This window comes from Colossoma macropomum, unplaced genomic scaffold (assembly GCF_904425465.1).
Source record: "Colossoma macropomum unplaced genomic scaffold, Colossoma_macropomum, whole genome shotgun sequence".
NCBI classification, from domain to species: Eukaryota; Metazoa; Chordata; class Actinopteri; order Characiformes; family Serrasalmidae; genus Colossoma; species Colossoma macropomum.
In genome coordinates this window covers 12,965,893-13,037,981 of record NW_023494793.1, presented here as the reverse complement: position 1 = coordinate 13,037,981, position 72,089 = coordinate 12,965,893, and the positions used below count along the sequence as shown (strand labels likewise).

At 38.9% G+C, this 72,089-nt stretch overlaps 4 protein-coding genes across 5 annotated transcripts; all 4 read left to right on the top strand.

Moving 5' to 3' along the window:
- Positions 1–36,350: 36,350 nt before the first annotated feature.
- kctd9a (potassium channel tetramerization domain containing 9a) lies at positions 36,351–46,702 on the top strand. The gene is made up of 12 exons (XM_036578543.1): positions 36,351–36,509; positions 38,534–38,655; positions 38,935–38,978; positions 39,091–39,187; positions 40,237–40,295; positions 40,480–40,608; positions 42,236–42,303; positions 42,392–42,487; positions 42,614–42,763; positions 43,491–43,596; positions 44,002–44,135; positions 45,233–46,702. Exons 1-12 carry the CDS (start codon positions 36,462–36,464, stop codon positions 45,347–45,349), a joined length of 1,170 nt encoding a protein of 389 aa, XP_036434436.1. The 5' UTR covers positions 36,351–36,461; the 3' UTR covers positions 45,350–46,702.
- A 5,642-nt stretch (positions 46,703–52,344) lies between these two features.
- Positions 52,345–55,193, top strand: LOC118812890 (progonadoliberin-1-like). The gene is made up of 4 exons (XM_036578001.1): positions 52,345–52,479; positions 52,937–53,072; positions 54,888–54,983; positions 55,115–55,193. The coding sequence occupies exons 2-4, from the start codon at positions 52,938–52,940 to the stop codon at positions 55,139–55,141; spliced, it is 258 nt and encodes an 85-aa protein (XP_036433894.1). The 5' UTR covers positions 52,345–52,479; position 52,937; the 3' UTR covers positions 55,142–55,193.
- A 1,009-nt stretch (positions 55,194–56,202) lies between these two features.
- ankrd39 (ankyrin repeat domain 39) lies at positions 56,203–61,312 on the top strand. Of its 2 annotated transcripts, none has more exons than XM_036578542.1 (5): positions 56,203–56,481; positions 58,051–58,279; positions 58,366–58,469; positions 58,590–58,793; positions 61,015–61,312. In XM_036578542.1, exons 2-5 carry the CDS (start codon positions 58,189–58,191, stop codon positions 61,159–61,161), a joined length of 546 nt encoding a protein of 181 aa, XP_036434435.1. In that variant the 5' UTR covers positions 56,203–56,481; positions 58,051–58,188; the 3' UTR covers positions 61,162–61,312. The 2 variants fall into 2 exon arrangements, with proteins under 2 accessions (XP_036434435.1, XP_036434434.1); XM_036578541.1 differs by having other exon boundaries at positions 56,210–56,481; positions 58,073–58,279.
- A 194-nt stretch (positions 61,313–61,506) lies between these two features.
- LOC118813296 lies at positions 61,507–66,484 on the top strand. The gene is made up of 8 exons (XM_036578539.1): positions 61,507–65,078; positions 65,161–65,279; positions 65,347–65,450; positions 65,605–65,782; positions 65,847–65,964; positions 66,045–66,130; positions 66,211–66,302; positions 66,380–66,484. The coding sequence occupies exons 1-8, from the start codon at positions 63,843–63,845 to the stop codon at positions 66,436–66,438; spliced, it is 1,992 nt and encodes a 663-aa protein (XP_036434432.1). The 5' UTR covers positions 61,507–63,842; the 3' UTR covers positions 66,439–66,484.
- The last annotated feature ends 5,605 nt before the right edge of the window (positions 66,485–72,089 follow it).

Below are 72,089 nucleotides of genomic sequence, written 5' to 3'. Positions count from 1 at the left end.
TGAACTGCAGCTGAAATGCAGCTAGTATTTCTGGAGATATGACTGGTGTGGAACTGTGTAGAGTTGTGTAGAATTGAGGTGTAACCGCTGTCCCATAGATTGTTGTTGGGGTAGGAGAGTCAGAGCACATTACGTTGCAGTGCATGCTGGGAACTGTGGTGTAGTGCATTGTGAAAGAGGTTAATATTAATAGAAAATGAAAATACTTTTTCGGGCTGGATAGGATTGTGTCAGGCCTTGTGTTTGACACATGGGCTATAGAGGGTGTGTTCACTTAATTTCACTTAGAAAATCAACCAAATGTGTAATATCACTGTGGTGCTCAAACTTTTGCATACAACTGTATTAGTCTTAACGGCATAGTAAAAAAAAGCTAGGGAATGAAGAGAGGTTGGAAAATAGTCACGTGATACTGAATTATTTTTATATCCATATTATTATATATTATTATATATGACTATTTATTATAATTATTATATATTACTATTTGTTGTTAGATAAAACTGCACAAATGTAATTAGGGACCAGAAAAATAAATAAAATCCAAGAAAAAAGGAGGATATGGGCCCTTTAATGCTGGCTAAAGCTTATGCTGTTGGATTCAGAAGTGAGGTTGTCATCCTACGGAATGGAATGATAAGGGGGTGAAAATGAACTCTGAGAGAGATAAGTCTGCTCTCCTTTTACTCTGTGGTAATTCAGCTGTGGAGAGTGCACTCTGTACTCTTTCGTAAGTTCTGTGGCGCTGAACTCACTACTCTGTTACAATACCGCCTGAGGAAGACAGAGAGGAAACCATGAGTCATGCTGTTAAAAAAAGAGCTCCAACTAAGACCCCTGACCCAAACGTGAGAACTTATACATCAAATCATCTTAAATTATAACTTTGGGACAAAAATATCTTTCTTTGATGTCGTATTTGTGTTTTGAACAGGGTCGGGCAACATACTTTATAAAAGTAGTGATGGCTGAATACAGAACGCACTGTCCTAAATGTGTTCAATGACGTATTCTGTTACATAAAAAGTAACATATTCAGAATGCATTTACAATAAATAAGGCACACTGGAAGATCTTTATTTATTATGTTACTTACTGTTTCTTGCTATTACTGGTTGGCAGTTTTTTCTCTCACCACTTCCTTCAGCACACTGCTGCTCCCATAATCACATGAGCAGAAGTCCAATACAACACCAAAACTATACTTACAGTTACACTTGCAAATTTGAGATTAATAACTGATCATCACATTGGTTTATCAGTCTACTCAGTGTTTAGCGGAGCTCAGTAACACTGAGATTAATAACTGATCATCACATTGGTTTATCAGTCTACTCAGGCTTTAGCAGAGCTCAGTGACACTGAGATTAATAACTGATCATCACATTGATTTATCAGTCCACTCAGGCTTTAGCAGAGCTCAGTAACACTGAGATTAATAACTGATCACATTGGTTTATCAGTCTACTCAGGCTTTAGCAGAGCTCAGTGACACTGAGATTAATAACTGATCATCACATTGATTTATCAGTCCACTCAGGCTTTAGCAGAGCTCAGTAACACTGAGATTAATAACTGATCACATTGGTTTATCAGTCTACTCAGGCTTTAGCAGAGCTCAGTAACACTGAGATTAATAACTGATCATCACATTGGTTTATCAGTCCACTCAGTCTTTAGTAGGAACTTCAGTTTGTAAAGAAGCTGTTAATTAGCTACATGTTGTGTGCTGATTCCTAAATTGTTTGTACACCAGCACTGAATCTGTACAGTGTTGTCAGATAAAGTATTTTCAAGCTAATTATTAAAGCATACAGGCTTTTATTTTACAAAACATAAGATTTTGAATTTTATCTTATTACCACAACACTTTAACAGCATCAAGGCTTTTTTATTTTACTTGACATAATATTTTATTCTCTGCTTACTTCCTTAGAGTTTACAAGAAAATATACAGTTAATGGATCTTACAGTTAAAAGTAATCCAAGCTCAGTATTTTCTAATAAAAAAGAGAGATAAAAATCATTAATAAAATAGGATAAAAAAAACAACTTCATAAAAAAACGAATAAATTAGTTTGAATAGTTTATCTGCATCATGATTACCGCATTCAGCTATTTATGGACATCATTTGAGGCTATTTCAAAATAACGACCCTCTTTTGTCCATGTGCTTCTGTTATAGCTACAGTATATACAAAAGTTGGACACCCTGGTCAAATTGCATGTTTTGTTGATTTTCTAAGTGCAAGTAAGTGAACACATCCTCTACAGAGATCACCCTTAAATATGGCATTTATCTGTATAATATTAGTGCACATTTTCTATTTATCTGTGAGTTTAACATAAAAAAAGATAAAATATAAAATGTGCCATAACTTTTGCACAGACCACATTTTATGTTCTATTTTTTGTCCCAATATGTTCAATTCAGCAAATAAGCAGTGAATGTGCATTAAAATGTGCAGAAGTGTGTTCTCTGTAGAGGATGTGTTCACTCATTTACACTTCAACAAAACATAAGCCTCATAGCTCCAGTGCAAAACTAAAGATGCAAACTTCACGCACCAAACATGTCTTCGCTGCTCAGCTATGCTTAGACAGGGCCAGAACGGGACCTTGTTTTCAGACCAGGAGTTACATGATCCGGACCAGCCCACCCCAAACTTACACACACAGCATTGCCTTCATGCTAAAATAAGATTTCTTTAATCTGACCATTCTCCCTTATTTCTTACTCTTATTTATTATTTCTAGGCTACACAAATGGCGAGCAAATGATAAAATGAAACCTGGCAAAGCTTTTGTCTTAAATGTGATGTAATCATGACAGTCAATATGCTACAAACTAATGCTAGCTAATTAAGTGAAGGTCAGCGTTTCTCACTGCCTACCTGCTTGGATATGTCCTCATCCTCCTAGCTTTGTCATTCATGTTCTCTCAGTGCCACCTTGTTTCTTGCAGCTCTTGCCGCTGCTGTTCATCTTCACATGATTCACGTTGAAAATTGCTACATCGGTAATGCAAAAAAAGTAATGAACTCTGTAGAGCTGCTTGTTGTGTCGGCCATTACGCAGATTCGCACCGTCACACTGAATTTGATACACTGATCTCTCGAGTCTTTGGTTAGTTTCTTAATTGAACTGCTGTTCCACCTTAAATAATACAGGAGTCGGAATGTAACTACTGATCACCTAAGGTGGAGCGGGAAATGAGAATAAGAAGCTAATGTGAGCCTCATCTAAACTCTATCCACAGTTACAATCAGCAGACCAAGAATGCATCACTTGAGGTGAGGGCTGCTGGTTTACCCCCTAAGTTATCCCAGATGTAGACTTGGATGTAACATTTATAGTTTGTCTGAGTGTTCTTGTGCATATATGCGTGAGTTTATACATTAGCACACTGTAGGTGACCCAAAACGCTACTGGCCCTCTGGGAATTTTCCAGACTCTTCCAATTACCCACTCTGGCATTGCATTTAGGATCAGGAGAAAGACTTTCTAATTAGACTTTCTTTTCTTGCTAATGACTTTTCACTGATTTTTCGTAGTCAGCATAAAATCAACATTCTTTGCATAACAATAGCACAAAAGGAGAAAAACTGAGGGGGGTTAAAAAGAACATTAATATATCTTAACAAGTAAAGAAATAGACAATGTATGAATGTATTCAACACATGCAGGATGTCAGTGTTTACAGAGTCTTAATGTAGTTAATGGCATCAGTCCGAAATGAATCGTTGCTGCATGAATGTCCAGAAAATATCCACACCTGTAGTAAGGAAAGATTTGGTTCAAACCGGCCTTTCAGGATTGATTTCTAGGCCGCGGTTAAGGCTGCCATCATCACCTTTCTTTGTTGAACACTAAGCATCCAATTAGAGCCTTTTTGGAGACAGAGGAGTGTTGACAGATAAATATCCGAACACGATTGTGTGATATACAGCCATATTGTCTTCATTCTACATTTTTACCAAACTACTGCTTCAAGTACTACTGTTATAACTGGCATGCTGACGTAGTTCATTTGAGTGCAAAGAAATCTAAAAGCCTCTTTAGAAAATAGAGATATGTTTCAGGTTTATGGGCGGTGATAACACCCACATATTGGGCTCTTATAGAATCTGTTGAATTTTGCCCAGATTGTGTGGCTGTGCTGTTAAATATTCACAAGATCACTCGCTGTAACATCGAACGCGATGCCACATGGCGCTGTCTGTTACTCGCTAAAATAGCAAGACAATTAGCCAGGTGGGATCAGTGGAGCTAAAAGATGAGATAGGCTCGGTTTGATTCAGCAACAATGCCCTCCAACCAAGGCAAATTAGCATGCGTAGTTAGAACTAATGAGAGGATTTATTTCAAGTCTGCAACTTATGTAACCTTATTCAAAATGAATGCTTAAAAATGGGATGATTTAAATGTGCACATGTCCACATATATATCACATCAACACTATTTTGTCTCTCACTTTGGAAAACAAGCATTCAGGCATGTTTGTTTTCTTATCTATTATTAACCCACTGGATCTATCCACTTCAAATGTATATGCATTATGTCTTTTGTCTTTGTACTTATAAAAATAACAAAAAATGATGTATTCATAAGCATAAACAAAGCAGGGTTTAAAAAAGAAATTGATACAGAAAAAAGTATTCAGACACCACAAATGAATAATAGTACTTTGTCGCAAAGCTTTTCTACTGTACGAAGTAATTAGCATTTTGCAGCGCTGTGATTCACTTTTGGCCTGTTTTTCTTTGCAAACCATCTTCAGTCACTGAAGGTTATATGGCTCCCTCTGTTGAACTCGCAATTTCAAGATCCTCTGTAAGCTTTCAGCATCTATCAAAAACAAAACTTTTGATGTACTGTACTCGCTTACATCTGCGACTCCTTCAACAGCCACCGATTTCGAAATAATAACCAAAAATCGATGTTAATTGTAACTAGCTACCGTTTAATACACTTACGATACTTTTCTTTTTGTTTGTCTGTTTTGTTTTTGTGATGTGTTGCTTTTTTGTATTTTTTTCCTTCCTTATTTATCATTGTTAGTATCTATATGTGTCTCAATTAGCATGTATTCTCCCTCCAGAGGATGACCACCATTGATCATTGATTTAAGACCACATATATATATATATATATATAATATATATATATATATATTATATATATATATAAAACCAGTCTTGAGTTATCTTGGCTGTATGTTTCAGGTGTCTATCTTGTCAAAGTGTCCATCTTCTCAGATTCAGTTTCTTGGTTGATAGGATTAAATTCTCCTCTAATGTCTCCCTGTACATCACTCCATTTACGTTTCCTTCTATGATACTCCAGTACCAACTGCAGAGAAGCGGCCCCATATCATGATGCTACCACCTTCATGCTTCACTTCACTACATGGTGTTCCTGGAATCATACACAAAATCCTTCATTCTCCAAACACGACGAGTTGAATTATTACAAAGAGTTCTATTTTTGTTTGGTCTAACCAGAGTACATTGTTCCTAATTTGCCTAAAAACTTGTGTGTGAATTTTTGACTCTTTTTCAACTCTTTTTTTAAATGACTTTTTCTGTTTCTGTTTCTGTCTTACCTTCCTTATGATTAGTCTGAGAGCGCATTGTGAAAACTTGCAAAGTGCACCTGTCCAGGAATGATTCGTTGCAGTTCCTTGAACTTTCCACTTTCATGTTACTGAATCAAAGGTCTTTGTTAAGATTTAAGGCTTTTTCCATTCTAATGTTGCTTTGCAAGTCCAGACCATGCCTTAAATAAATGGTGGTAGAAGCTGACCGAGGGAAGGGAGAGAACTTTGAGAACTTGGGCTAGTGTTCTTGGTGGCTTCTGCTTGGAGCTAAAAGGCCAAACACCAACCCTTTAGGCCTGGTTCTTCCCTAAATTTCAGTTATGTTGCCCTGAGAACTTTAGGAAGCTTCCTCAGCTTTGCCATGATTGCTACTTGTTGCATGATGAAAACTTCCCAACCACTGCCAATGACTTTTATATATTAAATAACAAAAAAAATGTCTGAATCCTCGTTTTCCCTCACTGTATTAACCTTTGACAATACTTGATGTAGTATATTTTATTCATGTGGCAATGATGTAAACATTTCAATGCAGTAAATTCAGTGCATCGCATTTTCAGTATGTTGTAGGCCTGAAATACATTGAAACACAGGTAACACCATGATGATCCCAACAATCCCATCAAAGCCACTTAAGCAATAGAACACAAGAGGGAGTGTGTTATCGCCAAATAACGTTATAGAGATAACACATGACCTCAAGTGTTCTATTGCTTTTATACAACAATTAAATAAATAAAGTAAGAAATTAATAAATTGGCTTGTGAATGCGGCAATTTATATATTTTAATGTCAGCAATTCCTTCCGCCAAATTATAGTTCCTTAACGAGCAGCTCGTTGCTACGTCAGAGTAACGAGCTCCGCAAACTCGCTGCACAGCCGGCAGTTCGTTCTCCAGCTCCACACAGACCAGCTGACAGTTTGGGAATTTAGTGTAGTCTCATCTTCAGAGTCTGACCAAATCGGCTGTCGGTCAAAAGTGTCCATTTTCTGTTTGTGGCAAAGTAAGAAGTAAAAACGTTCAAATGGCTTGAGCGTCTCCTACGGCTGTCAAAGTCGTTGCTTAGCAACAGTGTCTCAGTGGAGCGATACAGTGTTTGTGAAAAACCCATGATGTTATTGCAAAATAACAGCACGGTTAGAACGCTTCTCAACCAATCAGCTTGCGTGGCCGGAACCAACTGTTGTATAAATATAAGACATAAACATGAGAGTCTATGTCCTGGATTTAGTTTAACATGGATGGCGACATTTGGAACATATGTCAGTGGAACATTTCCTGCCCTTACATTTAATATGCAGAGCAAATCTCAAAAGGCCTCCATACTAGGCAAATACCCACATATGCCCACACTCTGCACTTCAAAAATGTCAACCGACATGGGGTCCCTGTTTGTTTAACTTTAGCTGGTCAGTGTGTTCTGGCTGGAAAAAAGATCAATCTCAATTTCCTGAAAAATTATGCTGGCCTTTCTACTGTCTGTCACCTCGCAGGCTGAATATAACACTGCTCTGTGAAGCGAAGTCTCAGGAGGGAGGTGGCCTGGGGATGTAGCTCGCTGCTCAGAATCCTAATCCAGGTATTATAGATGCCAAGGGGGTTCTGTTGGATTTGAAAATCCTCTGTCCCCTCCATCAAACTGTACACTCTTCTTCAGCAAACACTTGCCAGTGACCCCTTGCCAAAATATTTAGGATATTTTGGAGGACAGAAATGACTTTGTAAAGTAATAAAGGACAAAGACACTGTTCAACTCTTTGGCTGACTTTATATGTTGCAAACTGTCAGGCAACTTACATGAAACTACACTATATCGACAAAAGTATTGGGGCACACCTCCTAATTATTGAGTTCAGGTGTTTCAGCCAAACTCGTTTCTAACAGAAACTCATTTCTGTCAACTGTAAGTGCTGTTATTGTGAAATGGAAGCACCTAAGAGCAACAACAGCTCAGCCATGAAGCAGTAGATCACAGAGCAATGCCGTTGAGTGCTAAAGTGCACAGTGCCTATCCTTTGTTGAACCACTCACTAAAGAGATCCGGAGTGGGCGTTGGAGGGGTTGTAAGGTACACTGCCACTGGACTCTGGAGCAGTGAAAATGCATTTTGTGGAGTGACGAATTGTGGATGTGTCTGATGGATAAGTCTGGGTTTGGCCAATGCCAGGAGAACATTACCTGCTTGACTGCATTGTGTCAAGTGTAAAGTTTGGTGGAGGAGGGATAATGATATGGGGTTGTTTTTCAGGGGTTGGTCTAGACCCCTTAGTTCCAGTGAAGGGAAATCTTAATGCTTCAGCAGACCAAGACATTTTGGACAATTCTATGCTCCAACTTTGTGGGAACACAGACATACTCCAAAATCTTGTAGAAAGCTTCCCAAAAGAGTGGAAGCTGTTATAGCTGCAAAGGGGGGATCAGTTCCATATTAATTCCTATGGATTTAGAATGGAATGTCATAAAAGCTCCTGTAGATGTAATGTGTAGGCATCCCAATACTTTTGTCCATAAAGTGTATGTTCCAATTCATCCCAAAGGAGTGCAGTGGGGTTGAGGTCAGGCCTCTGTGCAGGCCACTAGAGTTTCTGCACACCAAACTCATCAGTCCATGTCCAGGATCGCAGTGATGCTGGAACAGGAAAGGTCCTTCCAAGCTGTTGCCATAAAGTTAGGAGCATATAATTGTCTAAAATGTCTTTGTTCACTGTAACATTAAAATTACCCTTCACTGGAACTAAAGGGCTGAGCCCAAACCCTAAATAACAGCCGCAGTAACATGTATCCACTGCTCCAGAGTCCAGAGTGCTTTATACCTCTCCAGCCAACACTTGGCACTGCACATAGTGATCTTAGCCCTGTAAGCAGCTACTCGGCCATGGAAACCTACTTCATGAAGTTCCCGATGGACAGTTCCTGTGCTGATGTTGCTTCTAGATGCAGTATGAAACTCTGAAGTGAGTGATGCAAAAGAGGACGAGAAACTTTTACGTACTACGCACTTCAATACACGGCAGCCCCATTCGGTGAGTTTGTGTGATCTACTGCTTCATGGCTGAGCTGTTGTTGCTCTGAGATGCTTCAGTTTCACAATAATAGCACTTACAGTTTACTGGGGCAGATCTAGCAGGACAGAAACTTCATAAACTGACTTGTGGCATCCTATGACAGCGCCACATTTAAAGTCACTGAGCTCAGTTTGATTAGCCAGTGTTTGTCTATAGAGATTGCAAGGCTATGTACTTGATTTTATACACCAGTTAGCAATGGGTGTGGCGGAAAACACCTAAACTCAGTAATTAGAAGTGTCCACATACTTTTGGCCATATAGTGTAGACAGATGCAGAGATAGATGTAGTTTATTGATCCCCAAGGCTGTCAAAATATCTTATTTTTGTGACATACTATCTCATTCTTTTTACTTGTGCCAAATAACTTTTATCCCAAAATAATTACTTAATTTCTCAAAAAAAATTGCTTTGTGTAACTGTGAAGCTGTTTCACGCAACTTACAACCTGCAACCTGCAACTAGTTGTATGAAAATTTCAATGTTTATTTAGAATTCTGATGGAATTTCTCTGCTTGTTTTGAGCTACGAGTTAGAAAATATTAAACAAAATGTCAGAGGAGGCATTTTTGAGGTGTGTACGCTACGGGTGTCATAGGAGGGTTAAGGCAGTGAGCTTAAATGAGACCAACAAGACAAGCTTTTAAGACAATCACATATACCAAATAAAAGTTTAAACAGACAAAGCTTAGATCTGGCAGAGGTCCCTCGGTGGAGTTAACAGGGAAATGAAGGGAAGCCATTTATAGTATCAAGTTGTAACAGAATATGTTTAAAATTTAACCTCCTGGCAGCCGGCTCTGTCGTTCTTGATTGGCACCCTGTGCTGACAGAAAATGAAGATGAGAGAGGAAAGAAGACTGGGAGTATTCATCTCAGGAAGCACCCACCTGCAGCTGACACGCTGTAAAAAATAAAAAGAACTTCAAAAACTTCTAATAAGTGTTATGAATTTACTGCAGATGCCATGGATATATTTAACTTATGAAAAAATGGAATCCTCCCTAGCACTGCTGCAGAAGGTAACATTTACATTTTAAAATGTTTAAATTCAATGATTTTGTTAGCATCAACATTGAATGTGTAATATATTACAATACAAATAATGTATAAAAGGTCTTTTGAAAACCGAGACACAATTAACTTACAGTCAAATGGCAAAAATCTAAGTTCATTGTTCAACCAAACAAAGAAGCATTTTATGTAGTCTGTAGCACTGTTTGAGCATTGATTAGTTTTACCAAAGGGGGGTTATGTAATGTAATTAGTAAGGGATTTAATTGGCCATCATTTACATGATAAAGCATCTATGTCAATACCACGGATAGCCTGGACTGACAGGCGCCACGTTCAATAACAATAACCACACCTAGCATGGCGTTGTCTGCTAGCAAGTTTTGTTATTCCATTAGAGTGAGGTGGATTAGAACAGCAGTCCTATTACTGAGACAATTACAGATGACCATTCACTCCACAATTATTACTGTCAGACTGTGAAAACTATACACACTGCAGATTCACACTGGATTAAAATCACTTTATAGTTATTACTGTCAGACTGTAAAACTACACACACTGCAGATTCACACTGGATTAAAATCACTCCACAGTTATTACTGACAGACTAAAAACTACACACACTGCAGATTCATACTGGATTAAAATCACTCCACAGTTATTACTGTCAGACTAAAAACTACACACACTGCAGATTCATACTGGATTAAAATCACTCCACAGTTATTACTGTCAGACTAAAACTACACACACTGCAGATTCATACTGGATTAAAATCACTCCACAGTTATTACTGTCACTGTAAAAACTGCACACACTGCAGATTCACAGTGGATTAAAATCACTCCACAGTTATTACTAACAGACTAAAAACTACACACACTGCAGATTCACACTGGATTAAAATCACTCCACAATTATTACTGTCAGACTGTAAAACTACACACACTGCAGATTCACACTGGATTAAAATCACTCCACACTTATTACTGTCAGACTGTAAAACTACACACACTGCAGATTCATACTGGATTAAAATCACTCCACAATTATTACTGTCAGACTGTAAAACTACACACACTGCAGATTCATACTGTATTAAAATCACTCCACAGTTATTACTGTCAGACTAAAACTACACACACTGCAGATTCACACTGGATTAAAATCACTCCACAGTTATTACTGTCAGACTAAAAACTACACACACTGCAGATTCACACTGGATTAAAATCACTCCACAATTATTACTGTTAGACTGTAAAACTACACACACTGCAGATTCACACTGGATTAAAATCACTCCACAGTTATTACTGTCAGACTAAAAACTACACACACTGCAGATTCACACTGGATTAAAATCACTCCACAGTTATTACTGTCAGACTAAAAACTACACACACTGCAGATTCATACTGGATTAAAATCACTCCACAATTATTACTGTCAGACTGTAAAACTACACACACTGCAGATTCACACTGGATTAAAATCACTCCACAGTTATTACTGTCAGACTAAAAACTACACACACTGCAGATTCACACTGGATTAAAATCACTCCACAGTTATTACTGACAGACTAAAAACTACACACACTGCAGATTCACACTGGATTAAAATCACCTCACGCACAAATTATTACTGTTAGACTGTAAAACTACACACACTGCAGATTCATACTGGATTAAAATCACCTCACGCACAAATTACTACTGTCAGACTAAAAAAGTACACAAACTGCAGATTCATACTGGATTAAAATCACTCCACAGTTATTACTGTCAGACTAAAAACTACACACACTGCAGATTCATACTGGATTAAAATCACTCCACAGTTATTACTGTCAGACTAAAAACTACACACACTGCAGATTCATACTGGATTAAAATTACTCCACAGTTATTACTGTCAGACTAAAAACTACACACACTGCAGATTCACACTGGATTAAAATCACTCCACTGTTATTACTGTCAGACTAAAAACTACACACACTGCAGATTCATACTGGATTAAAATCACTCCACAGTTATTACTGACAGACTAAAAACTACACACACTGCAGATTCACAGTGGATTAAAATCACGTTATAGTTATTACTGTCAGACTGTAAAACTACACACACTGCAGATTCATACTGGATTAAAATCACTCCACAATCATTACTGTTAGACTAAAAACTACACACTGCAGATTCATACTGGATTAAAATCACTCCACAATTATTACTGTCAGACTAAAAACTACACACACTGCAGATTCACACTGGATTAAAATCACTCCACAGTTATTACTGTCAGACTAAAAACTACACACACTGCAGATTCACACTGGATTAAAATCACTCCACAGTTATTACTGTCAGACTAAAACTACACACACTGCAGATTCACACTGGATTAAAATCACTCCACAGTTATTACTGTTAGACTGTAAAACTACACACACTGCAGATTCACACTGGATTAAAATCACTCCACAGTTATTACTGTCAGACTAAAAACTACACACACTGCAGATTCACACTGGATTAAAATCACTCCACAGTTATTACTGTCAGACTAAAAACTACACACACTGCAGATTCACACTGGATTAAAATCACTCCACAATTATTACTGTCAGACTGTAAAACTACACACACTGCAGATTCATACTGGATTAAAATCACTCCACAATTATTACTGTCAGACTGTAAAACTACACACACTGCAGATTCACACTGGATTAAAATCACTCCACAGTTATTACTGTCAGACTAAAAACTACACACACTGCAGATTCACACTGGATTAAAATCACTCCACAGTTATTACTGTCAGACTAAAAACTACACACACTGCAGATTCACACTGGATTAAAATCACTCCACAGTTATTACTGTCACTGTAAAAACTACACACACTGCAGATTCATACTGGATTAAAATCACTCCACAATTATTACTGTCAGACTAAAAACTACACACACTGCAGATTCATACTGGATTAAAATCACTCCACAGTTATTACTGTCAGACTAAAAACTACACACACTGCAGATTCATACTGGATTAAAATCACTCCACAGTTATTACTGTCAGACTAAAAACTACACACACTGCAGATTCATACTGGATTAAAATCACTCCACAGTTATTACTGTCAGACTAAAAACTACACACACTGCAGATTCATACTGGATTAAAATCACTCCACAATTATTACTGTCAGACTGTAAAACTACACACACTGCAGATTCACACTGGATTAAAATCACTCCACTGTTATTACTGTCAGACTAAAAACTACACACACTGCAGATTCATACTGGATTAAAATCACTCCACAGTTATTACTGACAGACTAAAAATACACACACTGCAGATTCACACTGGATTAAAATCACTCCACAGTTATTACTGTCAGACACACAGCATTCTGCATTTACATCCAATCTTCTGAATCTTTCAAGTGCTGCATTTCCCCTCCATTCGAGATACACACTGACATTTAATTAGACTGATACTCATCTTTATGAATCTTAATTAAGGGAAAGCCCCCAAAAGACAAATAGTTGCTGTCACGGTACATTTTTATGATGAACTACATTCGAGAGATATTTTGAGAGTTGTGTTGATTCTTGAGACGAATTGCCCTCACACAGACTGCCATACTGAGTCATCCATCACAGCTTTTTATCAGAACTGTCATGTGAACGAAAGGCTAGAACAAGGACTGCATGCAGGCGAGGCTCCTCAGTATTTCATTTTAAATATACCAGAAAATGATAGGCCACGCCAGCTTCTTATTTCAGCACAGACGCCGGCCAAGGCTGCATTTCCACAACATTATTCTTTTCCGTTTTTATGGTGCAGACTTCGTCTGTGCTTACCTTTTATAGAGACACAATAAAACCATGACAAATAAAGGTGCTTTGATTTATGGCAGTGGTAATATCATCTGCTGTGTACTCTGAATTTGTATTCATGTGGGTGAGAGAAGAGAAAACAACAAAGCCTGCAACACGTAGCGTTTGCTGATTTTATTTATTAGTGGATCTATACAGGAAACAAGAAATTAAGCAGCATAACATATGTTAAAACCAATACGATTTTACTGGCCTAGCTTAGTCATGCTGGAGTACATTACTTTCCACCAATTTTTCAAACTTTCTGATTCTTTAAAGGGTTAAGATGTGAATAAGCTCTTTTAGAGTGGTTCAAGTGAAATGCTCAGTTCCAGAGAAACTTTTCACAGTGGTGGTGATAGGAACCAGACATCAGAAGAGTTTAATGCCTGTAAAAGCTCCCTCAGAGAAGTTATTATATGAAACAGTCATTTGGTGTACATGTATATACATACCTGGTGGAGAAGTACATGCAGGGTGTTTTAGCGCGAAATAGTCCCTAAATAAAACTTATTTTTTCAGATTTACTACTGTTGTACCATCATGAACACTGCATATAAAACCCCATGTGTAGGTTTATTGGTTGTTTTGGATAGTAAATAAAATAATTGTGTTGTAAACATTGTGTAGTTCAGTAATCAGTATGTTTGTCTATAATGCACAGTTTCACAGCCACTCTGAATGACTTTTATTCACATCTCAAAGGTTTATTGATTAGAAATTAAAGAAAAAATATTAGGAATTCTCCATTTACCCGTTGAACCCTAGACTTACTGTTGTTGTCAATATTAAAATATGATAATAAAGACTGAATATGAACATAAACAGAATAATGCAGACTTACTAGACAGTCATTTCTATAAATTGTTCAATAACTGGTATAAAACATTTAAGTGCAGTAGTTATGTAAGTTACCGTATGTTCACATTAAGTGGCAACATGTGGCTAATGTTGCCTAGTTTGTCTCTTGTGCTTGCGACTGCTCTTGTTCCGTGTGGCTGTTAAAAAATTTTAAAAATTAAAAAAATATTTACTATATATGTATTTTTGTTTAAAATAAGAGTAGTTATGCGTTTACAAAGTTAATATGTTTCTCCATGCTTAATGCAATATTATTAGAAACAGGTTGTTTGCAAATGACATCACGTTACTGTGTTGCTGTGGCGCCAACTGCAGATGGAGGGCGGGAAGTGATTTTCTAAAAAGGTCCTATAGTTTGTGTTGTTTATAGTTGCTCAAGTCAATCTTACCGAGAAACCACCAAAAGCTGATGTTCAGAAAGGAGAAAAATGCAAGAAATTGTCCGAAACCACAGGAGACAATGGCTTGCAAACCTTCACCTGCGGTCAGGAGAAGCAGAGAATTATATTTTGCACAGTTTATTTGTGACCCAGCAAACATTGTGACAACCTAATGTTTTGGTGCCCATAATGCTGTCACAACTCTGAAATGTAATTCCTCAGAAAGTTGTAACGTTATCTGACAACATTGTGACAACATAGTGATAACATTTTCAGTACATTGTCACAAACTTCTGGAATCCTCATAAGTTCCATTATGTTGTGCACTTAACTCCCTGGAATTTTGTTTAGATGCCAATTGATATTATTCCATCGACATCACCATCGCCACCCCTATTTTGGCAGGCAACATCAATATCATTCAGCAGTGCTGTGGAAGTTTGTAATGAGTTAACAAATCTGTAACACATTCAGCAAAGGGAGTAAAACACATTTTTTTTCTTACATCACTTTTTTAAATCTCATTCTTAAAGAGTATTAACCGTTACATTTCAGTGTATTGCCTTGATTTTATTTGCTACAAATGAAAGCTGAAATCTTGATGGCTGAGATTTCCTGCTGTGTTACTAGTCTCTTTTCCCAAACTGCATACTAGCACACTAAATAGTGTTTATAAATATTGCATACACCGTTAGAAGTGCATTCATTAGTGTACAGAAGTATGTGGTTTGGGGCGCGGCCTTAGATTAGCTAGTAAGACATGGTAAACAGCTGCTCTGCTGTGCTGCTTGTTAGCTGTTCAGTAAACTTCTTCAATATAAAGTTTAAAGTATTTGTTGATTAAGAAGCATTTCTTGAGGTAAATTAATGCATTTATTGAGGTAAATTCATGCCTTTATTGAGATAAGCTGAAGTTGGCTTCGTATTCGCCAACATATTTAAGGCACCTCAGTGTAACTGCAGCACCATTTAAGGTGGAACGGAAAATTCAAATGAGAAGCTGGCGAATAAGAGGCAAACTTCGGCTTTATGTATATGTATGAGTTTATTATTTAAGAGCTTTGACAGCTTTAGCAGCCACTTTTATAAGTTTTTGTAAAATCTCACGGACTGGAATGTTCTGAACTCTGGAGATGTGCAGGCTATACGGATCCAATCCACCAATCTATCTAATCCCCTCATAGCATTTTCTGGAGACAGCATCTAAAGTGTCCACATATCAGGAAAGAGTTCCACAGTCCAGGTGCAGAGCTACTGAAGGCCCTAGCATCCATTAAAATAGTACTAAGATGATAGAGTGGAACTGACAGCAGGCCTGCAGCAGATGATTGTAAGGTGTGTGGAGGGGTATAGCAATACTATAGAAGATTGGAGAGGTAGGAAGGAGCCAAATTGTGGAGAGCTTTAAACGTAAGATCAAAATTTTAAAATGAATCTGATATTGTACGCGAAGCCAGTGGAGCAATTGGAGCCTGTGAAGGAGTTTATTTGGGACACCAGAAAGGACAGCATCACAGTAATCAGATGTAACCAAATCATTAATAAGAATTTTGTGCTGTGCTGAGAGAGGGCTGGGCATAATCTTGCAATATTACAGAGATGAAAAAAGGCAATCCAGGAGATATTAGTAATTTAGTAATTTGTGGTTTAAAAGTAAGTATATTAAAGACACAGTAATTAAAGACACATTCACACTGATATGATTGGGGTCTTGTTCGTGTAAATTTTTACTGGTTTAAATGAGGACTCAGCTCATGAGTGAGGGCTCTGATAATAGAACTTTATGGCCTACGGAAGACAAAGCATCAACCTGTGAACTTGCAGAACGCTGATGCACATAGAGAGAAAGTTTAACATAAATCTTGTAACTTGGACGGTAACGTCCTGCTGTCAGTTCAGTAGTAGGTTTTGAAGACAGTAGAAAAAAGGGGGGCAGCATGGTGGCACACGGTCGCCTCACAGCAAGAAGGGCTTGGGTTCGATTCCCTAGCCAGACAACCAGGGTCCTTTCTGTGTGGAGTTTACGTGTTTCCCTGTGTCTGCGTGGGTTTGCTTCCACACTCCAAAGATATGCGGTCAGGCTGATTGCAGATGCTAAAAGGGCCCCTAGGTGTGAATGTTTGGATGAAAGTGTATGCCTGTGTGTCTGTCCTGTGATGGGCTGGCGAACTGTCCAGGGTGTTTCCTGCTTCCTGCCCAATGAGTGCTGGAATAGGCCCCACATTAAATATTTTTCTGTAGATTTCTTTCTATTTGCTGAGTCTAACATATTGGAAAAATAAAACACACAGTATAAAATGTGCCATAACTTTTGCACAGGCAAAAGTTAATTATTTAAAATGATTTAAATTAACAGTAATTGTGTATTGAAATGTGCAGATGTGTGTTCTCTATAGAGGATGTGTTAACTTTTTTTCCACTTATAAAACCAACAAAACGTGTCATTTGACCGGGGGCACCCAAACTTTTGCATACAATTGTGCTTGCTTGGAGAATCTCAGAAGCAGTGATGTTGAGAAATGTCTTAATTTCATCATACATAAAAATTACATACTTATCTAAGAAAACACACATCTAAAATTAACACATAAATGTGGAGACTGACAGCGAGAATCAAGAAATATGCCCTGAATTTCCAATTTCTTGCACTATTTAAGCTTGATTTGCAATATTTATAGGACATAGTCCAAAAGAAGCTTCTCTGAAGAAAAAAAATACATACACTCAATAAAGTTCAAATGTTTAGAATCACTGTTCTCAATAATATAATGTATAGTGATTGCAATATGATGTTGGCATTGAAGCATCAAATAATTAGGTATGCCATTCTTACAGTCCCAATCTTACAAACTAGAGAAACAAAAATAATATTTAAATATATATATATATATATATATATATATATATATATATATATATATATAGTGTCCTTACAAATATAATTGCCCCTGGTAAACATGACAAAACAGGCTGGAAAAAACATTCTCTATTGCTTATTACTTTGATCTTTAATTCAAAATATTAACAAAAATCTAACCTTCATTTGACGATCAGTGATTGAAAAAAAAAATCTAAATGTTATCATGAAATAAATATTTTTTTCTCAAATCTATGTGAGCTACAATTAATTGTTGGCAACCCTAGAAATTCTTGTGAGTGAATTCTAACTGAAGTATTTTCCCTTTCATATTTTATTTTATATTTTAAAGCTCACTTCACTTGAGCGACTAGGAACACTTAAATCGTCGACTTCCTGATTCACTGGGGTATAAATATGATGTGACACACAGGCCAGCACTGCAAAAAATGGTCTCTCATTAAGTGAATTTATCTCAAATCTAGCCGCTATATGTACTACTGCTCATGCCGAGACTGTTGTAAGCTTATTGTCTGATTATTGAACTTATTTTTAGACATATTTACTTGTTTTAAGTGATTTAAGTGAGTCAAATGATCTCACTGTGTTGGCAGATAATTTGGCCTGTTTCAACAGATTTTTAACACAAATCAGAAATCAGGAAGTGACTACAAGAAAATGGCTAAACAGTTGAGAATGTCCATTTCCACTCACAGGGTGATAATTAAGAAGAATTAAGAAAGTGTGAGTATGTGTTTGTACAGCTTTATGTCACATTGTGGGGACCAAAACCTGTTTACACACACATGCTGTGGGGACCTTTTTCCTTGTGGGGACCAAAAGCTCGTCCCCACAGGGTACATCATTCAATTTTAAGGTGAAGACGTTTTAAAATTAGGGTAAGGGTTGGGTCAGGGTTAGGTTTAGGCTAGTAATAGTTATAGTTAAGGTTTGGGTAATTCTCCAGGAAATTAATGGACGTCTATGTAATGTCCCCACAATTCACAGAAGCAAATGTGTGTGTGTGTGCATGTGTGTCCATTCTGAATCCTCTAGTCTTTTCTCTGACAGAGAGGACATGCTGGAGATGTTGGTGGGCCTAAGGCAGTGAGGTACCTGGGTGAACGCTCTGATGAAATATTGATGAGGCTCTTCCTCTCACACCCACCAGCACTTTTACATCCTGTAACTGACGAGCCAAACAGGCACTGAAGTTAAGAACCCTGACCAGATGTTGAGACATGGGGAAGATCCAGCCTGGAAAGAGACCTTTTGGACAACGCGTCACCCTTAGCAACAAAGTAAATAAATGACAAAGTTTGGTTTAAAACTGGAGAAGTACAATATGCTTGTAGCATTTTGTTTTGAGAGTTCACTGTAATGTTTTATAATGTTCACCTTGTCTTTAACTGACATTCAATGTCTATAAAATTCTAAAAGAATTTAGATTAGGTTAACTTTCCGTGGACACTCACAGATTTCTTAATTAAGAAATAAGACTAGCCCCATGTCTGCAGATGATGTCAGGGAATATGTGCTGTTATTTAACATAATTTTCCATTAAAGGGGAATCAGTACCACCAAAATGTCTGTATGGTTCAATGGTCGAGATATAAACAGTCATTCAGTGCGGTTCGATGTGAAATTGTGAATTGCAGAGAAACCAACTCAGATTTCTTTACATGGGTGATGATGGGAACCAAGGGTCAGAATGTAAACACAAACATAGCCATTTTATTTACTATCCAAAACCACCAGTGAACCGACACGTCTTCTGAGTCTTCTTATGATAGTAAAATAGTGATGAATCTATATCCATTTTGTGTAATAACTGTCTGTGAGGGAGCTTTTAGAGACATTAAATGCTGAGGACGTCTGGTTCCGAACACCACCACTGTGCACAATTCAGATTCAGTTTCTCTGAAACACTTACAAATACAGAAATTTTGAGTATTTTCAGAATTCCTCTTTAAAAGAGTGAAGGAATTGTCCATTGACTTTATGGAATGTTTTCTTTCAGTGTAGTCCTAACTCCGCCGCTGCTAAGAAAGAACTCCAGTTTATACTTTAACGGTTTGAGCATTTATAGATAAGTTAGAGCTTGGCCTTCAGTTCAGGCCATAAATGTCAAAACTTGGTGAAAAAGACTTATAAAATCCCTCTATGATAATTCTATTTTCTGCTAGCACACCTATAGGATTCTAATAGTATGTCAGCACTAAGCTAACACTGATTCAGATTAATCATTTTAGCATTCTAGATTAAACCCAGATGAAGTTCAGACTGAAGCTTGTAAAAGGACATTCCATGTGTTTTATTGGAAGCTTGGTTCAGATATATAAACATGCATTTTACCTTGTATGTATCAGTTTTACAGTAACTGCTTCAGTAAAGAGTCCAGGCTCGAGCTACCGCCAAGCTACCATCGCTGTTTTCCATTTTTAACGTTTGACTGAAATTTTCAGACTTCCAGAAGGGCAAAAATTACATTCCCTCTCACAAAATTGCTCCCACCAATTGCAAATTAAAACATGGTTGATTGCACTGATTCCTAATTGTTAGTGGTCAATCTGACCCCTTAGGCCAGGAGTCATCAACTGGCGGACCACTGTCCGGATGTGGGCCCAGCAGAGTATTTCAGCGGACTGAATTAAGCACTTCAAAAAAATTACTGTAGCAAAGCTGGTTAACCCATCTGAAGAAATGTTTGTATTTCAACAACATGCATGTGGACCAGTGTGGCTTCAGAAGCAGTCCTGTGTGGCAGTTTATCCAATCACATGCATTTATGTAAACACCTTTAGTCAAAGGCAGCTCATCAGAACAGCAGGGCTAGATATCAGGTCGAAAAACAAATAATTCCACATATTTTTGTCATGGTTTTTCCATAAATGTCTGGTCTGAGCAGTGAAGCATCAACATGGCTTGTTAAAAAAAGGAAAGGTAACAATGACAACAGTGTTTAAAAATGAGAACTGAACGTTTTTCTCCACCGTCATGTTTAAAGTTGATACATCTCATCTCGAAGTGGGTGATATCACACAAAAATATAATTTAATGATACTTCAAGAAATTTTCACAATACACAATATTGATCAGTTGAAACAGAGAAATAAGAACAAGTGCTAGATTTAAAAAATACTATCAAAAACTATCAAAAATATTTGTCATACTGCGTTGCACTAAATTCAGTTAAATGTGGCTAATGTTGCTCTCTTTATACTGAAACATGCAGTCGGTCATTGCTCTACAAGTACTGAGAATTTCCATGACATGTTCAGAAAAGCATATTGTATTGTATTGTGATATATTGTCATACTGCAAGTCCGAGTCTGTGGCACACAAAATCCAGTGTTGATGACCAATAAAATAAACTCAAAGCTCAACATGAAAGGTCCACCAGAGCGCTCATCCATTCTAGGACAGCGCGAGAGTGTGAAATGCTCATTAAGAACAGCCTTTATCATTTAGCTTTACCATTTTTATCAGATGTTTTTCAAATATTTTTAAAGGTATTTGAAAGTTTTTCTTTCAAAAAGATTTTTAGCCAATCGCGATTTTAAGTCAAAATGCTCACTATATTACAAAGGTATGTTCAAAACAATATAGTTCATCCAAATGTATTTGATGTGTTTTATTTTATTTTATTAGTTGTCTAGATTAATCATTAATGGAGAAGCGTTTAAAGGTAACCATTGTCACCATTTCTGTATGTTAGCTTGTTTATCTTGACCTTTGTAAGCAAGAAATTTCATGGAACTTGACCTTCACGAGTTTTAGTTGAACACCCCTACTTTAGGCCTTAGTTCAGCTATGAAGGCCCAGCCAATGGGGTAGCACCACTTCTGTAAAATTTCGTAACTTTGATTCTGAGAATTTTGTTTTATTTTGATACATCAGCCAACCACGAACATCCTCATTTACATGTCGATTTTGATTGGTTTTAATCAAGGACACCAGGAAAATACAGCAGTGTTAAAAGGCCCCACTAACCAAGGCGACTTTTGTGAATTCATTTTATTTACCTGCACATTTTGCCTGCTGTAGCGCTGTTCCCACTGAGCTTTATCAGTCTGGCCCTTTATGTTTAATGAATTGTTAAATCATGATATTATGCAAGATTTGTGCATGTTTGAAGGAGACATCATGGGCTCATGGCCTTCAGTTTGCCAGCAACATTGACCTTCCACTCTCTGCACATGTACCTCACCTCTGCTCTGAGTAGTTACATCTATTATTCATCCAGCTCGTTTTATTTCAAAGAGTTGGTTTAAAAAAAATCTAGCAGCGTGGCTCCCTGATGGTTTATTCATGGGGCAGCGGCTCGCTGTTACAGGGGCTGCCCCCGCACACCACTGAACACTGTCTGAACACTGAAGAAACGTAGAAAGAACGCTGAAGCACCTTTCACATCAGCAGCATCGTATCGAGACCTTGTTTTGATCCGAACGCAAATGACAACCCGTCCGTTCCCTTCAAACAAGGCATTAGGTGCTTGTCACTTTTCGCCTGTACAGGTACAGTTGCCTAGTAACAACCCAAATGAGGCACACACTTAGAACAGCTGGAGAACACTCTTCCCCCGCTAAATTCTCCGTGTTACGCACTGAGAAGGGCTGAGCGCTTCTAACAGAGAGTCTCCTCTGCAGGCTCTGGGACCATCCCCCAGACAGCGCTCCTATGGCGAGGGGGTGACCACTCTTCCGTCCATTTCTGTCCTCCAAAGGCATTTTAGAGCTTGCCACCTGTGGTCCATAGTCTCAGAGACTCTCAACTCCGAAAGCTTGCTTGATTATGCGTGAACACTCCTGCGAAAATCACATTTGCACAATTTTCCTCTTACCCAAAATGCACTCACTGCAAACTGCATTCCTGAATTATCACACTTGCCTGGTTAAGTGGTTTCTAACACTGTATGATGGATAGTTCTCTATGAAAATGGACGAAAGTACAGAAAAATCTCAGGATTCAAGATGCTTAATCCTACTTTCTTATAGAAAAAATGCATTGTGGTACTATATGAAACTTTTCTATACAGAGATTTCTATAGTGCTCTATAATAGCACCGTAATAATCTATAATATTTCCCCCTCCATATAATATTCCTGTGCTCTGCCTTGTAGTAATCTATCATACCTGTAAAATCCTATAGTAAATTATAGTAATTGTCTGAATTTGCTGGAAACATTTTATACAAATCCTGTAGAAATTCTAGTAATTATAGTAGTTGTTGTAGATCACTCACTCACTCATGTTTAGCAGGCTGAATATTCTCTACAAGGGGGTGCCATTAGCAATCAAATAGTTCTGATGCTTCATAAAACCACTGCTTTGCAACATTGTCACATTATGCCCTTGTTTACTTAACACTTTCTATACTTTCTATATTTATACCAAAAAAGTATTTGGACACTTTAACCACTAGTTAAACTGCAGTTCTTTATGCAACTTATGCAACATAAAATGTTTAACAAAATTCTGTTTGTTTAGAAGAAAAACACTTTTGCTGTGGAGAAAGACCTGGAGAAGAATTCCAAACAGACAAACATCTTTAGGCCACCGAGTAAAAGTACACCAATTGTGACACGTCTAAAAGTATGCCCCATGCTTAATGCAGTGTCTTCAACAATGTGACAAGCCCATTTTAATAACAACAACATGTACATTTTCAACTGCATGGAGAACAAAACTTGCTGCTGCAACTTCTGCTGCTGACCTTGAAAATGAAAATGAATGCAGAAAAAGAATATGTGATTAATCCAGGTTTCTGTTAGTGGTTAAATACCTGTATTTGACGGGTAAAAACTGCAAGACCAGTAAATTAAAAGCTAGCTGAATATAACGTCCAGTAAAACTTTTCATGCAAAGTCCATATAAAAGTTTAAGTAAGTACTCTCGAGTGGCACAACTGTCTAAGCGATGGCTCTATCATCAGGAGATCCGCAGTGATGCTATAGCCAACCGTGAATTTGGAAGTGCTATAGGTTGGAACATGTAGAAAGCAGAAGAATCAGTGGTTGCTGCCGGTGCTGGCTAATCATTTTGTTTTGTGAGAAATTTGAGAACCCAATTTTTTACAAATGGAGGATCGTACTGATTATTTAGCACAAAAATCACCATCAAAGAAGCAAAACATGACAGCCACCATAGGTTCTACTACACGCTTTTAAAGGAAGGGGTAAGGGAGGGGAATTCAGTTTGTTGCAATCTGCAACCTCACCACTAGATGCCACCAAATCTTACACACTGCACCTTTAACAGAGACGGAACTGTGCACATGTTCAGTCTGTAGCCTGTGTGCTGAAACATTTAACATAAATAAAACTTTTCTATTTTAATGTCTCCTCCTTTATGACTTGCGCTACATGCACATCTTTTGCCATGAACTTGGAAATCTGCTGAAGGAAAGAATGTTGTTTAAATGTTTGTATTTAAATGTTGCCAATAGACAGAGAAAATTATCTTTTGTGCCCTGTTTCATTCAGCTAACAGCTATGCTCCTATGTTGCTTTAGTGAACTTTTAATTTTCATTGGGTCAATTATAGTAAAATGAAACACTCTGAATGTGTGCTGCCCTTGGAGCAGTGTTTCCCCAGCTGCGTCCATGTGCAGCTTTCACAGGGAATGAGGCCTGCTGTCTTTCGATGTGCTGTTTTTGCTGTTTTGCACAGAAGAAATGCGGGGTCACACAGCTTAGCTAATACAATACTGTGTGTGTGTGTGTGTGTGAGTGTGAGTGTGAGTGTGTGTGTGTGTGTGTGTGTGTGTGAGTGTGCGTGTGTGTCTATATGACTTCTTGTATCTTTAATAATTGATATCAAAGTCTGTCTCAGTGAACTGGCTCCCTTTACTCACAGCAGGGAATCTTACTGTATAATGGCAGGGAGCCTCTCTCACTCTCACTCTCTCTCTCTCTTCTTCTTCTTCTTCTTCTTCTTTCTGTTTTCCCCTCCCCATCTCTCTCGTTCTCTTATCTCTTCTACCTTTTTTATTTCTCTTTCTTTGCACTCTCTATTTTCCTCTCCTTCCTCTAACCCCCTCTTTCTGTATTTATCCCTTGTCTCTCTCTCCTCTTTTGCTTTCTCTTTCATTATCTCTTTCCTTCTCTCTCCTCTCTCTCTCCTGTGCTGTTGCACTCCCCCTTTTTCTTCTCTCCCTCTCTCTATTTCTCTCTCCCATCTCTCACTCTTTCTCTCCTCTTTTTTTGACTTTTTTTTCTCTCTCTCTGTATTTTTAACTATCTGTCTTTTACTCTCTTGCTTTTACTCTCTCTCTTTTTCTCTGTCCTCTGTCTCTCTCTATTTTCCCTGCTCACCGTCTCTCCCTCTTTCTTTCTTTCACCCAGCTCTTTCTATCATTTCCCCCTCCTTCTTTACCTCCCTCTCCTTTCTCTCTCTCTCATCCAGTCTCACAGAGACTAATTAAAAGGAGAAGAAACCCCATTTTTTCAGCTGTGTTCAGACAGAGCACTGAACAATGTGTCTGATTCAAATGAACCACTGGTTTCATATAAATAAAGTAGATGACATTAATGCATCAAGTAGACAAGTATTGCTAAAAGAAACTAAATTACTATATGAAGCAATATATTTAATTTATGTGCAACTGATGTACAAATAGCATTTCTGCTGGCTTGATAAGGTCGGCACCCTGTTGACTGTTTGCCAAAGCTGGTCCACCCAGACCACCCAGATTACTGTGCCTAAGGTCTAACTACACTTTTAATCTCGTCAAGCAGATTTGAAATGCACATAACCTTTTATTTAGGAAAATAAACAACCGAGAGAATAAAATTAATGACTAGGTCAAATATAAAATGATATTGTTGAAAATGTTGCTGATATTCTGCTAGATTTGTTAGAGCTGTACTTATGATATGGCTTTATTTATGATATAGCTATAAAAATTATTTACTAAACTAATTCACAAAAGATAGAGACAGAAAGGAACGATGGGAACATAAGTATATTGGACTATGAGTGGAAAATGAGCGATGAAAAGTGGCATTTTGTGTAATGCTCTGCTTAACCAGCAGTGAGCTACCCAGAAAACACTGAGCAAAAAGGCAGTGGGCTGCCAGCTTTGCCGTTAGCGGGCCAACAGTGGCCTGCGATCCTCTTGCTATCTGAGAGGCGAGAAGACACAGAAGGCAGCCTCCCGGAGAAATAATATGAAGGAATACAGACACAAAAGCCTTCATATCTGTCTTTTTGGGAGAAATATTCTGGTGATTTTGCTGATATGGCCACTGTGTAATAGCTACATCAAAATGGTACATCAGAGGAAACTATTACATAAAATAGTTATGATTACTAAAGCCTGAAACTTTGTTTCATGATAGCCTTAAGATGAGATTTTGACATCAAACTTATAAAAAAAAAAATATTCCCCAAAGAAAACTTTATTTTAGGTTCGCCACTATTTTATCATTATAAAAATGACACAGAAAACATCAGAAGACTTGCTGGTCATTTTGGATAGTATATAAAATGGCTATGCTGTACACATTGTAACCCCTGGTTCCATTGTTCCGACTGAATAAAGTATAAATTAAATTGATGTTATGAAAGTAAACAAACACAAAAGCCTTCATATCTGTCTTTTTGGGGGAAAGATTCTGGTGATTTCGCTGACGTATGTGGCCGCTGTGTAATACATTTCAGAATGGTAGGCTAATCACTTCATTAACTGGTCTTGTATCAGGTCAAACAGAATAAGCTCACGGTCTTGCGGTCACACTGTTATGTCGGACTGCTGAGCCGGCCAGCCAAGAAGAGTTGGTGTACGTAGTGATATTCAGTGAATCGTGTGAGAGACACAGCCATTTCAGGGACCATGGCAATAGTTTGTTTGCTATGGCTACAGCAATCACAAAGGACAAAGTGGACTAATATTTCAACACTGAACACAGATGATTTGACACTGCATAAAGAGACCACTGTTATTAGCCCTCTGATCACTTAATCATCATTAGCTGGTTATAGAGATTCATAAAATGGAGCTTGGAGGCTAGCTAGCTCATTTTATAGCTTCACAGTCTAAACACTGAATGACTTGCCGTGACAAAAAAGAACCTGATAGTGAGCATATATTGGTCTGCTGGCTTGATAAGGTCGGCACCCCACTGACTGTTTGCCACTGCTGGTCCACCCTCGGACCACTCAGATTACTGTCATTCATACAAGTTTTAACTAGTTTTTAATCTCCTCAAACAGATTTTAAATGCACACAGACTTTTATTTTGGAAAATGAACTAAGACAAATACTAGGCCTAATATAAAATAACACAAGTAAGACAAATATTACAAACAAATGAGAGAGAAAAAAATTCATGACCAGGCCTGATATAAAATGATTCTATAGAAAATGTTCTTGCTGACACTGTGCTACATTAACATGATTTACTAAACTAATTTACAAAGAATAACTAAAGAAAGGAGGGAAGGAAAAATCAGTAAATGAGTGATGATGAGTGAAATTTTGTCTAATACTCTGCTTAACCACCAGTGGACCACCCCGAAAAAGCTGAGCAAAATGCCAGTGGACCGCCAGATTTGCCAAATCAGTGGGCCGACAGTGGACCACTATCCTCTTGCTATCAGGGCACTGTTATCTCTTTAATCACTTGGTAGCTAATTATACAGATGGTTCACATTCAAAAATGACCATTTTCTCTTATGTTAGCTTGCTAGCTAGCTAGCTTACACTACAGCTCAACAGTCTGAACACAGAATGACTTGCTTCCACAAAAAGGGACCACTGTTATCCCCCAAATCACTTCATCTCTAGCTGATTGTAGAGGTTCACAGAATGGCAGATTTTTTCTCACATTAGCTTGGGAGCTAGCTTATTTTATAGATTCACAGTTTAAACACAGAATGACTGACTGTGACAAAAAGCACGACTGTTGTCCCTCTAATCACTATTTATACAGATGGTTCATGTTCAAGAATGACCATTTTCTCTTATGTTAGCGTGCTAGCTAGTTATACTACAGCTCAACAGTCTGAACACACAATTGCTTCCGCAAAAAGGGACCACTGTTATCCCTCAAATCACTTTTTCATTTGTAGCTGGTCAAACAGAAGATTTTCTCTTATGTTAGCTTGCTAGCTAGCTAGTTTATGCTAACAGACTAAACTACATAGGAATGACTGGCTGCCACAGAAAGGGACTACTGCTATCCTTCAAAGCACAGCTGGTTAGTCACTAAAAACAAGGTTTGTAGTTGCTTCAAAAAGGTTTACAGATGAAAAATGTAAGGAAAAATGAAAAATGTTCTTCACTTTTAATAGAATGGAGTTAATGGAAAAAATATTTAGTCCAAGCTATTTTGGGCCATTTCTGTTGGTCAATTCATTGTGAAATTTTGACAGAATGTAAAGGGCAGCTGGCAATTTTACATTTTGTCAAAAAAATGAAAAACAACAAAAAATGGAGATATGAGGTTTTTTCCTGACAGTGGCATTATACAGATGGTTTACATCCAAGTATGATTTTCATGCTAGCTAGCTTATGCAGCTCAAGAGCCTGGAAATGTTGCTACGTCTCTCTGACCTTTACTAAGGAGGATGTATCTTGTGGAAAGTACATTAAAAGAAGGTCCAGTACCTTTTATGGACAAAAAAAGGTCAGTTCCTGACAGACAGCACTCCCCATAGGCTGTGTTAGTGATCCAGCAAAACTATGTATGTGTTTCTTTGGGATGTGGACCTTTTGAATCTAAATGTTTAGGCAAGGAAAGGAGCTGGATTTATTGAAGTGGTTTTATTAGATTCAGCCAGGGCCGTTTTAGCGTTTGGCTCAGAGACTAAGTTCATGGAGAAGTGGGGTAGAAGTGCCAGAAATTCATGAACACGCCCTTATCTGATCTGATAATCATTTTTAGCTGTTTTGAAGAGTATTATGAAGCAGCTAATGCTCCAAGATCCATTCCAGAACTAATGAGATCAGCTTTGAAGGTCAGTCCTACTCACTGTCATATGTTTTTTTTCTCAGATCACATTCAACAGATCAAATGGAGGCGTTGTAATAAAATATCACTATTCCCATGAAGAATGTAACATCCAGTAATGAACTGACATTTAAGGGTCCATTTGAAGCCAGATATTTCATGTGGACTGACATGCATGCCTCAAGGGCCTGTTTCCCAGCATCAGATTAAAGGGGAACTCCATCGCTGTTTTATTTTAATTTCTTCAATTCCATTATTAAGAGTAACCTATGTGGTTCAGAGTGGTTGGTGTGAAATGCTCCGTTCTAGAGAAACTTACAGAGCCAGAATTGTTCACTGTGGTGGTGATGGGAACCAGACGTCAGAAGAGTTTAATGCCTCTGACAGATCTCTCACAGGAAGCTATTACATGAAATGGTTATGAATACTAAATCCTGAGACATTGATTTATGAAAGTTCTGAAGTAAGGCTTTGCAGCAAAACACACACACACACACACACACACTATCTAGGCCGTTTATCCTTCTGGGTCGTGGGGGGAGCTGGAGCCTATCCCAGTGGTTATTGGGTGAAAGGCAGGAAACACCCTGGACAGGTTGCCACTCCATCACAGTGCAGCAAAACATATTTTTTAAATCTATTCATGACGGAGAGGTACATGCAGGGTGCTGTATTGCAAAATAGTCCCCATATTTTTTCAGATTCACCTCCACTTAATCATTATCAGCATTATATATTGAACTGCAGACGACTCACTGGTCATTTTCGATGGAAAAGAGAAAATATCTATATTTGCATTGTAGACATCATGACCTCTGGTCACCACCAGTGTAAAGAAAGCCCCTATGTTCCTCTACAATGATCCATTTCACATCAAACTACTCAACAACTTGGTTTACGCTTGAATAATCAGAAATTAATAATAATACATTTTTAAAAATTGCAGTCTAAGGCGAGGCGTAATCCGGCCCTAAGAATTCATTCAAAACTGGTTGAGTTTTGCTATGTAACAAAGTCTTTTAAGGTCAGTTGTAGCTTTTTTCCTGTACCAGACACAAAGTTCACGGCGTTTGTCCATAGTCTGCCTTATCTAATTTATTCTTCAAGGAGATAATATTCAGCCCACGTTCCCCAAACATGGAGACACGGACAATGGGAAACTTCCCTTCATCTGCTGGCCAAACTGTCAACAGTGGACAGTGAGACAGGCGATTATCTGCTGTGTGTGTTTGCAGAGCGCGTGAGCAGTTACAGACATGCAGTGACATTTTGAAAAACAGCACTTTTTTCTTGCCAAAGATAAGATTGTGCTCGCCATGTGAGAGTCGTTCGGCTGTAAACAGGATATTGTCACTCATTGCCTGATTGTTTAAAGGATTTCATTAGCGCTTCTAGCGTGTTCTATTTTAGCTTGTACCTGCATAAATGCAAACATGCTTGTTTGATGTTTAATTAGGTTATTAGTTGTAGCTTATCTGAGACACGTTATTAGGCCAAACGGGTCTGCAGCTACACCAGGAAGGGGTAGTGGGTGAAATGGTCTTGCAGTGATATAACTCTGTCTCATGATTATATATCTCATGGTGTATGTATGAAAGCTAATGCTGTGAACAGCTGATTACGTTCCATAGGTATTATATTAAATAGTATGCATAAAGTACATATCGGCACCCTTTAAAAAGTGAACAAAACAAAATCTCCATTTTTTTCCTTCTACATAATTTGAACACAGCAGCTGTCCTTTACACACACATTATCTAAGCCGCTTATCCTCCCGGGTTGTGGAGGGTGCTGGAGCCAATCCTAGCGGTCATTGGGCGCCAGGGCAGACACACAGAAATAGACATTCATGCAAACTCACAGCTAGGGGGAATTTAGTATCTCCAAGTTTACCTAACTGCATGTCTTTTGACCGCTGGAGGAAACTGGAGCACCCGGAGAAAACCCATGCCTACACGGGGAGAACATGGAAGCTCCCCGGCCGGGGAATTGAACCCAGGCCTGTCTTGCTGTGAGGAGACAGTGCTATTTATGCTGCCACCATGCATGCCCTTCACATCGTATGCTAATTTTTGATGACTGGACCATTAGAAATGCTCCAAAATAGCCTTGAATAAAATGTCTTTACCTAAACTTACATTGAAAGTAGAAAAAGTTTTGTTTTTTCTTGTAAACTTACCATTTTGGAGATGTTTTTTTGGACAGCAGTTATACACTGTGGAGATACTGCTGAAAAGATTACTGTTGTTCACTCACTACTGAATGCCTGTCACTTCATTAAATTGTAAAATCTCCAGAAATCTTTGTTTAACTTCTAACTGCAGACCCTTGACCAACTCGGTTAGACTGTGGGTTTGTGAAAAGGCCTGATATGTTATGTAGGCTAATCAGGATTCCGGAGATTTGACAGATAAGCCTTATTGCACTCATGAAAACTGTGGCCTAACTGTAAACTTCAGCATGATTTATGGAGCATTCAAGATATATATCAGTACTGTGCACTAAGTACACTACTTAAGCAAGCAAAGACGACACCTCTTCATTTCTTTGACACTGAACTATAAAAATGGGATACTGAACTTCATACAGATTTAATATAATAAACTTCCCACATCATTTAGTGAATTTATACATTGTTGGATCAGCTGACAAACTGACTGTTTTCCAGAGAAACGGTGAAACGCCTTTGTGACTAGGCAATGCAGTTGAGGTAAAAACAGACAATTAGTATTTGTCTGTTATTCTTAGACTTTAGAGAAGGGGTTGGCAACACGTGGCTCTTTTACTGTCCTGTTGTGGCTCCACAGCAGAATTAGATTTTCAGGTAAAAATAAAATAATCCTCCTTCACAGTAAAATAAAGCTCTGCTGATCGTTCTAACAGTTTTAACAATAAATGGTCTTAAATTTTGGATAATTTGCTAATTCACCAGCCTTTACCCTTGAAGATTTGTGCGCAGACTGCTGGTCATCATAGCAATGACAACAATCTGGCCTAGCTATCCAGTAGCTAACGAAAAAGCAAAGAGAGAGATTTAAGATGAACATCGATAATTTGGATACGAATGGCCTTACTGGCATTTGTAATCACTCCAGCTGGGGTCCTGATACGTTTAATTTGCGATGAGAAACTGTCAAACACTAAAAAGTCGCGAAGGTGAGGAAATTTTCCTGTTCTACCTTAAAAGGTGTCACCATTTAAGGTGTTGGAAAAATTCGAAAAAGAAGCTGGCGAATGAGAAGCGACTTCAGCCTCGTAAAAAGTCGAATGTTGATAGACATTTTACAGGAAGCTGTTCTACTTCTATGGAAATGGAGATGCAGGAAAAGCGGCTACAGCTAAGCTAAAGCTTAAAGCAGAGCAAAGTAGGTCTGCGTTTTCATTTATAATATATTTTATCCAATACTAACACATCAGCACATACTGAGACATATTTACAGCCAAGATAGTACAATGGACATAAAATGTTGTGGCGCCCAAGGTGGTTTGATTTTTACTGAAAAGACAAAATAGCTCTTAACCTTTGGGCTGTCGACCCCTGCTTTAGATTGTTTTTGATGTAAATTTCAAGGCACATGTGGCCTACTTACCCTGCTGAAAAGGTTTTTGCTGGTTCCTGGTGGCGTCCATGATTCTAACGGTTTAACAGGTGTCCTAGGACTGATTCCACATGCATTTTTATTGGTTTCCTAATGGGATCTAAAGGTGTCCTACAGACAACTTGTGGTCTCTGATGGTAACCATTGAGCCATTAGTAGCCATTCCCATTAAAAAGCAAAACCATCAGGTTTTAATCCTAATGCTACTAACAGTATTTTTTTAGCAGGGTTGTTTCTCAGTGAAAGTCAAGGGTGAAACACAGTATGATGCTCTACTGCCATCTAGTGGGCAGGAAAATAAGGCTATTTCGGTTCTAATACTGCTGCTTTTAAAAGTCTCCTTGTGCACTGTTTATGTGGTCTTAAAAAGAGGAAATCTTTGTGATTTCTGTACTGTCAAGTGTTTGAAAATCTTTGCCTTTGTCTTATCTGTCCAATCTAACTCTGTGTGTATCTATTCATCGACTTTGCACTATTGTATTGAAACAGTGAGTGTTTCAAAAGTTAGACAATGAAATTACTCAATGTTAGACATATCACTGTATACCTGGGTAATGCCTGTATATGTCCCTATCCTGCATGGATCTAGACTGTATGTAGTGCCTATTATGAACTTTAAGTATGTAATATGCTGTAGAGATATTGCTGGAATATCTCTATGCAGTACCTAGTATGTGTTTAAGTGTATAATATGCATCTATATGTAGTACAGAATATGAGTAAGTATGTAGTACACTTATTCATATGTAGTATGAATTTTTAGTATGCACTTTTATTTATGTGTATTATGTAGTATGTATTTTAAGTGTAAAAATGTTATGTAGTATGTGGTTACATATTTTAAGTATGTACTATGTATTATTACTAAGTAGTATGCATTTTATTTTCTAGTAGACTTCTAAAAGCATATAGATAAGTATATAGTATGCATTTATGTAGTAAATGTAAGCAGTAATTAGTAATAAAAGTATGTATTATGCACATGTAGGTTCGTATTCGTATTTTGCTAAATGTTTAGTGTGTATCTGTATGTAGAATGCATTTTAAGTATGTAGTGTGCATATTATATGTAGTATGTACTATGCATTTTAGATATGTGGTATGCATCTATGTGTCGTACCTAGGACACATTTAAATATGTAGTAAGCATTACATAGTACACAGTATACATTTTAAGCATGTATTATGCATCCATGTAGTATACAGTATGTGTTTAAATGTAGTATGTAGGCATTTGTAAGTGCATTTAAATGCAGTACATAATAAGCATGTAATGTATGTAGTATGTATTTTGAGTATGTAGTAAAGCTATATAGGAATTGGTAGTAAATGTATGTATGTTCATATTCTGCACATTTATTTGCTACACATTCAATTTCATTAAAACAATTTAATGTAAGGATCAAAAGGGAATCTGAGGTATCAGTGCATCAGTATTAATCCGCCCATCCCAAAGAGAAATGACTAATAGTGTTTGGCTAGCAGTGCGAACTAACATCTCTAACTCCTCTAACTTCCCTAACTTTGTTTTAAGGGGATTTAGTCACTACTAAGGAAAATTTGCGATTGCTGCTTTTCAAAAAATCCATTGCTTTTTCAAATATTCATCTTAATTCAATCCTTGAGACATAAACAAAGTCAGTTCAGAGCAGTATGATGTGAAATGGTTCATTGTAGAGAAACTTTGGATTTCCTTACAGTGGTAGTGATCGGAACCAGGGGTTGTGAGGTCTACAACGCAAATACGACCATACTATCCAAAACGACCAGTGAACGTGCCTTTTGAGTTTTTATATGTAATATTGATAACAGTAAAATAATGTTAAATCAGCCTTAAGTTTTCTTTAGAGACTATTTTTCCATACAGCACTCTTTCATACAACACTTTAGGCCAAAACCTTCTCAAAACTATCGTAAAACTACGTCTCAGGCATCATATTCATAACCATTTCATGCGATACCTTTCTGTGAAGGAAACAGGCATTAAATGCTTCAGATGGTAAATGCTTCATGGGGTGAACAATTCTGAGTTGCCCTAGAATGGTACATTTTAAATCAACACACTTAAAAATTATGGTTCTTCAAGGCTTCTTTCGTAAAGAAAATGGTTCTGTATAGAACCATAACACTTAAAGAACACTTTGCATGATTAAAGGGTTCTTTGCATTGTGAAAAGTTTCTTCAGATTGATGGAGAATGTGCTGTGGATGAAAAGGGTTCCTTATAGTACCAAAAAGTGTTCTTCTATTGTTAAAGTGTCAAGCTTGTTGCAATTGAAGAACACTTTTTGTTGCTATAAAGAACTCTTTTCAAAAAGGTTCTATATAGAACCATTTACAGCACAATTTCCATCAATCTGAAGAACCATGTCATGATGCAAAGAACTCTTGATCATGCAAAGGGTTCTTTGAGTGCTCATGGTCTATTTAGAACCATTTTCTTTACTAAAGAACCCTTGAGGAACCATTATCATGCTTCTGTAATGCTAGAATATCAATATATCAATAGTTTTTAGAGCCTTAAAGTGCAGGGAGCTATTACTGAATACGCATTGAGAAGTTTTGGTCAGTCATTTACCCTGCTGAACAAAGATCATTAGAATTCAGATTAAACCTGATGTTTTTGCTTTCTAATGGGAATTGGCTTAATGCTTACCATTGGAGATCACTAGTTTCCTGTAGCACACCTTTAGATCCCATTAGGAAGCCATCAGATGCACCTAGAATCAGTCCCAGAACACCTGTTAAACCATTAGAGTCCTTTACACTGTGATATCAACTCATCAGGAGAACACAAAATACCATTAGTGACTTCTGGACACCAACAGAAACCTTTAATGGTTTCTATGATTTTCAGCTGAGTTCCTATTCAGCCATCAGTTTAAATCACAATATTTATGCCTACATTTGAGTAGATATCACTAAAACTACATCTCCCAGCAGTTCATACTCTATACTGTATCATACCAATAAGCAATCAGGGTTGTTAAACCTTATAGACAAGACAATTGATCGTAGGTGCCAATAACTGTGGATCAATAACTTCAAGTTCTCTGTTTTTGTCAACAGACCCATTGATTGACCTGTTCAAAGAACATGTTTTGAAAGCCTTTGAGTCTTTAAATAGGATAGAAGTCTTCAATCAGTTTGGTTAAAACAAATCCATATAGACTCAGAAGATGTGGGTAGAGGTGCCTAAACCCAGACTCTGCTGAAAGTGGTTTTACTTCAGTGAAATAATGACTCAAGCTGAAGTGGAAGTAGCTACCAAAACAACTCAATAAGGAGTAAAAAGGTATAAAAATAAACAAATGAAGTAAAATAATAATGAGCTCAGTTTAGCCCTACGATGGACTGGCAACCTTTTCCAGGATGTGTCCTGCCTTCTGCCCAATGACAGCTGGGATAGGCTCCAGCAACCCCCGAGACCCAGAAGGATAAGCGGCCTAGATAGTGTGTGTGTGTGTGTGTGTGTGTGTGAGTGAGCTCTGTTTATAGTAAAACTTCTTGGTACATCTATTATGTTTCTATTAGCATAGGACAAGAAGTTTGTTAGGCTCTATTCTCTTTTTTGTCATAAAATAAATGCTAAGGCTTAGAGGTGAGAGTTGCAAAATGAAGAAAAAGTGAAATTGAACCTAAAAAAGGATCTGGAAAATGTGAAGGACTGAAACAGAAATGAGCAAAGGACATTTCTTTCTTCACAACCATACTCAAGTATGAGTAAACCTGTCTAAATCATGTGGATGACTGTGTAAATGGAGTCACTACCCATCTCTGCCATTCAGTAACATTTCACTACACTAACAAACTTCGCTGCAACTACGCTGTGATGTTTCTGCTTTACTCTCAGGCCGTTTTCGTCCGCCAAATGTTTCTAATTTGTGATTCATGTGAGTCATTCAAGCCCAACTCGCTGGTCCTGAAAGCCCACACTGAGGTAATCATTTCCCTTTGCAAATTCCTCCCGAGTGAAGCTACACCACAATTGTGTCTGATTGGCCGGCCCCGCGGTCCAGATTGTGGAATGCTGCGTCGTGATTGGTCTGCTGCCTGGGCTGGTAACAATACGCTCGCTCTGATTGGACGGCGGCCGTGTAATCTCACCGCACTGAAGCTGGTTTAGGTTGTTTCTGACTGGGGGATGAGTTGGAGGTAGAAACCTCACAGATTATCGTTATAATTTTCAATAAACGCAATACTGTACATAATAACAGCTTAAACAAAGAATGCGAAGGGTTACGCTTTTTGTCAACGGCTCCTCCAAAAATGGCAAGGTGAGTGTTTGTACGCCAAAGAGTTCATTACAGTGACGAGGCTGAAGTTGGCTTCCTATTCGCCAGCTTCTTGTTCTAATTGTGCCGTTCCACCTTAAATAGTACAGCAGTTACATGGAACTGCTGCACCATTTAAGGTGGAGCGGGTCAACTGAACTGAGGCGAATATCAAGCTGACTTCAGCTTCGTATTACAGTGATAGTGTGGTAATGTAAACTAAGTTAGCATGTCGCCTGTGTCTGTTTATGCAGGGGTGGTGGGTAATATTAACCGTACTGTGTGTAATATTTGTATAAATGGTGTTTATTGTGACCAACATAGATGTGAACAGGGTATATTTGGTGTGTATCATGTCTAAGTTCTAGCTCTCGGACATTGGCCACGATAATAGCATCTACTGAAAAGGCCCGTAGTCGGTTAGCCAGCTAGGTTAGCTAGAAGGATTAACTTCGTGCGGAACTTCGACGATGACCCTGACTTACAGTACACTCTTTAAAAGATGGTTCTTCGAGGGTTCTTTAGTAGAGGGAGTGGTTCTGTGTAGAAGCATCAGTTCAACAGAGCACCACTTCATGCTTAAATGGTTCTTTGAATGGTGAAATGGTCCCTCAGATTGATGGAGAATGTGTTGTATGTGGTTCTATAACGTTAGAGAACATTTCTGAAAATGGTTCTATATAGCACCAAAAGGGTTCTTTTAGCTTGTAACAATAGAAGAGCCTTTTTTGGTGCTATATAGAACTATTTCCAAAATGCTTCTGTGCAGAACCATATACAACACATTCTCCATCAATTTAAAGAACCATTTTACCATGCAAAGAACCATTTAAGCATGAAGTGGTGCTTTGTAGAACTCATGGATCTAAATAGAACCATTTCCTTTACTAATAAACCCTTGAAGAACCATCTTTTTCAGTTGTAATGTTAGTTCTCTGTTATTTTAGCATTTGTTTTAAGTATATGGCACCAATGGTAGACACTTTCTTCAAGAGTGGTCAGGTAATGTTGGACATAGAACCATAAGAGGTTTAGAAAACCCCTGCACCTAAATCAATGAGGCTGAGTTTGGCTTCACTGCTGGAAAAAGACTATTAGACCCATTAGGATTAAAACCTGATGGTTTTGCTTTCTAATGGCTATTGGCTTTTAGTTACCTTTAAAGTTAGTTTCTTGCAGGATATCTTCAGATCCTATCAGGAAACCATTCAGTGCATGTGGCATCAGTCCCAGACGTCCTCTTAGACTATTATAATCTTTTATACTGTAATATCAACTTATCAGTAAAAACAAAATATCCTTATTGACTATTGGACACCACCAGGAACCAACAAACTCTGAATGGTTTCTTTTTTTTTCAGCCAAGTTCCTATTTAGCCACAGTTTAAACAGTATTTATGCCTACATTTGACTAAATATCACAGCGGTTCATACTCTATACTCAGCAATAATGCAAGCAATAATGATCTGAATTTGGCAGCATGCAAAAACCAGAGACCCTTTCTCTGTGTCTTGGAGCAAATTGCCATGTAAATATTCACATGTAGTTACAACAAACAAATAAAAGACATGAATACACAAAATTTGAGTGGTTTTTGTGAATGTTGCAAAAATGCAATAGTGGGACTTTGAGGGATTTTTCAAAAAATAATCAGCATAATTCAAATGCTGAGACCTAAACAAAGTCATTCAGTGTGGTTTAATGTAAACTGTTTTATTGTAGATAACATTTACTGACTCTAATCTCTTTACAGTGGTGGTGATGGGAACCAGGGGTTACAATGTCTACCATACAAATATAGCCATTTTATTTACTATCCAAAACCACCAGTGAAGCTACACATACCATCTGAGTTTCATATGTAATGTTTTCTTTGGGTACTGTTTTGGGTACAGCTCCCTGTATGTGTTTTAATGTCTGTTCACAGTTCAGCACAATTCAGTTCACTTCGGTTCTACCCAGCATTAACTGCTCTAGTCTGTTTCACAGTCATCTCGACTCCTTCCTTCTCTCTTCCTTCTTGCAGGTTGTAGCAGTATATGGCACTTTGTCAGATCTCTTATCCGTCGCCAGCAATAAACTGGGAATCAGGGCTAGTAACTTATACAACGGCAAGGGAGGGCTCATCGATGATATAGCACTGATTAGGTAAGATTACATTTAGATTTAAGTTCCTGGTCATAAGCTAGTACACGCTTTTGTGATGAGGCATCCTCATCTGAAGACCTACTTTGGTCCAATGTAGCGGTAATGTCCTACTGTTTTGGAGACTGTTTGGATTTAGAACATTTCTTTCTAACATATGTTTTAATATTTAGGTCAGTATCCTTGTATTTCATCTTGTAACTTAGTGCTGAAGCCCCACAGCACAGATGTATGGCTTGGCGGTACTCATTGATTACTAGTGATTTTTATCTCTCTTTACAGAGATGATGATGTGCTGTATGTGTCAGAGGGAGAAGCATTTGTCGGTAAGTCATGATGAACTTTGCAGTGTTATTGTATACCTGGAAATGCACTGAATTTGTCCTCAAAGCACCTTTTATGGAACAGAGAACATGCATGTACGTGTTTGTGTTTCAGATCCTCAGAGTGAGGGGAAGGCAGCCGAGGACCGTTCAGGCTCCCACACTGATTGGCTGACTTTGAATATTGGTGGGCGGCTCTTCACGACCACACGGTACGTAGTATAGTATTTATTAACATCTAACTGTGGGATTCATGTCCAATCATATGCAAAAGTTTGGGCACCTTGGTCAAATGACATGATTTGTTGATGTTCCAAGTGAAAATAAGGTAATACATACACTGTTTATTTGCTGATTTTAAATATTGAGAAAAAAATCACAGAATTTGTCCAAAAGTTAGGCCATATTTATATTTTTTCTACTGTTAAACTCAACAAATAAATAGAAGCTGTTTGCTAAAATGTACAGCAAAATATCACCTTTAAAGGTGAAGTGTGTTTGCTTTAGTGGCATCTAACAATGAAGTTGGAGATTGCAGCCAACTGAATAGCCCTCCCTCACCCCTCCCTTTCCAAGCGTGTGGTAGAACCTAAGATGGCCATCATGTTTTTGCTTCTTTGACAATGAGGATTCAGTCTCCCTTATTTTTTCTTGTGCTAAATAAGAAGTATGGTCCTCCAAATGCCAACACAAAATGGTTAGCCAGCACTGGCAGCACCAACTGACTCTTCTTCTTTCTGCGTCTTCCAACTAGTGCTGTAGCGTCCCCAAACTCAATATGCCGCTTCAACGTGAAAACGCTAAAGGCACTCTCTAAAGCCAATTTTTGGTTTGTCTGTTCTGGGCTACTGTAGAAACACGGCAGTGCAACATGCCGGGGCAATATGCTGGAATAGGACCTGCTCCCTGTCTAGAAGGGCTCATTCTAAGCTAACCAAAACACAACGATTCATAGATACAGGTGATAGTACAATAATCGAAACATGGTTTTGTATACTGTATTACATTTCTGCCAATAGATCCTCCAAATCTTACACACTGCACCTTTAAGGTTTTTTTTTTTCTTCCACTTATTTTCTTGTTTTTGATAAATAGCCATCTTGTGTCTCAGATATGATAGAAGTGCTTTTCCAGTTCTTTTTCTGGCAATATCTAGTTCATTTTTTTAGTCCTGTGACTTAAACAAATCAATTCTGGTTGTATAAATGTTCTAGTTGTTAAACTGTATGGCTCAGATGATCCATTGTTTTTCTCCCATTAGGAGTACTCTTGTGAGTAAGGAGCCTGATAGCATGCTGGCCCACATGTTTAGAGAGAAGGGTAAGGTTCTTCATAAAGCAAACATGCACACTACATTTGCATGTTTTTCTTTGTCGCTCTCTTGTATACAATACAAAAGTATTAAACACATTTGATAAGAGTGTGTGAAAATATCAGTGTTCGTTCCCATACACACTCTTATCACTCCTCTGTCCTGTTTTATTCCTTATTCGTCGTGTTATAGATGTGTGGGGCAACAAGCAAGATGAGCGAGGAGCCTACCTCATCGACCGCAGTCCAGAGTACTTTGAGCCTATTCTGAACTACCTTCGACATGGGCAACTTATCGTTAATGAAGGAATCAACTTACTGGGTAAGTGTGTCATTTTACGTTGATTGTAGTGTTAATGGACAAGAATTTTGAAGAATCAGTTCAGATGAGTGGTGGAGCTTATGTCCTGCCACCATGACTCTCACTGAATGTAATCAGGTCTTCTGCAGCCTGTCCTACCAAGCTCATTCAGCTTCAGCAGAATTCCTGACTAAGGTTCAACTTCACAAAACCTAATAAATGCAGCCATGACAACATGTTTCTCTGTTAACCTAGGCTTAAAATACTTCACTCTGTGATTATTTCATGTGCACTTGCACATTAAAGTGTGACATTCACGTCAAACAGCCAGTCGCATGATGCAGATGGAAGAGTGGAGTGGCCTGTTTTTCGGAAAAAGAAAAAGAAATTATAGTACATACACTATATGGACAAAAGTATTGGGACACGCACACATTACACCCAAAGGAACTGTGATGACGTTGCATCTGTGAGTTTGTGTGGTCTGCCGCTTCGTGGCTGAGCTGTTGTTGCTCCTAGATGTTTCTATTTCACAGTAATAGCACTTACAGTTGAACTGGGCAGATCTAGCAGGACAGAAATTTCACACTGACTTGAGGTGGCTTCCTGTGACAGTGCCATGTTTAAAATCACTGAGCTCATCAGTACGACTTGTTCTACTGCCAGTGTTTGTAATTGAGATTGCAAGGCTATGTGCTCAATTTTATCCACCCAATGGGTGTGGCTGAAACACCTGAACTCAGTAATTATGAGGTGTGTCCCAATACTTTTGTCTATATAGTGTATGTCAAAAGTAATGTTCTTATAGGAAACTATAACACTGTTGCCACTGCTGCTGTGTTAGTGCTAACTGGAGTAATAATTTACTTTTACATTATTAATATTGATATGTTACGATTTGTTTCGTGTCATAATTTTCATGTGATTTACGTCTGAAAGTGGCCTGAAATGGACCTTAAGGGTCCACAGAAGGCTGCCGCAACATTGACAGAGGCCTGACGCTGACTTGTCCAAGAGCTGTTTACTGTCTGTAATCACGAACGTGCCTTAGAAGAGGTTTGGCATGCTGCACAAGTTGGTGATGTAGACGTGTAAAAAGTGGTCCTCTGCCGTGAGGATTAGACCGAACTAAATGTAAGGTTAGCTGGCTAAGCAAGAAATCCGGCTTGCAGGCTTGATCAGTTGGTTTTGTTGTGCTGGATGTCTCCTACGAGGCCACACATCAAAAATAAAATAATACCAAGTCTATTTGAAGAAAATGGAAGTCATTACTTTTGATTTGTATCTGATATTTCTAATCAAGTCTGTCAATTTCTAAACAAATGATGTTGCCTAGAATAGATTACTGTGAATCAACAAGCCAGATTGAAAATATCAACCTACTCTTTTGACCCCTTAACATTACACACTTCTATAACCTAAGAATAGCTCCATTAAACTACATTGTAGTTCCTGTAGTTACTGAATAATAAGCCTTTGTATGAAATAAACCTGATGTTAAGAGATTAATTGATTATATCATGCATGATTACAAAAGGTGTGGTTATGTAGGTCATATAATGGTGTAATAGCATGTTTAGGGTTCTGTGGGAGGCAAAAGTGACTTTATGTTCTAGTTTGGTTAATTATTTGTTTCTGTTTTTTCCAGGGGTCCTAGAAGAAGCGCGGTTCTTTGGAATTGAGCGACTTGCTGAACAGCTGGAAGTTGCCATTAAGGTAAGTAGTTTTAATATTGATGATGAACACCCCAGAGCATTCCTGTCTGTAGGTGTGTGATTTGTGTGATTTGCATTTACTTCTGCAGAACTCCCATCCTCCTGAGGATCACTCTCCCATCTCCCGAAAAGAGTTTGTGCGTTTTCTTCTCGCCACGCCCACCAAATCAGAGCTGCGCTGTCAGGTACAGGAAGTTACACAAGATCAAATGTAACAGTTTCATGGGGAATTGTGACCTCTGAACAGAATTGTTTTTTGTTGAAGACGACTTATTTATACTCCTTATTTACTGGTATCCTCACGCACACAGGGTCTGAATTTCAGTGGGGCGGACCTTTCTCGACTGGACCTGCGCTATATCAATTTCAAGATGGCTAACCTGAGCCGCTGCAATCTCAGCCAAGCAAACCTGTGCTGCTCGAACCTGGAGAGGGCCGACCTCTCTGGGGCAAACCTGGATGTATGTATCTTTCTTTACCTCAGCCTGAGCTACGTAGAAACTAGACCTCAAAAGCATCCAGCTTCTCTGGCTCTCTGGCTAAATGTTGTTTCATGTCCAGATTTCTTATTTGTCTCATATGTGCAGCCTGTACACGCGTGCTAACATCTATGAAGGCCAAACACTGCTGAATTTGGGTAAATGTTACAAGTTATATACACTATCAGTAGTAGATGGAAAGAGGCCCCTGAGACTGCAGTGTTGTGTAAGGTAGCTGAAGAAGGAAAGTGATACCAGAGGTGTGAGAGGAAACAGAAGCACATCAAGCGGACTTGTGTCTATAATAGGCTAATGGCTGTCGTTACCCCAAGAGATTACTTTCATATATCTTGATAATGTTCACTCCCTCTATAACAAATTGGATGAACTGTAACTCAGACTGCAGCTGACTACACTGCAGGAGATGAGGGTGACTGTTAAAATATCCAACACTCATCCATTCAGCTATATGGGATAACCGTAGCATGTTGTACACTGTATGTTGCATTATCTGCGCTTACTTGTAGCATATCGGCAAAAAGATTATGACAAAACTAAAATTTGAAGACGAATTTGAACCGGTATACTAGATCAACATTATGCAGGTGTAGCAGCAGGCATATTACCCACTGCTACGCTTGACCGTCCCTCACCATCAGGACGTTTAGGGTCTGTTTCCTCTGTTTTAATCTCTGTGGTTTTGTTTCAGGGTGCTAACTTGCAGGGTGTTAAGATGCTGTGCTCCAATGCTGAAGGTGCCTCACTGAAGGGCTGTAACTTCGAGGACCCATCTGGACTTAAAGCCAACCTGGAGGGTACAGATGTTTTTGTATTCTAGGGGAGTTTTACCAGTGGGTAAACAAAAATGTTTCTATACTTTCTCAGTGCTTCTGGAGCTGTGAGTCTTGGAATGTTTGCATAACGGAGGTGTTTTAAGCCAAACTGAGCTGTAAATCTTTTTCCGGTTCACCTCATTATGGGATAAATAACAAGCCCAATAATGCTCTTGATCAGTCCTGTAGAATTTGCATAAGATTGTGTTGGTAAAAGAGTGGTGTACTTGTTCTTTACATAGGCAGCGTATTCTAGTTTGACAGGACTGTCAATCACTGGTTGCCTACATGTGTAATGCTTGGGAACTAACAGAAAAAATGCTGTTTGAACATTAAAGGCTCTTTTCCTAAAGCATTGTAATGTCTAAACTGCTATGTGTGCGGCAGGTGCCAATCTGAAGGGGGTGGATATGGAGGGCAGTCAAATGACTGGTATAAACCTGCGCGTAGCTACATTGAAGAATGCCAAGCTGAAGAACTGCAACCTGCGAGGGGCCACATTAGCAGGGACTGATCTAGAGGTGAGAAAGCCACTGTTTTAAGCTATGGGGTTATTGTACAAAGTTGTGTATAAGGGTAGTCGATAAACAGAGAAATAGAACAAAATATAACATTATGGTACTTGAATACGTTTCTATCATGTACAATGTGTATCACAATGTTTATTTTTTTAAGTTTGTGAACAAATTAAAACAGTGCACCTGCAAAACAGCAGCAACAATGATCTACTTGTTACTACAAATACAAAACAATGTTATTGTTCAACCTTAGCAAAAAAAAAAGTATTAACGAAGGATCAGGGTGAAGCAACAAACAGTTGGTAACAGTGGCAGCAGGTTGACATTTAATAAGCTATTTGTTGCTATGCGGTGTATGTAGTTAGTATAACATTATTGTTTACAGGCTCACGTAGTTGTTCAGTGTTCTGGAAGTGCTGATGGTACTGTATGTCTTTACCGTATTGTCTGTATTTTCTTAAAGGGCCCCTACAGTCATATGCAAAACTGCTTGAACTGGCTGGCGTTGTTAATTTTCTAAGTAAAAGTTAACACATCCTGTGCAGCGAACATGGTATGGTATTTAAGTGCACAATTTCTGTTTATTTGCTGAGTTTAACATATTGGGGGAAAAAAATGTTTTATTTTTTTTTTCTCCCAATATGTTTAATTCAACAAATAAACAGTAATTATGCATTAAAATGTGCATTGTGTTCTCTGTAAAGGATATGTTACTTATTTTCACCAAATCAGCAAAACATGTAATTTTGACCAGGGTGTGCAAACTTTTGTCTACAACTGTATGTTCCCCTTGTTCCACTTTTTCTTCTGTCTCACTCCTAACATTTGTGTGGGTTCATGTACCATGAACATTTTCAGCCTTGTCCATATATGTAAATGCATTGGTTTGGTGACGTCACAGAAACAGTGAAGTCAAAATGGGCTTATTTTGAAGCTTAGTTATACAATTATACGTTTCAAATACATTCAGAATACATTTCAAAATGTTTATATACTACATAAAAGTCTTAAAACAAGTGAGGAAAGCTGGGCCCTTTAAGACCATATCACAGCATGTTGGCCAAAATATGTTTATGATGTTTGTGTCTTTCTCTTGTCAGAACTGTGACCTTTCGGGCTGTGACCTACAAGAAGCGAATCTGCGTGGCTCAAACGTGAAGGGAGCTATCTTTGAAGAGATGCTGACTCCACTGCACATGTCACAGAGTGTGAGATAACCACACCACATTACTCCGCGCTCTCACTTCCTTAGTAGCCAGCCTATTGCTGTACAATATGTCGTGTGATGCGCCCCTTTGGAACCAATATATGCAATATTGGCACCCCCCTCCCCTCAAAAAGAAACCTCCCCCCAAGCTTTACTCTCTTGCACTAGTGCACACCCAGGGTCTTTATTGGCGAAAGCCTCGTGTAGGATTCCAAATATGTAACTCTCCATCTTGACCATTTGTTATACCAAATGTATTTGTATTTGTATGTGTTTGTGTGTGTATTTATATTTATGTTGGATTTAATCCACAGGAGGTGGTTTCCCAGACACTAATTAAGCCCAGTCTTGAACTAAACTATGGTGTCATTTCTTATTCTCTAATCAAAATCCCTTTTAGTCTCCACCTCGGCTTAAACTGTATCTAGGAAACCGACTGTAAGTGTTAGAAGTTTGATTTTTAGTGAATGTATACCTTTTTTCCATGTGTTGTGGAAGTACGTAAATTTAGTAATATTGAAACAACCAAATATCTATTGCATTTTAGTTGTAGAAAGTGCATATATGTGATATGCAGGTTTCTCTATAGCTGCGTTCAGACTGCAGGAAAAAGTGGTCCAGATCCAAATCTGATTTTGCTGTTTACAATTTAAAAGGGAATTCCACCCATTTTTGAAAATTTCTGCATAATTTAGTGCAGAGATGTTAATACATTCATTCAGAGGGGTTTGACATTTGTCTGATTCTCACTCCTGAACTGACCTGCATGTGCAATAGAACACTGATCCACCCAACATGCTCATCCAAACACCGCTGTCCGAACTTTGTTTAAGATTAAAAGATTCCTTTTATGTGACACTGAACTTCAGCATGTGCAAACCAATACTTTACACTTGGAGGGCAAACAGAATACATTTGAACAAAGTTTACAGAAAAGAGTAAACGTTGTTCATTTCCCTGCTAGTTTTAAAGAGGAATTCCACCCATTTTTCAAAATTTCTGCATACTCAGTGGCAGAGATGTAAATAAATTCATTCAGAGTGGTTTGATGTGAAATTCTCAATTGTAGAGAAACTTGCAGACTGGATTTCTTTGCAGTGGTGGTGATAGGAACCAGAGGTTGCAATGTTTACAACACAAATACAGCGATTTTATTTACTGTCTAAAATCTCCACTGAACCTACACCCACAGTTTTTTTAAGTGTAGTGTTGATGATGGTAAAATAGTGGTACAACTGTAATTCTGTGGGGATTAATTTGCCCTATAACTCCCTGCATATACCCCTCCACCATGAATGGATTGTTAATGGATATGTTAATGTTAAAACAATGTATCAGGCATCAATGTATTTATAACTATTTAATGTAATAACTTTCTGTGAGTAAGTTTTTAAAGGCATTAAACTCTTCAGACAGTTCCCATCACCACGACTATGAACAATTCTGACTTGATAAGTTTCTCTAGAACAGATCATTTCACACCAAAACATTCAGAATGACTTTACATCTTAACTGTTTAATTCTGCAGAAATTTAGCAAAATTGGTGAAATTCCTCTTTAATTGTGGAAGCCAACCAAACAGAGATATGAAGCTCAATTCTTTCATGTATATATATTTTGGAGACTTGATCTGTGTGAGCCTCCTTTGACTCTTTTCTAAATGTCCTTGAAGTAAAGCTGAATAGCTGTTAGTTTGTTTTCTTGTTAGAATGTGCTAAGTTTATTTGTTTGTGCTGCCCTCGCTTGTCTCGCTCCTCCAAATTGAAATAAGATATGAAGCATAACCACAGTAATGCATTTTAATGAAGTTTTCATAAAGGGTCTGTTCCCATGCACGCAAAATTGTGATGAAAATTCAGTTGGATTTACGTTAAAGTTGCATTAGTTCCAGTCCAGTTCCAGTTCAGTCACATTGAGGTCACGTTGCTGCATGTGGGATTTCAGTTCCACATATAAAAGTTTGCTTAAATCTGAACTGAAACTGCCAGATTCAGCAGCCCTTATTTATCAAAGTTGTGTGTGGTCAAATCATAAAATGACCGCCCACCAATTACACTCACAGATTTGTTATTCATCATCTTTGGCGTATCTGTATGATTAAGCTCAAGTCTAGTAGGTGTATTATCTGTGATGCCAGTAATAAGCATGAAAAAGAAAAAAACAATAATACTTATAATTTGTGCAGCATAACGTGGATGTACTTAATTTACATGCACATTGATATAAACAAAAAAAAAACAATATAAAACACAGCTAGTGCAGAAGCATCTCATACACTGCAATAATACAGCATTTAAAATGTTATTTCAGTTAAGTAATCTACACTACACAGTCATATCATTCTACCATCTTAAGACAAACTAAGACGATTTGTTTATTTCACATTTTATTCTTTCTAGTCATCATAGTTTTAAGACCATAAAGTTTGGTCAGTAGCCCAAACTCCGCCAAAGAGCACCGCCTTCGGTGAGCCACTAAATGCTGTTGTTTTATTGCATAAATTAGAGCGTGCTTTGTGTAAATGAGACTTTGGTAGGCTGGCGCTTGCTTTCACGCACTGAAGCTGGTTCATCATTTGCACTCAGAGTAGAGTAGTTCGTACATCATCAGAGGTGGCCAAATCTGCTCTCTTTTTTTCTCATGGACTTGAATAAGCGTCAGTGGGTTTTTTGCTGTTGATACTGCCACACAAAAGACAAATCTGTGTCACATATGAAGAAAAAGATTGGACGTGGGCCACTTTTACCTGCAGTGGGAATGTAACGTATAAGTCTCTGGCTTTAAAAAGCTCTCTTGCGTAGTTTGAACAGTAGCCTTGCTGTACCAGTACATATAGATCGGAGCATTGAGTTTGTGGTTTGCCAGTGACTGGCAGTTAATGCATTAGCATTTCAGAGTTCTGGAATATTTTAGGAGTTTAAGACTCTGAAACTGGTGAAATGTTGAAGTTAGGCAGAGCAGCCTTTTCTGAGGCTTTTCTGCAGTTAGGCAGAGTGATTTGCTTGATTTTCAAGGGCACGTCAGGTTCAATTTGAAGCCATATTATATCGTGCATATGAAAGAAAAGGGTGATGGATTCCATAACCTCATATTTCTATTTCAATTTCTAGGTTAGGCATACAATTAAATATGCAATATAAATGTATTAGTGCCCTCTGTTTTTGACGTTTCTGTTGTGCAAATGCAAATGACAGCAGTTTGTATCACTTTTATTTGCTGGTTTGTTCCAAATCTACCTCCCACTTAGGATACTGACCGTGGGGTTTTGTTTGTTTGGTTGGGTTTTTTTGGCCATTGTCAGTGCTGTTCTCTTGGATTCTCATGCGAAGGCTTGTGTTGACTGTGAATGAATAGAAGCTAGGATGTTGAATGAAAGATAAATTACCAAATTGCTGTTGTATTTTTGAGTTATGCATACCCAGTGGCTGTCAGCTCGAGGTATAATGATACTAACCTATAAATTAATATGCAGAACAGTTCACCAGTAGCAAGAACACGCCTTTTTGAATGATCATTTGTGCCATTGTGTGGCTGTTTCTCGCCAGATGTTTCATAATCCCTTTTTTTTTTTGCCATTATTAGTAGTGTAACTACTAATAAAAATTGTCTTTGTTCACACAACACCAAAAAGCTTTGAATGGGGTGCTTATCTGTCAGATATAGTGCTTCCCTCAGCGTAATCACATAGAACGGTTCTTTGCTGATTTGACAGGCCTGAAATCATTGTCACTGACAGCATTAGCATCAAGTCTTGGTCACCCATATGACCACTTAGCACTTATGTATATTGTTCATACATTGTCTGTAAGCCTATTACAATAATAAGTTTGTGTAGTGTTTGCTCCTTACATACTGCCCTGCAGTTCATGTATTGCTTTCAGTGTTAATATTAGTCCCGTGTGGCCAGACCTGATCTTGAAATGAGAATGCATGTCTGGAGACACTTGTTAAACTTTTGCACACAAATTACCTGCAGACAAGGGTACGCTCCCTCTAAACCCACCCAGATTTCTCTTGTCTGTGGTCTATAACACAAGCAAAACAAGTTAGCTAGCTAAACTGTTTTTCCTTTGCAGGGGTTCATCTTCATTTTTACTGTGTGTAATGTGTTCTTCACACATGCTTATTTGGAGTTCATTTTAATTTAAACCATTAGCCTTCTGTGTTTGCACACTGTGGAATTAGACCTCTGTATTTAACCCATCCGTGCAGTGAAACACCCACATGCATGCACACTAGGGAACACACAAACACTAGGGGGCAGTGAGCACACTTGCCCGGAGCGGTGGGCAGCCCTATCCACGGCGCCCGGGGAGCAACTGGGGCTTAGGTACCTCGCTCAAGGGCACTTTAGTCATGGACTGTCAGCCGAGAGGATCGAACCAGCAACCTTCTGGTCACAGGGCTGGTTCCCTAACCTCCAGTCCCCGACTGCCCCTAATTTGGGGGACCTGTATGTTCTGCTAACTTATGTTACATCCACGTTACATCCATCCACAAAATTAGCAAATCTCTTCTTTGTTTGAGTTTGTTTCCACCCTAATAAGTCTACATTCCCCAAGTTTGTAATAGTTGTCCCCAAATGTTCTCGTTACGAGATCATGTCTGGCCCCTGTGCGAGTGTGAATATCAGCTGGATTATTGCTGTGTGGTTAAAACTCAGTCAGACCTGTTTTCTGGCAATAGCTTAAAGTTAATGGGATTCAATATGCTGTTATTTCTCTTATGTATGTAATCGTAGGTACTCCTGTTGAATGAAGGCAATCAAAGCAGACTTTTGCACTTTAAGTGTGAGTCTAAATTTACTGGACCCTTAACGAAAGGGCACAGGCTATTTATGTATGTATGTTATGTATGTTATGTATGTATGTATGTAATCAGGCTATATTTATGGCAGGTGGAAGAGAGGAGATGTCCTCTTCTTTCACCTCACTGTCTTGCACTCACTATTACGGAAGTGTATTTCCATAAACAGACTGTTATAATCAAACTTTTCTCGTGTCTTCATTTTTCCCCCTTTGTTTTTGTTTTTTTTTTTTAATTTTTGGTCTTTAATCTTGCTGTTTGAGTGAACAGTCCAACTCTGCATGAGTGACGCTCACAACGAATCATTTGAACTGCTCCATTAAAATGAATCAATTATTCTAATCTGATATTTTTCACATGATAAACGCCACAAGCGTTACAAAGAAAGTGGAACTTCAGTTGGGATTCTGCCTCTGACTGGTCAGAAAGTGTCATTGAATGGCCCAAGAGCTGTTTATGATCCCAAATTCCCAGCTAAAAGGGGAATAATTCAGTCTTTGAGATGTAAACAAAGACATTCCGAGTTATTTGATGTGAAATGGTTCATCGTCGAGAAACTGCCTCAGATTTCTTTAGTGGTGATGATTGAAACCAGGAGTCACAGCACAAGCTTTCAGAGGCATTAAACTCTTCAGACGTCTGGTTCCTATCATCACCACTGTGAACAATTCTGACTTGATACGTTTAATTATGCAGTAAAAGTAGACAAATCAGTGGAATTCCTTTTTAACCTGCCCAGAGCAGGTGAGACATGTTGCTGTGTCGATATAGTCCAGTAAAAATTATCCACCGTCAGGAGACGAAAGATTGATGGTTGAATTAAACTAAAATTAGCTGGCTAAGCAAGAAATCCTGCATCATGAGACGGAGGTCATGCAGGCTGATGGTATCAGGGATGTTTGTATATTTGGTGTGAACTCCTGGCTTGGTTAAAAGCAAAATATGTTCAGTTTCACTTCTATGCAGATACTAGATCCCCTTTATAAGTTTAGAATGTATAAACTTCTAAAGGCTGGTTGTTCACATCATTCAACTGCTGTTTAGAATTCATCCTAAAAAGTGGAAGGTAAAATGCCAGAAAGGTTTTAAGGTGTAAAGTTGAATAGTAAATGTCTCTCTTTCACAAACACTTTCCCAAATGATAGACATAAAAAAGATGAAATTCTATTTTAAATGTCAGCACTTCATCAGTTATTTACAAAAATATCTTGAATCTCCAAAATGGTAACTTTACAGAAGGAAAAAACTTTACTTACGTTCTTCATTGTAACACAATAAACGATAACTGGAATTGTCAAATTATGCCAAAAAAAACAAAAAAAAATGAAGATAGAAGGTTTTTGCTTGACTGCCATTCTGCAGAAGAAGCAGAGTCACAAGATATTGTGGAGTTAACAGTTACAAGGTATTGTACTGTATACAAACAAAAATTACAATTATTTACTTATTTTATTTCTTCATATTTTATAACACAGAAGTCTAATCTTACCATAGGTGCTCTCCAGAGCTGGTGTTTGGTTTGTCCGCTCTGGGCTACTATAGAAACATGACAGCATAACATGGCTGTTGGAAGAGGACCCACTCCCTGTAGATTTTAAGGGCTCATTCTAAGTCAATGAAAACAACAATTTATAGTTAAGGTGATAATACACAAATGAAAACATACTTTATTCCATTTCCGCCAATAGATCCCCCCCAAATCTTACACATTGCACCTTTAAACGCTCAGAATCAGCTCCAGCTTGCTTGGAATGAAAGTTTGTAGTCACACCAGCTCTGCAGATGAAATTGCACACTCCTGTTTTAGATGGTGAAACAAACTATAGACCGAAGTGCATAGAAAGTAAGCTATTTTCACTTTCAATGTAGAAATTAAAACACCAACATAGGCCATAGAATTGTTTTGTACTCTCATCCTGATATCTTGAAATCGATAAAAATAAGGCAAAAGAAATTTAAAACTATTTGCAAAGACGTAGCAGAAATAGTAGTGTTATATTCGAAAGCCTGACGTAACGGCACTCCTGGTTCATCGATCAGTACAATCCATCCCTGTTTAAATCTCCTCATTCACACATGGGAGCACTTTAAAAACTTCAACATTTGCCTTCTATGAGTAATCTCTTAAAATGCTCAGTGGGAAGTGTCTGAAAGGTGCTTACTTTCGTCATCCTTTCATTCTGCTCTTAGCCCCCTGCAGTGAGGGGCTGGAGAAATGATTGCGTGAGACGAGCAAGAGCGCTATAAGAACACTAATGCTGAGAGCAGGAGTGGCCAAACCCTGAAACCAGAACTGTGAAGAGAAGCGGGACCTCTTTCACAGGTCAGTTAAAGGTAAGTCAGATCCAATTATGTGTCCTTGTGTTGGCAAACTTAGAGCTGTGGTTCTCAAAACAGTCCTCAGTGCTTCTGGATGTTCTAAGGTTCTGATCAGAATATCAGAAAACCTGATAAAGGCTTGAGAACGAATGCCTTAGAGCAATATTCAAAGAGCTTACACTGCTTTTGTTGGACAATTCTGATCCTAAATTTTAAAGACTTTTATTTTAAAAGGGGTATAGGTTTAATTTGAAAAGCTGTATTTTCTAACGTCCAAATTTATGTTGGAAAGCCACACTTTCCCTTGATATCCCTCATGGTGTCAAGGCTTTTATGTTGAAAAGCCTTATTTATCCCTAATCTGCGAGTACTGAGATTTTTATTTTGGAAAGCTACAGTTTCTATGATATTTGAGCACCTTTTAAAAATGCATATTTAGCACAACGGAGTGGTTGTCTGTTCTTCTTTTCAGGATGAAGGTGAGCAGTGCTCTCTTGTGGATGATGGTTTGTGTTGTGGTGCTGCAGGTGCACTGTCAGCACTGGTCATATGGCCTGAGCCCTGGAGGCAGACGTGCAGCGGAGAGCCTGATGGGCACTTTGCAGGCGGTAAGGCCTACAGGTTTAGGTAACAGGCGTGTACCATCCTTTATTATTTGTTTATAGTGGCCTTACCATTATTTACAGAGCACTTTTCATACTGGTAGCAGCTCAAAGTGCTTTACATACAGGTGATAAAGTTTAACAGTAACAGAAGAAACTATGAGAATTCATTTAAAATCAAATCAAATCAAAATTTATAAGACTTGACACAGAATTTTAATTAAATGTAGATTTTAATGAAACGCTCAGTTAAAGGTATAGGTTTTCACATGTTTCTTAAAAGTGCGCACTGGGCTTGATGGTCTAATGAAAGGTGGGATTGAGATCCACAGTTTGGAGCCAACAAAACCGAAAGAGCCTCTCCACGTTTTTATTTTACAGAGGGCTTTTGCAGAAGGCCAGTATCTGTAGATCTAAGATCACATGTTGGAACATAAGCAGTTGTAAGCAGTTGATGGCTCATTTAGAGTCTTAAAGGTGCAGTATGTAAACTTTAGGCTGACCTAAATGCAATGGAACATAGTACAAAAAAATCATGTTTTTATTAGTGTATAATATGTAACATCGTAGAAAATTGAGCAAGTTTATATATTTACAAATATGCTGTGTCATATTATAAAGTTTTTCTGAGGTAAGTTTATCCTTTGCATCCTTTCAGTTGCTAGGCTATGAAGGACCAACAGCGTGAACCATTTTGCTACAGCGCCACCCTGAGGCAGACCAGTGCTGCATCTCTAGTTAGTTCAAAATACCAAAGACAGAAGCTTGCAGAGGGTTTGTGGGTGAAGCAGCTAAACAATGACCTTTACCTGAATTTCTATTTGGGTGTCTGTTTTTCCCTAATGGACAGCAAACCCCCCCGACTTTTGATTTTGGGATATTTAGGGGGTCCAAGAGGTTACTAGGGAGGTTCCTGACCCCCTAGGACCCCTGAATTTTCGCACCTTGGTTGCTCCTCCATATTTCTACAGTAGCCCAGAACAGACAAACCAATCACTGGCTTTGAAGAGTGTCTTTTGTGTTTTTATGTTGAATTTGGTGGCGCTATAGCACTGATTGGAAGACGTAGAAAGAAGAAGAGTCAGTGGTTGCTGCCAGTGCTGGCTAACTATTTTGTGTTGTGAGAAGTTTGAGAACCCAAATTGACAAATGGAGGTTTGTACTTATTATTTAGCACAAGAAAACGCAAGAGAGGCTGAATCTTCGTCAGAAAAGAAGCGAAAACCTGACCGTCACCGTCATTTGGTTGTAATCTGCAACCTCGTTGTTAGATGTCACTAAATCTTACACACTGCACCTTTAAAAACTTTAAAATCTACACTCTTAAAAGTGATGTCTCTTTAAGGGTCCTTTAGCAAAGAAAATGGTTCTGTGTGGAACCATGACCACTCAAAGGACTCAGATTGATGGAGAATTGTACTGTAGATGTATTTAGAAACTTTTTGAAAAGGGTTCTATATAGCACCATAAAAGATTCTTCTGTTGTTACGACGTCAAGCCTGTAACAATAGAAGAACCCCTTTTGGTGCTGTATAGAACCCTTTTCTAAATTTTTCAGAGAATCTTTTAATCATGGATCTATACAGAACCATCTTCTTTACTAAAGATCCCTTGAATAATGATAGCGGCAGCCAGTGCAATAATTTCAAAAGAGGAGTCTAAGATCACACCCAGGTTTGCCAGCTTATCAGTATACACATACATACATATTATTACATATATATATATAATATATATATATATATACATATATATATATATATATATATATATATATTCTCTGATAAGCTGGCAAACTGTTCTTTATATTATATTCCTCAGGCTGAAGATCTCCCAAGAAAGGGCCCGACAAGCTACGTGTGCGATTATGTGGATTTGTCCCCTCATAATAAACTGTCCAAACTAAAAGAACTGTTGGTGAGTGCAGCATTATTTTCTTTTTCTTTTTTGATAAAACAACCTGAATTCATTAATAAGAATCAACAATTCATAAATGGTCCAGTTGTAATGAAACAAAGATTCAAGTATGTTTTCTGCCTTCTTTACAGGACAGTCTTGCTGACAGCGAAAGCTGAAAGTGACAGCGCAGGACCTGACCGAGACACTTAATAAAACACTGTGCCTTCAGTTTGTCTCACATGTGTGTCTTTAATGACCAAAGTGTCTTGATTGAACAAATGAACAAATAAAAATAGCAGCTTTAAAGCTTTATATCGTCGCTGTCGTGCAAAAACCTTATACTGCCCTTCTGTTGTTTTGGTTTGTTTTTTTTTTGCACAATTTGAAAACTGTAGTCACCCTCTGTGTTGTGTTAATATTTCATCTTATCAGACTAATAGAAATGGTGCAGAATTATTTGTTAGGAAATCTTGTCACATTAACTTTCATTACAAGTTAATCATTTTTTTTTATTTCCCCTGTAAAATTACCATTTTGGAGATATGTTTTGTTCTAGCATGATACAGACTTTATAAGGTCTGCTTTGGTAACACTTTAGATTCACTGTAAATGCCTGTAAATGCTCACCACCTCTTTAAATTCAGCTAAGTCACTACAAAATGCAGCCAAACATTAAGCTGAAATGATAGATTATATTAAGTCTTACTGACCTTAACTTAAACCACAAAGCTAAACCTAAACATAAAACATAACCTGTAGTTTTTTCAAGCAACGTGGTATTATACAAATAGATAACCTGTAGGGGGCAGTATATCTGTTTCAAAATAGTGCATTTGATTGACTGTTGGTGACTAAATGATTTATTTAGAAAAGTTTGTTTTTTTTAAATGGAATATTCATGATAATAAGACTACAATTTTATAGAAGTATTGTTTTACTGATAGCGGTGTTACCTTTATTATGAAAAGCTATGTTTTCTATGATATCCCCGTGGCAGGACTTAAGTTGTGAAAAGCCAGGCGTCACCTGATAGCCGAGTGGTGCAACGTTTATTTTGGAAAGCCGTGTTTTCCTCGTTTCGGGAGTGGAGAGACTTATATTTTGAAAACCCATATTTTCCTCGTTATCAGCGTGGAGAGGCGTTTATTTTGGAAAGCCGTAGCGCAGTTTACTCACGCCGTCCACTCTGAACGAGTTTGTGCATTCGTGTTATTCAGCGTGGAGAGGCTCTTATTTTGAAAACCCATATTTTCCTTGTTGTCAGAGTGGATAGGCTTTTATTTTGGAGAGCCGCGCGCTCACGCTGTCCACTCTGAGTGAGTTTGTTTATTCCTGTCAGAGATATTTTCTTCTGAACGACGTGTTTCTAGTTGAACCCTCGGACCTGTCCAGCCGGTGGAGTTCAGCTCGTTATCGGACTGAGCGCATCTGCAGTGCTCGATATTTCAGTTATACCAGCCGGTTAAAGCTGCTCTAACGGCAGTCTGCTGCTGAGTCAACATCACGCTGGAGATCAGTGAGTTATAAATATGTTTCTAATAGAAACGTGTTGCAAGTAAACCCGCAAAACTGAAGTGAAATAAAAGGCATATTATTAACGGTTAAGTTTAAACATTCAGAGTGGTTTGGTGTGAAATGCTCCACTCTGGAGAATCCTGTTGTTCACAGTGATGGAGAAACCTAAAGTGTTTAATGCTGCACAGATTTCTAATTATTACATGAAAACAGTACTGAAATGTTGCCTGGTGACTAAGACATGCTTTACGATCTCTCTGAGATAAAGTTTTGGCCTCAAATATACCTTTAATTTTATGAGCTCCACTTACTAACTATATAGGTGCACCTTGTAGTTCTACAGTTACAGACTGTAGTCCATCTGTTTCTCTGCATACTTTGTTAGCCCGCCTTTTACCCTGTTCTTCAGTGGTCAGGACCCCCCCATGGACCCTCACAGAGCAGGTACTATTTGGGTGGTGGATCATTCTCAGCACTGCAGTAACACTGACGTGGTGGTGGTGTGTTAGTGTGTGTTGCGCTGGTACGAGTTGATCACTGGTTTTTAAACACCTCAGTGTCACTGCTGGACTGAGAATAGTTCATCAACCAAAAATATCCAGCCAACAGCGTCCTGTGACCACTGATGAAGGACTAGAGGATGACCAGCACAAACTGCAGCAGCAGATGAGCTATCGTCTCTGACTTTACATCTACAAGGTGGACTGACAAGGTAGGAGTGTCTAATAGAGTGGACAGTGAGTGTTTAAAAACTCCAGCAGCACTGCTGTGTCTGATCCACTCGCACCAGCGCAGCACACACTAACACGCCACCACCACGTCTGTGTCACTGCAGTGCTGAGAATGATCCACCACCCAAATAACACCTGCTCTGTGAGGGTCCATGGGGGTCCTGACCACTGAAGAACAGGGTAAAAGGGGGCTAACAAAGTATGCAGAGAAACAGATGGACTACAGTCTGTAACTGTAGAACTACGAAGTGCCTTTATATGTTAAATGGAGCTTATATGTATTTTCTGTGTACCATGGCGGAAGAATAGATGTACCACTATTTCACCATTATCAGCTTTACACATACAAACTCAGAAGACATTTGTAGGTTAACTGATTAGTAAATATAATGGCTGTTTGCATTGTAGACATTGTAGCACCAGGTTCCTATCACCACAACAGCAAAGAAGTCGGAGTGTGTAAATCTCTCTACAGTGGCACATTTCAGATCAGATCAAACACTGATCTTGTTTACATTAACAATTGAATTAATTGGACTAAAAAAAATAATCTACAATCTAATAACCTAATTTAACTGTAGCTGTTGCCCTCCAGAACCATTGAGTGTTGCAGAAAGACCATACTTGTTGGTTGCATGTGCTGCAACCCAAGACCTGAATGCACGGCATGCTAAAGCTCTATAATGCACATTCTTGCATCGTCCTTGTTCTAATGTAACTGGTTATACCCAGAGGATTTGATCAGTCAATGCGAGTAGAGCAAGGTAAACACAAAATATGCAGTGCATGTGACTCCAGGGGCTGAAAAGACTGCAGCACTACCTTTTGGACATTTTCAGTAACAGCAAGTGTGCACTGCAGATAACTGTTTGGAGATCATCGGCCGATGCCCTTGCGTCTACTGTTGGCGAGGAAGCTAGCTGGGTTCTGCATGTATGCTGCTGTATGGAGGGTAGAACTATATTCTTGACCCCAGCATGGACTCCCATGGCAAGCAGTGCTCCTGCAGTGCCCACCACTCCACCCCAAGCGTCCATCAGACCCTTGACGAGATGGACTTTGAGAGAGGTGATGTGTAACACTTACCGTACATCTTATGCAAGTTATAATCTGCTGTATAAACGCACATTCATATATACTCTCCTGTTTTACAGGTATATGGTCAGCAGCTATGGACGGCGACTTGGAGAGGGTCAAGTCCTTGTTAAGAAAGGGAACTGATCCAAATATCAAAGACCAGGCCAGCTACACTGCTTTGGTCAGCAGGAACCCCCACTGAGCATTGCATGATTATGAAACATTGCCAGTCAGCTTTAAGCTGTTAGAATAAGAACTGACCTGTCAATAAACCATCAATACTCTGCGTTTTATATTACAGCACTACTCCAGTCGAGCAGGTCACAGGTCAGTGTGTGAGCTCCTCCTGGACCACGGGGCCTGTGCTAACTCCCAAACCCGTGGTGGGGCCACTCCCCTGCACAGAGCGGCCTACTGTGGCCACCTTGCCATCGTACAGCTGCTGCTGACCCATGGAGCTAACACCCGACTAACTGATGATGATGGATCAACGGCGCTGCATAAGGTAAACAGTCAACTACTAAGGCTGTACAAAACAGTAAGGGTGTAAATCTCTGACAACAATGAATTCTTTATGAAACAACTGAATACATCTCAATCTCACTTTTTAATTTGATTATTTAGGTGGAATTCAGAATTATATTTAAAAAAAACACTGAATACGCAGATGTAAATGAACTGTTTGCACAGGCCTTAAGATGTTGGCCAAAAAACTAGAACATTATTATTTATCAGTTTTAAAATCCCTGTCATCACCACGTCATGCATTTTTGCACCCCTACAAGATGCTATATTAATACACTTTTACATTCTTATAAATATCCAATGGCCTGTAACAGCTGAAAGATATTTTACCACATTGTTATATTTATATATTCTTCCCAGAAAGTTTTACAGTGCATTCTTTGAGAAAGGCCACAAAAGAGCCACTTTTGGTTCCCTAAAGAACCATGTTTGATTAACAGATCTGTGTGTGTGAAGAACTTTTTAAAGGGCCTTCACATTATATAAAGGTTCTATGCCAGGGGTGTCCAGTCGTATCCTCAACAGGCCGGTATGGCTGCAGGTTTTCAGTCCAACAAAGCAGAAGCACACATTGTCACAGGCATGTCAAACTGGGGACCTTCTGGGCCAAAGTGCTGTGGAGATTAGCGTTTACCCTCATCTATCAGTCTGAATTCAGTTCAGTAAGAAGGCCTTGCTAATTAGCTGATGAGCTGAATCAGGTGTGTTTAATGAGGCAGAGTGCTGAAGTCTGCAGTGTTTTGGCCTGCGAGGACTGGATCCTGACGCATGTGCATTATCAGTTGTCGAAGACAGACTGATTAAATAAAGTGGAATCAGGTGACCTCCTGCTTGTTCGCAATGAAATCCGCAAGGGGCCAGTGTGGCTGTAGGTTAAGACTGGACATTCCTGTTGTATACTAATTGTTAGACTTCTTGCCTCTCTTAAATAATAAAGATGCGAGAACGGGTTCTTTGTACAAAGACAAAAAGAGAAAACATTGTTATTGTAATACCTGGGAGAGAGTTCTGGGGTGAATCAAGTGTTTCACAGAAGCTGTATAAAACCTTGTTCATGGGATGGTATAGAAAATTCAGACTCCTAAATTGGCAAAGTCAGTGACTTGGCAAGAATTGTTTGTGCATTCAGCTCTGCCTACATGAAGCTGCCAGCAGATGACGCCACTGACCACTGTGTGTTTCTCTGAAGTGCTGGGTATGCTGTTTTTTTCCAATAGGCAGTTTCCTGACCATTAATGGACTTGCATATATACAGATATGAATACCATAAAGCTTGCTGTGTAGATTCCAAACTATGCTATTATAGACAAAATAATCTTGATTTCCCTAAAGGTTTTAACATAATATGAAAGTTCTAAGAAGGACAACTACACTGGTAAACAACCTTTATATTATGTGGAAGTTCTTTAAGCCTTTTTCTTGACACTTTTTTTCAAACGTGGTTCTTTAGGGAACCAAAAGTGGTTCTTCTACAGCACATGTCAGGATCCAGTCCTCACAGGCCAAAACACTGCAGACTTCAGCACGGTGCCTCATTAAACACACCTGATTCAGCTCATCAGCTAATTAACAAGGCCTTTAGGAACTGAGTTCAGTGTTAGATGAGGGTAAACGCTAATCTGCACAGCACTTTGGTCCAGATGGTCCCCAGTTTGACATGCCTGTTTTATAGCATTGATCAAAGAACACTTTTCTAAAACTGTGTAGAACACTTCTATAATGTAGATGTTCTTTAAACATTAAAACTTTGAAAAGATTTTGAAAGATTTTGGTGGAGGCCCACTGTCCCGCTTATTCTAGAGCTTTATTTCTGCTGTAACACACCCACTTTAACTAAATAATGTGCTGTTAATGAGCTGCTTGGTTGGATCAGGTGTGTTGGGAGCAGGGAAAACACAGAGCAGTGGGCCTCCAAGACCAGGGTTGAGACACACTGCTCTATGGCAGTAGTCACCAACCCTCCTCCTTCTGCTTTCCTGCAACATGCCACACTCCTTGCCTGACACTAATGTAGCTGATCCAGCCAATCAAGGACTTCTGAAGAAGTTAATTAGCTGGAGCAGGTGTCGCAGGTGGTGGTTAGAACGAACATCTGCAGGAAGGTAGCTCTCCAGGGCTAGGGTTGGTGACCACTGCTGTATTGTATTGCATGCAGAACCCAAAGAGTGCATTTGAACATCTCTTTGTCCACTTTTCTACAGGCAGCTGAGCAGGGCCACCTGGAGGTGTGTGAATTGTTGGTGAGCAGCTGTCCCATCTTGAGAACCGTGAAGGATAGGAGATTACGCTTACCTGTAGATCTGTGTCCAGAGAACAGCGCTTTACTGGAGCTGCTAAACCCTCAATGACCTGCTCTGCTTGCCAAAAAGAGAGACTTGGAGGAGAAGGAGTTTCAAGCAAGCTGTAGAACTCACTTAAGGTTCAGGCTGGAAATGATCTCAGGAAGTCCACTCATGCTCCTGTCCACTCAAGGGAGTAAATAAAACTTTTACACCCCTGTAGGGTCTTGACTGAGTTTCCTGATAATAATAATAATTGGGAGAGAGCTGTGTAGTGAATGTGTTTCCCAGAAGCTGTATAAAACTACACTCATGGGTTGGTGTAGAAAGATCAGACCCACAAATTCGCTAAATCAGTGACAGTATGAATTTTTTGTGCATTCAGCTATGCCTACATGAAGCTGCCAGCAGATGGTGCCACTGACCACTCTGTGCTTTTATGAAGTTCTCAATATGCGGTTTCTTCTGTTACGCAGTTTCCTGACCATTAATGGACTTGTGTATGTTTCTGTATACATGCCGTACAGCTTGTCCTGTAGATACCAAACAGAATTTAAGCCATTATGAACAAAATCATGATTTACCTAAAGCGTTTGTGCACTTTTAACATCTGACTGGAAGAGAGGAACGGCATCTCCAGACTCAGTATATTTCCTTTAATATCTACAATGCTGGTGCAGTATGTCATTTTGTTCAGAGTTTCTATGGCATGTCTGGGGAAAAGATATAAAGACTTGTCCAAATGAATGTCTGGGCTTCGACTCTTCGCTTCAGATGTAACTGTGTTACATGGAAAAATGAATCAATCATGACAGGCATGACAGAATTTTCTTCTTGAAATGGATACAGTTGTGGTTGGAAGTCACACAGCAGGATTTGTAGTTTGATTAATTTATCGTTTTGGTACTGCTGGCAGCTTTCTTTAGTGAGGAAGTTTAAAAATGAGAAAAAAAAGACAACCAAAAAAAAGCTCAGTAATCCCCAGATTTTTTTGACCAGTATAATTATGGACCTGAGATGTGGTTTTGTTTGTATCATTGTTGTTAAAATTTGTGATTTCATTCACACTTATCTAGTTCATCCACCTGTCCTGCATCATTTGATTGATATGGGATACATTAGCCATTATTCATAAGTTGTGTCAAATCTAAGAATTAAAATGAGCACACGCAATTTTCGCTGACTACAGGGCCCCTAAGGTGACATGGTGATTATTTTTTAATACGCTGTGGGCACAAATTAATATATTGTGGCCACAGTTTACTAAATTGAGGCCACAAGTCATCAGAAACTTAACCTATAGAGTAATTTATGACCAATAAGTTTTTAATAGCCTCACCATATTAAAAAATAATCACCATGTCACTTTAGTGGCTTCGTATTCAACAGTTTTGTGAATCATCAGTTTCATCTTTGACGTATCTGTATAATCTAACTCATGTCTGATAGGAATGTGTAACAAACAACCTGAAAAAATGCCTGCTAACGGTTAACTAACCTAAACTATATTAATAACCATCTATAAAACCAGCAATTTAAAAACTAAAAATCAAAAATAACAATCGTTTGTGCTTAGCAATCCAGTACAAAACTGGATGTACTTATTTTACATGCACACTAGTATCAACAAATATACCTCATTTCATTTAAAGACATTTTACACTGTTTTGTACTTCTGACACCTGACAAAAATAAACACTACAAAACACAGCTAGTGCAGAAGTATCTCATATACTGCACAATCGCATCATTCTGCATTCTTTAAAAACTAAGAATTTTTGCATAATTTCACACTTTATTCCTTCCAGTCGTTGTAGTTTCAACACTATAAAGTTTGGTCAGTAGGGGGGGCTGTGCACTCACTGCTTCACCTCAAACTCCGCCTACAAGCACAGCCATTGGTTTGTAAGTTGCTAAAAGTGGACTTGTTATTGGCTCCCTACCGAAACCTCTGTGTGAATTAAGTTGTGCTTCATGTCAATGATTTGTAAATGAGGTCCTGGTAGACAGAGCTTGATTTCATGCACTAAAGCAGATTAATCATTTGTGCTTAAATCACCACTTGTTTTCACAGCTTACGAAAGTTTCACAATATTGCGGTCTGAACGACACTTGTAGCAGAACAATAAGTTCAGACAATAGTGGCGCAGGCATAGAGATATTTTGATGATATGTAGTTAAGCTAAAGCTAAATGACATTTTTGCCAACTAAAGTAGCTCAGAAACCTTAGCCTTTCTAGCTGATTAAGCGTGGTCACTCAATTTCTGTTCCACAGTGCATAATATCTTACACACACTGTCCAGGCTTGTTAGACAAGTTGCAAGTATGAGTCAGTTCATGGCACCAACACTTACTCTGGTACAGCATAAAAGTGGATATACCGAAGTACTTTTGCCAATGAAAAGAAATCTTTCCAAACCATCTCAACAGAGATCAGAAAAATAAAGGACTTTCAGAAAGATGTCACGGGACTAAAGTACCTTTGACTCAGCTTCCCTTCTTTAGGCATTTTCTGTGGCGGAACATTCATGGCTGAGTTCATTTAAATAGAAAAGCCCCGCCTCATTAGCAAATACATTTCAGCTGAAATCACTAGTGCTAGAGAGACTCGGTTGTCTCTTGCTGCACCATAATTTATGTCACCTGTCACAAATACAAAATTAATTTGTTGAAGGGTGGGGCCATCTTCACTTGTGCTTTACAAAAAGGTGTAGTCAAGGTACAAGGGTACTTACTGGGATGTGTAGTCATGGGGTCAATGCAGGCTAGTCTTTTGCTGCTTGTTGGCATTACCTTGGCTGAAGCTCACTGGTCAGGATGGGATAGATGGAGTCAAGACTTTAATAGGTTTAGGTCAAACAACTTCTTAAGGCTACCTCAAGCTCCAGCAGAGTTTCACCCTCGGGCATTTAGTCAAAAGCCAGCTGTAAGTCCTGTGCAGACAGCAGTCCAGGATCCTGTGCAGACACCAGTCCAAGATCCTGTACACAGTCCTGTGCAGATACCAGTTCAGGATCCTGTGCAGATGCCAGACCAAGATCATGTGCACAGTCCTGTGCAGACGCCAGTCCGGGATCCTTTGCAACTGCCTGTACAGAGTCCTCCACTTACAGGTCTAAACCCACCAGTCCGGAATCTGGTTCAGACTTCTGTGCCGGCAACTGTCAAGAGTCCTGCACTGACAAATGGTTTAAACCCTGTACAGGCACCAGTTCAAGACCCAGTTTGGAGTCCTCTGGCAGTGCCTGCCCAGAAACCTCCATTAACAGCAGACCAGGATCCAGTTCAGAATTCTCTGCCAGGGTCTGCCCAGGGTCCTGCACCAGTTCAGAATCCTGCTCTAACAAGTGTTCCAAAAACAGCAATTGTGTCAGTCTGGGATCCAAATCAGGATTCTCTTCCAGTGCCTGCACAGAGTGCTGCGGTAACAGGTGTAAGCCCACCAGTCTGGAATCTGGTTCATACACCTGTGCCAGCACCTGATCTGCATCCTGTGCAGACAAATGGATTAAACTATGTACTTGCACCGGTTCAGGACCCATTTCAGAATCCTTTGCTGACAGGCAATCTAGACCCTATACTCACACCAGCCCAGAGTCCAGTTCAGACTCCTGTGCAGGCACCAGGTTGGCATCCTGCTCAGGCACCCTTACCCCCACCAGTCAAGGATCCTTTCCACACACAAGCCCAGACACTACCTGAGCCCCTGAAGAAGCTGGCTTGGCATTTCCCCAAAGTTCCAGAAAGGCCTCAGCAGCCCCCAGTACACTTAGATATGCGACAACCTACCCCAGCTAACAGCGTGGCTGCTGCGTGTGGGGAGAGTGTGGTGCTTGTGGAAGTGAAGCAAGACTTGTTTGGAACTGGGCATCTAGTAAACTCTAGTTCTGTGACTCTTGGAGGGTGTGCAGCAGTAGGACAGGATTCTGAAGCTCAAGTGCTTATCTTTCAATCTGAACTCCAGGCCTGTGGTAGTGTGTTATCTGTGAGTAGTAGTAGCAGTAGTAGTAGCAGTGGCGGCGGCGGCTGTGCATACACTAATACATTTCTAATCTGTGCCATTCCAGATGACTGAAGATGACCTTGTCTACAGCTTCAACCTTATTTACAGTCCAGAACGACTACCTGGTACTCCCATTGTCCGAGCAGGGGGTGCAGTGGTTCATATTGAGTGCCACTATTCAAGGTGAAGGCTTAAACAGGCTGTCTTCAATCTTACAGATGTTCTAAAGTCTTACTTGAAGGGTTTTAAGGAAGCACAATGTGAGCAGCAATGCCCTGGTACCCTCATGGGTACCTTATGCATCTACAGAGGTTGCAGAGGAGCGTCTGGTCTTCACCCTGAAGCTTATGACTGGTTTGTTTCATAAAACTGAGGTGAAACTAGGACTTGTAGGAGTGCTGATCTAGGATGGGAGCGGAGTCTAGATCAGTACTTGCTCTGAGAAGCTTTATAAATATGGGCCCAGAGGTTTAAATCTTAAGCTGCTTCTAATATTTACTCACTGCAGATGACTGGAAGTTTGAGAGACCATCAAACCAGTACTTTCTGGGTGATTTCATGAAGATTGAGGCATCTTTAATGCGGTTCAACCATGTACCTCTAAATGTCTTTGTGGACAGCTGTGTAGCAACTGCTGTTCCTGATGATAGTGCAAGTCCAAGATACTCTTTTATTGAGAACCATGGGTGAGTAAGGCTTTCACCAGCCCAGAAACTAAGTAGTTGATAACTAACTGCATTCTCCTTCTAGGTGTTTGATTGATGCCAAGATTACTGGGTCCAACTCTCACTTCATGCAACGGGTTCAAGGAGACAAGTTGCAGTTTCAGTTGGAAGTGTTTAGATTTGAACAGGACAACAGTAGCTTGGTATGTGAGAATAGTGGCATGGCAGAGCCTTTTGTCCCAAAACCTATACCTTCTTATGAACTTAAAACTGATATTTGCAGATCTACATCACATGTTCTTTGAAAGGCTCAACAGCTTCATATCCCACTGATGCTGAGCATAAAGCTTGCTCCTTCACAGCCAATGGGTATGCCTCAAACTAATTGCTCACATTTTTGTTGATGTCTTGGATTTGTACTTAAGCTGCTGTATGTTTGTGGCTCATAGGTGGATTGCTGCAGATGGCAATAACCAAGTTTGCAGTTGCTGTGATACAAACTGTAGCTTACGGAAGGGAAGAAATGTACCTATTGATGAAGGTAAAGGCTTGAGCTGGACATCTTGAACCCCACCAGAAGTTGATCCCTATCTAATAATGCCCATCCTATTTTTCTAGGTCTACACTTTGAAGCTGAAGTCTCTCTAGGCCCAATCTTGGTCAAGGAAGATGCTTAGGCTGATTACAATGATGTAATGGAGTTTCTTAAAATAAAACTTTGGGTGAATTTAAAAATGGCTGTCTCCTTGCCTTTATTTCAGACCTGGTAGAGCTATGCTACACCACACTGCATTTGATGCAAATTAACTGTTTGGTTTGTCAATCTAGTTCTATAGGATCCTCCAGGGCCATATGTTCTGCTGGCTCTTAAAGCACTTGAAACAGCAGAACTCCTGATTTAGCTGTAATACTGGCTGAGATTGAGGGACTGTAGGGACCCTCTGGAATGGGGGTGCCCAGTCCTGGAGAGTCCAGATACAAAACACCAGGCTCTTATACTCAAATTTCCCTGGAAGCCTTCATTACCTGGATCAGGTGTGTTTGATTAGGGCTGGAGCTAAACTGTGGAGGGTGGTATCTCCAGGTCAAGGATTGGGTACCCCTGCCCTAGAAGGAGGTTCAGACTTGTGCATGGTACTGTCTGTCATACTTGTTGTGAACTGGAAATTGCAACACTTTTTACATGCTGTGATATGTTTCAGGAGGAACTGTGGTCTGATGACTGGGTAGCAGAAGGGAAACATGAAAGGTTCTCCCACCCTCAATGGTGAATTGTGCTTAAAGATGGGACATAAATGAGTAAGGTGAGATCTTGGCTTGGTAACTGTCTTCTTTCCTCATTAACCCTACCTGATCCACTTAATTATTGCCTGTAGAAGGCCTTCATGGTCTGAATTAAGCAATTTTTGGTTTGGGTTGGAGTTGAAACCTGCAGGAAGATAGATCTCCAGAAGATGGACTGGTGACCACTGCTGTGAGGTCAACTTGAAATTCAAGTTGTTTTAAATTGTTAGGTGTCATGATGGCAGTATGGACTGAATCTATGCATTTGTGGCTCAGTGTGTTTAGAACCTTTTATACTTTTTTTTCCATTTCTTGGTCTGCAGTACAAATTGTAAAGCTTACACTCTGTGAAATGTAATCCTTAATGTAATTTCAAAGTACATTTAATAATCTGGCTTCATTTTTTTTGTAATATGATTACATTTGACCCAGAAATGTAACACAAAGTGTGATGCTGTTAAGTTTTTGAAGAGGTTATCATAGCGACTCTTGGAAACTTGTTCATCTCTCGATTAGAATGCAATGATGATGGCGAACAGGACACTCAGTTCATTAGTTCTTTCAACTTGCCCACAGCTTGCTGCTTAGACTCCACCTCTTGTGTAAATCAGCACATGCAAAGAGCCTGCTGGGCTGCTTCCAGAAGCTCTCCACCTGTCCTTGGGTGGAATGGCCTGTTCTGGCCACAAGTTCCAAGTCCCAGATGAGCACTTAAAATCTTCCTCTAGTGCCGGAATGTCCAGTTCAAGTCTTGAACTCTGTGATCAGGGGATTGCATGGAGTTACTGTGTCTTAGCAGTGCATGCAAAAGCTTCTACGATGAGATAGGCAGCACTGACATGGAATCTAATTCTGGCACAGTGTAAGAACTGAAGACATGTGGAGTGACTTGAAGTGGGTGTGAAGTGAATCCCTACATCTGTTAAACTTCCACAAAAAGTTTGAAGAATTTGGTGGATGACCATGAGGGTGCATTTAAAGTAGCTGACTTTTATCTAATTTTTCCACATTTCTGTCTGGGTGTATCCCTTGTGGTGTTCTGTGCGTGTGTTTTGACTAACAGTGAGGCCTGTAGTCTGTTAAGTGGGCCTTTTCTGGCCAAATGAGCACACCCCCCTTTGCTGAGCTGATGGTTTCTGTAGGAGCAACACACCACGTTGATTCTGGGAAGCATGAACACTGCTTTGCCATGGAAAACCATTAGGTTAAGCACATTATAGTTGGATACAAGCATCAAATGGAAATCCGTTTGAGTGTTACATTCATATGTATTACTGTTGACAAAATTGTTTAAGCTAGGTGATGCAGGGGGTCATCTTTACAAGGCTTGAATTGACAAACCAGTTCAACCTCTGAAAATAAGTGGGAAAAGTTGTTTTTCCAATAACATGAAAAGATACCTCAGAAATAAATAGGGGTGCACAATAGGAAATTGCTCATTTCTTAGGATTACCACATGTTACAGATGTAGATGAATGCAGTGCTAGGAGTCTTGCCCAAGGATTCTTAATTGGTGTGGTATGACGTGCTTGACCAGGCAGAAACCTCAGTCAATCGAATAGTATGTTTTCTCTTTGAGATGTTCGAATACTTTTTTTTTGGTGCATGATCCATGATAGTTCAGCTTACTTGCCAGCTACGTTTGATGAATTTCCCTGACGTTAGCGAAGAACCTGTTTTCTAATGATGGATGATGCTAGCTGCAGCACAATCATTATTGCGGTGACCACACAAATGTTTCATGTTTATCAAACATATGAGTCCTATGTCAATTAATTAGTCTTAATACAAGAGCCAATCCCATTTTACCCCTTGCCCCTACCAGTTAGCCCTACTCCTCTGTTCACGTCTAGGTGCCCCGATTTCTGTTCAGATAGAGGGGTAGGGCGAACTATTAGGGCTACATTGCCCTCCAAACAGTGTTATAAGGGAAAAAAGAAAAACCAGCAAGATGGCTGCATGAGCGACTAAAAAAACCCCATAAATTTCAGTATTTTTTCTTTTGAAAAAGTTACCATAGCCATTGTATTATCTTAGTTTAATGTCATTTTGATGTATTATGGTCCTTTTCTACATAAGCACAGTAGTATGCTGATGTCTCGCTAGCTAGCTAAATTTTCCAGTCCGATTTAAATTTTAAGGTGGAACAAGGAGCTGGCGAATAGCTGACTTCAGCTTCATATCAGCAAAGGGTAGGCGATAATAAATTATCACATCCCCCCTCCACTCCATTTCCATGCCCAAATCGTAAATCTAATTATTCAGTAACTGCATGAATAACTTTTTTTGTAAAAGTTCCTCTCAAATTAACAGGAAATATGTGTTATGATCATAAACATATTGATATATGTTTACAATTTACTGCTAAAAGCCAAAAATCTTAGACGCTCTTTGTATTATTTTATAAAAGTAATTTTTACAGAGCAAAGTTGTGAGTTCAGCTTCTTTTATTATAAAGTTTTAAAATTACATTACCCATCTATTTGACTGGAAAGAAGACAGTTACAGCTCTCATATGACACCCACTTTCTGAATGAAGCTTATAAAATATGAAAATTATGAAGTAAAGAATATGACAAAGTGCGTTTTGGAACCACCGGTGGTCCGAAAAAGTTAAAGAGGTTAAAGGCATATGATGCCCTAAATGTAACTAAAGCCCAGCAGTGAGGTTGCTGAACTTTACCCTCCTCTGCTATCACTGCAGACTGGCAGGGTCGCCTACAGAGCAGCGCTAGTAGCCTTTTAATAAAGTAATGTTCTTTTTTATTTGAGTTGTCCCATTTCATAGGAGAAGATTTCAACCACTACCCCTTGTTAACTTGAGCTCCAAGGGGCAAGGGGCCTAAGAGTGTGGTGCATGCTTTTGCACCATTGTAGAAGCAGGCCTGCTTTGCCCTCTCATGACCTCTACATCTGTCCACCTCATCTCAATTAGTGAATTGTTGTTGCATTTTAGAGGTTTATGGTAAAAGGATATGAATAACCACTACAGACGGGGGGGAATTTATTTTCTTTACAACCTCTTTATTCCTCCCACTGCACATTATTCAGAACTATTTTTGAAATGCCATCACCACACACATTAAAACAGCTGCACTGGTAAAAGAAAATGAGGTACTATTAAAAAGACAAAAACAGCCTTCTACTCATTCTTTCCTTCACACCATTCACAAGCTGTTATTACCCCTCAGTTTTACCCAAAGTAAGCATCACCACCAACCACACACATTGCTTACCTCATTTATACATGTCTGCTTTACCGGAAACATCCAACACAAAATACTAACATCTCACAGACCTGATTATAAATGTTACCTTAGATTACAGTGTGTGTTCTATATTTGAGCATGCTCCTAAAGTCCAGACTTTCTAATGCTGACCAAGGTACGTACAGCATATATAATTATTTTCAGTCATCTAACCTGTCATGTTTCTACTTTCCAGCGTACAAAGATGAAAATGAACCTGGAACCCTCCTATTTGAATGACTGAATATACAATCTAGAACATTTCTTCACATTATTGTTTCAAATTTTAGTCTTTAGATTAAATAATTTCCACCAAAGAAAAGTGCAAACAAGTGAAGAGCAAGCCGGACCGAAAGTTACATCAGGCACCAAAATATGTCCCAATTAAATGGGGCATTACAGTTTAAAACCAGCATTTAATGTTATTTATGTTACATATTTTGTTATATTTATTCCATCTTGAAGCCTTAGCGGTTTGACAGAATTCACAATGTTCTCTCACTACAATATCCTACATGCATTATGCAATACGTCTTCCAATCATTGGGACCCGCCCCCCCCAACCAGGTGATAAACAAATCCTGGCTGTTGGCATAGCCAGATATAAAGCCAGCTTGTGGGACAGAAAAAAACATGTCAAAACAGTTCACTCACAAAAATCTCCCCCAAAGTGCTTGGAATTTTTAAAAAAGTCCTCTGACCTTCAAGATGCATCATCACAAGGGGATTTTCCAGAACTTTAAACCTGTAAATCTCACTCTAGAAACTACTCTGGCACCACTGTGAGAGGTGAGCAGGCATGTTTAATAACAGATTTTTCAAACGGATCATTTTTCAGTTTGACCAGTATATCTCTTTAATGTTAGTAATATGGTTGTGTCATGCTGCCTGCTCCTGATTAGTCATCACTCACTGCTTGCAACATTAACATTTTGGCTATTTCTTTGAGGCTGAAATGATTTTCAGTTCTGAGATCAGTATTTGATTACATTTTTGATATGCCCTGTTTTAAAATTTGTCATGAAAACTGTTAAATTTGAGCTCAGTCTTGGAGCTAAGATTGTTTTAGTTCATTTGTGAATTGTTTGTGACGCACCGAAATGAAAAAACTGGCATAAATAAAAAAGTTTATATAAAATAAACTTGATTACAGTTGTGTAACAAAGTTCACCATCCTCAGAAACAGAGAGCACTGTACCTCCTCTCAGTGAATAATGTTTAACAGCTTGTTTAATTGTTACCTATAGAGTTTTTGAAGTAGTTTTAGCTATGAGGACACTTGGTAGTTTCAGAAGAGTTTTTTCTCGTTTCTCCATTTAAGAGAATTAATGGAAAACCGCCATTCTGATAATGCAGCAAGCTACCTCTGCCTTATTTTCTCAGACCTCCAATCACCTCTTAGCAGCCATTGCTGTCCGCAATTGCCTCAAGCCTTCAGTTTGTTGTCAGCACCCATCATGTTCATAACACTAAGGTCTTCAGTAGTTTTGGAACTTTTTTTTAATTAGAGTCAATTCAACAGTGACAAGCCTTCTCAATCAACAGTGATTGGTTCTCAGCTGACCTCAGAACAGCTGTGGGCTTAGACCTAACTTACGGCTGTGACTTCCTGACATGCAACATCATACTATAGGCTAGCATTTACCATAGCTATGATAAAATGTAAGGGTAATTAACAGATTATGCTTATAAAATGCAGCCCCCATAACTCGATTGTTATTTGGAAGACTAGCTGGGGTTTGATAGAGACAGACTGATCTAGTATAGACAGGTTTCAACCTGTATTTTTAGCTGAA

Excerpts from the sequence above, each read along its gene's own strand:
- kctd9a (XM_036578543.1), top strand. The coding sequence starts at position 36,462 with ATGCGAAGGGTTACGCTTTTTGTCAACGGCTCCTCCAAAAATGGCAAG. Across the intron at positions 43,597-44,001 it reads ACTTAAAGCCAACCTGGAGG|GTGCCAATCTGAAGGGGGTG; the intron begins GTACAGATGTTT and ends TGTGTGCGGCAG. Across the intron at positions 44,136-45,232 it reads TAGCAGGGACTGATCTAGAG|AACTGTGACCTTTCGGGCTG; the intron begins GTGAGAAAGCCA and ends TTCTCTTGTCAG.
- LOC118812890 (XM_036578001.1), top strand. The coding sequence starts at position 52,938 with ATGAAGGTGAGCAGTGCTCTCTTGTGGATGATGGTTTGTGTTGTGGTG. Across the intron at positions 53,073-54,887 it reads TGATGGGCACTTTGCAGGCG|GCTGAAGATCTCCCAAGAAA; the intron begins GTAAGGCCTACA and ends TATATTCCTCAG. Across the intron at positions 54,984-55,114 it reads CCAAACTAAAAGAACTGTTG|GACAGTCTTGCTGACAGCGA; the intron begins GTGAGTGCAGCA and ends CCTTCTTTACAG.
- ankrd39 (XM_036578542.1), top strand. The coding sequence starts at position 58,189 with ATGGACTCCCATGGCAAGCAGTGCTCCTGCAGTGCCCACCACTCCACC. Across the intron at positions 58,280-58,365 it reads CGAGATGGACTTTGAGAGAG|GTATATGGTCAGCAGCTATG; the intron begins GTGATGTGTAAC and ends CCTGTTTTACAG. Across the intron at positions 58,470-58,589 it reads AGGCCAGCTACACTGCTTTG|CACTACTCCAGTCGAGCAGG; the intron begins GTCAGCAGGAAC and ends TTTATATTACAG.
- LOC118813296 (XM_036578539.1), top strand. The coding sequence starts at position 63,843 with ATGGGGTCAATGCAGGCTAGTCTTTTGCTGCTTGTTGGCATTACCTTG. Across the intron at positions 65,783-65,846 it reads TCTTTTATTGAGAACCATGG|GTGTTTGATTGATGCCAAGA; the intron begins GTGAGTAAGGCT and ends TTCTCCTTCTAG. Across the intron at positions 66,303-66,379 it reads AAATGTACCTATTGATGAAG|GTCTACACTTTGAAGCTGAA; the intron begins GTAAAGGCTTGA and ends CTATTTTTCTAG.